Source organism: Nicotiana tomentosiformis, chromosome 12, assembly GCF_000390325.3.
Source record: "Nicotiana tomentosiformis chromosome 12, ASM39032v3, whole genome shotgun sequence".
NCBI classification, from domain to species: Eukaryota; Viridiplantae; Streptophyta; class Magnoliopsida; order Solanales; family Solanaceae; genus Nicotiana; species Nicotiana tomentosiformis.
In genome coordinates this window covers 56,442,802-56,514,890 of record NC_090823.1, presented here as the reverse complement: position 1 = coordinate 56,514,890, position 72,089 = coordinate 56,442,802, and the positions used below count along the sequence as shown (strand labels likewise).

The following is a 72,089-nucleotide window of genomic DNA, read 5'->3' as shown; positions in this document are numbered from 1 at the left end:
TGAGTATTTCACCCCGGATCGAAGCTTGGATGATTCTGATAGGTCCGGATGGTGATTTGGACTAGGGCGTATGCCCAGAATTTGCATTGGGATATTTCTAGAAGGTTTCGGCACTAATTGGCGAAAGTTAAAAATTTGAAGGTTTGTAATGTTCATAAGTTTGACCGGGAGTTAACGTGATGATATCGGGTTCGAATTTTGGTTGCAGGAATTGGAATAGCTTCGTAATGTTATTTGGGACTTGTGTGCAAAATTTTAGTCCATTCTGAGTTGATTTGATAAGGTTCGACACGAATTTTGGAAGTTAAAAAATTCAAAGTTCATTAAGTTTGATTTGAGGCACGATTCGTGGTTGTGATGTTGTTACGAGTGATTTGAGGCCTTGAGTAGGTTCATGTTATGTTATGGGACTTGTTGGCATGTTCGGACGTGGTTTCGAGGGGCTCGGACGTGTTTCAGATTGATTTCGGACCATATTTCTTCATGTTTTCATTGCTAGTTTCTGCTGGTTTCTGATGCCTTGATTGTCCTTCGCGATCGCAAAGATGGGGATGCGATCGCGTAGAGGAAATCTGGAGCTGGGCACTTTCTTCATCGCAGTCGCGACTTGAAGAATGTGTTCGTGTAGTTAGGAGAACAGGAGAATTGTGTTCGCAGATGAGGAATTACGATCGCGTAGTGTTGAGACTGGGCAGCTGAGAGCTAGAGAATTCTTCAATGCAATCGCATTATATGGGTCATGTTCGCAGAGCTTTCATGTATGTGGTCATCGCACTAGCATAGCTTGTATCACGAACGCGTATTACATTTTGGTGGCAGTGGCTTTTGTTCTTCGTGATTGCGAAGGTTGTTCCGCGATCGCATAAGAGTATTTCTGGGGCAGTGCCTTTTTCTTCTTCGCGATCGCGATGGTATTTCTGCGATCGCGGTTCATTAATTCATCCAGTGAATATAAAGTACTCTATTTTGGAGGTTTCGGCTATTTTTGCATATTTGGAGCTATGGAACTCGGATTGAGACGATTTTTAGGCGATTTTCACCGTATAGATTAGGGTAAGTGTTATCTACTCGATTTTTATATATATATATATATATCCTCATTTTTGGCATTTGGTTGATAATTTCAAAAGAGAAATTGGGGGTTTTTGTCTAAAATTTCATAAAGTGAATTTTCGACTATCAGTTCGGAGTCGGATTTGAGTGAAACTAGTATGGTTGGACTTGTAATTGAATGAGTTGTCAGATTTTATGAGTTTTGTTGGGTTCTGATGTGCGGGCCCGAGTTTGACTTTTTTGTTGACTTTGGGCTTTAGATTAAAGATTCAACCTTTATTGATTGAGATTGTTTCCTTTGGCATTATTTGATGTTCTTGAGTTGAATTTGGCTAGTTTTGAGTCGTTCGGAGGTCGGTACGCGTGAGATGGCATGTATAGAGTATTATTTGGCTTTCTCGGTATTGGATTCGGCTTGTTCGAGGTAAGTAACACTTCTAAACTTGGTAATGAGGGTATGAACCCCTGAATTTACGTGTTATGTGTTTGGTGTTGAGGTGACACACCTGCTAGTTGACGGGCGTGTGGGCGTGCACAGTGTGAACTATGACTCAGTTGATTTTGTTGTTCTGTGTAGTTACCTAATCTTATTTTTATCCATGAAATTTCTATGCGCTAGAGTAATTGAGCTATGATCCATGTTAGAAACCATGTTTAGGCTATATGCTTATTCTGTTGGGACCTACTGAGGTTATTTCTGTTGTTGAGTTATTTGCTTAAATTGCATTTACATGATGTTGTCATTGTTTGGGCTAATTGGCATGAGTTTTGTGAGCCCGAGATACTGGAGAGATTGATGACTTAGTTGGGGCCTGAGGGTCGGATTGTGAGTGATATTGATGGAATCGGGCTGCACGCTGCAATAGGTTTATTTGATTCATAATGGGATCGCGCTGCATGCCGCAGCAGGCCATATTGGCTTTATATATATTATTATTATTATTATTATATGGATCGGGCAGCACGCCGCAGCAGGCCCTATGAACTTTATATATATTATTGATGGTATCGGGTTGCATGCCGCAGAGGGCCATAATTGCTTATATTAGCGCTTGGGCAGGATTCGCCCCTCCGGGGTCTGACATACTAGCAGTGAGCGCAGATTTTATTGATTCATGATGGGATCAGGCTGCACACTGCAGCAAGTACCGTACAGTGCTGAGTGACTGAGTGTGCTGAGTGATTGAGCGTGATGAGTGGGAGTGTGAGACAATGATATTGCGTACTCTGAGAGTGTGAGTACATGAGTTCATCACTGTGACACATTATATTTGACATGTATACTTGACATACAAGCATAGAGATGCATTTCCTCACGTTACACGATTTTGTGACATTTATGACTTCACATGCCCATTGACATGTAGGCATAGAGACGTACTTTCCTCATGCTATATGAGTTTGAGACATCTCTTTGAATTTCCTTCCACTCAATCGTATGCGTATATGAGCGCTCGGTATTAGTTTGTGCATCGACGACTTGTGATTCTATGGATGAAGTACGAGATATGTTTTCTGTGTTTTGGTGATGGTCCAGTCTGGAGGACATGAGGCCCGGTTTGGACCGCAGCTTAGGCTCGGTAGTTTCAGTTGTGTGAGCATGTGCTTTTGGACTTCTATGTCAAGTAGTGTCCTTATGAGTGAGACTGGTGGCTCGGTAAGTGGTTGGATGGCTATATGATGAGTAGGATGTGACTGCGGGATGTGTTCAGATGGTTTGAATGTGACGACAAGAGTTTATTTGAGATGTGAAAAGGTTTATTGGATGCTCAATTTTTGTAGATGTGTCATAAAGTCTTGAGTTATGAAGGTTTTTGAGAGATTCTTTCGTGTTATTTCACTTGTGGAACGAAGTGGATTTTCATGTCTTGTTGATGAGTCAAGACTCAGGAAGATTAAGTGATTGCATAGTAGTTGCGGCTGTGAAATGGTATAGAGAGATGTTAGTTTGAGGCTAAGCAGGTGGGTTATCACCTGCGGGGTAATCTACGGATGTATGATCCTTATGATGTTGCATTGAGGGTTTCTTTTCTACCAGTGGGTTATATGTGTTGTGATTTGAGTTTGGATTGGTTGAGAAAGTTGACCTGACCGTCATGAGGATGAATGCGAGCTTAGTAGTTGATTTGAGGTATTATGTGGTTTGTGCTACATGAGCTTATGAAGGATTTAGTTGAATTTCAGTGCGGGACTATAGCAGTAATATAGTATGGGTATTGTGAGTTATCAAATATTTTATTGTATGGCTTTGAGCCAAGTGGGGGAGTCTGCTATCAACGATTTGACTACATGGTTACGTGTTGTATTGGTTTCGGTCTGAGGCATACTTGTGGATCGGTTATGACTTACAGAGGCTGGTTTTGAGGATGACTCAAGGAAGGAAATATCGGGATGCATGGTGTATTACACTTTATAGGTATATGGGAATCATAGAATGATTGAGTTGTGATTCGTGAAGGATGTGGTCTGCATGGAATAGGAATTTACTCGGTTGATTAGAGGTGTGGATTACTTCCTTGGGTGTTGTCATGCTAATGGGGCACAAGTCGTTCGGCCCGGTTGGGCGGTGCAATTGAGATTTGAGCAGAGTGGATGAGTCTCGAAAAGGTTCTAATGGATTCAAGATTTATATGTTGCAATTGAAATTTTTTTTTCGGATTTGTATATGTCTAGAATTTGAGATTTACATTGGACGGTGTCGAGACGCGCGGTATTTCTATATCATTATGTATTCTACAATTCAGTATCAAGAAAGTGAAGGAAATAGCTTTAGATTCACAGAAGGTCTCTTCAGAGTGTGTGTCTCGGGTGTGGTACTTTTGGGGTGCTTAAGAGGGAATAAAGTAGCTTATGGGGCTTAGGGTGGAGTGGTGTTATGCTAGGATCTCTTGTGGTAAGCTTTGGGTAAGGATCATGGTATTTTGGAAAGGAGAAGTGTCAACTTGAGGGTAATTTGAAAGGAACTCGGAGAAATAGGATAACTTGGTAGTAAGTTGGATTAGCACGGTAATGAATAGGACCGCTTCTATTGGTTCTTATGATGATGTGAGGCATTACGAGTGTTTTGTGGCAATACTCTTGGATTTGGCGACCTGTGTGGCTTGGTTGAGTTAGAGGGATTCAGCTCTGATAGCTAGTTTATGTGAAAATGGACTTCAAAGTGTTCTCGTTGATTTCAACCACGGTTTGAGATGGATATTTCCTACCGGCATGAGGAGCATATTGCATATTGTGATTTTCTACTAGATGGGATCATGTGAAAGGTTCCTGGCTAATTGAGTATGTAGTTGCTTGTGACTCAAAGTTGATAGTAAGGTTCTCGTGTTTTTATATGATGGCCTATTAGAGGCGGCACGTGGTGCGAGATTGGGATTTTCATGTGCAAGTATACGATTCAGTTTCATAAGGAAGGTCATGAGTTTATGTAGCACATACGATTTCAGATGTTGGAACTATTTGGTATTACATGAGAAGAGTATACATTCAGAAGGCACACTGAGTTTTGACTTACGGATGCTTCATTGGTATTATGGTACTCGCCTGGTTGATCAACTGCTGATATTCAGATTTTTGTTATGTGGCATGGAAGAATTATAGAAGTATTTTGCGTGGGGATAATTATGTATGATAGATGTGTTAGTCATTCGAGTGGCGGAGTTGGGATCAACTATGGTGATGCATGTGTTCTATGGATTTGGAGACTGGGAGATCTCAGAAGCAGATTGTTTCGGGGTTGCAGACTGTGAAGATGTGGCTAACGTTAGCTAGATGGTAGTACGTGCTATAGTTAGATCATTGTGGACTTTTGGAGGGCCATTTATCCATTAGGGGATGATCAGAGTTGATTTTGGGGCCCATTGATAGGCCCGAGGAGGATGTGTATTCCACACCAGGTCGGATTTGTTGACGTAGAACTATTAGTGTTGAGGGGTGTGTCATTCAGTTAGAGTTGAGCTTGTTCGTGTTCTGATATGATCCATATGTTACTCTTCGATGCCACGTGGGTTGTGATTTGTTGGTTACATGCACACATGGTGCGGTTCTGTTTGGACCTTGTAGCGGAATTTGAGCGAGATGGTGATTGGTGTGTGGGATGGCTGAATGTGCCTTGGTTATTGTCTTTTCGGGTTGTGGTATATTTTGTTATTTTCTTCTCTATGGATATGGTCATGCGCTTCGTGTACTTGATGTCGAGTGCGTGTGGTTGTTGATTTTGAGCATTGTGGCTTGAGGTATTTCATATGGACTGGTGTTTAGATGGGTCACACATTCCAACAGAGTTATGTTGGGATATGATCCTTTGTGACAGATTTGTATGTTTTGGTTCTACTGTGTGTGATGGGTTCTTAGCATTGTGTTGTGATGGTACTTGTTGAACTTGCGGAATGGTTCTCTCATTTGAATCATTTTCCATTTTTGAGTGCATTTGAATTGTTGTGTATTGGTGCACGGATTGCACGGTTTGTGGCTCTAGCGACTAATCTGACCGCAGATGTGAGAGTTCTGGACAAAAGATAAAATAGGGAGTGTTTGATGATTCTCTCATTTTTGGACTTTGCAAACTCGGCTAGTGGCGATTTTTGAGAGGGGTTTAACTAGATTTCAGGAGGTAAGTGACTTTTGATCATTATTATTCATTAAAATTGAATACCCATTCAATTTTCCACCTAGATTATGTGTTTTTGAGGTGAGATTTGGGGAATTTTGGACAATGGATTGGAGAGTGAGATTTGGGGGTTTGACGGTCGATTTGCGGTCTGAATTGGATGATTTTGGTATGGTTGGACTTGTTATTGAATGGGTGTTTGGATTTTGTGAATTTTGTCGGATTCTGAGGCGTGGGCCCGAGGTTGACTTCTTGGGTTGACTTTTGGACTTTGGTTAAAGATCTTAGCTTTGTCATCTGGAATCAATTCCTATAGCTTTTATTGATAGTATTACGTTATTTTTGGCTAGATTCGAGCCTTTCGGAGATTGATATGCGTGGGAAAGTCTTACTAGCGGAGTGATTTGATTTGCTTGAGGTAAGTATCTTATCTAAACTCGGCTGAGGCACTAGTTGTCTAAATTATTGTGATAGCTACGTGCTATTGAGTGCGCACATGCATAGGGTTGAACCCATATGCTGACATCGGGGTTATTTATTCATGTTCGAATTGTGCTCAGAGTATAATAAACCTAGAATTGACTGTTAAACCTTAAGCTATGATGCTTCGCACATTTGTGACATTGAGGTGAAATATTTGAGCCATGTTTGAGGCCACATAGGGGTTTAATACCCGAATGAACTGATAAATGTTATTCTCTGTGGAAATTTGCCGATTTGAGCTATGATAGTACACCTTGCACATGCCTACACTTTCGCATGTCGTTTATCCCAATCCAGGAGCATGAGAGTTGTTATTCATTCAATACATACATGTATACTTGTTTATTTGCTCCTATATGGCATGATTGGACTGGGTGCCTGTGACCACGCCGGGCAGATTGTGTTGTTGTGCATGTGACCACGTTGGGTGGATTGTGTTTGTTGGCACGTGAGTTGTCCTTGCGGATCCAGATATTGATGTTATTAGCACATGAGTTGTCCGTGCAGCACATGAGTTGTCTGTGGAGTACGTGAGTTGTCCGTGCAGCACGTGAGTTGTCCGTGAAGCATGTGGATACCGATCCATCCCCCTAGGGTCAACCTCTCATGTTTCTCTCTTGATGGTGTACACACGGTTGTTGAGTAGATCTAGCTAGTGTTTTGTTTGTATTTTGAATTTCATCTTTACTTGCAATTTCCTTGATCGTTTATCTGATTTAACTACATATCATCTTTATATGCCAAGATATTGACTGACTAGGGTATTTGAGAAACTGTACACATGCACACACGGATGTTTCCTTACTGAACTTTATGATTGATTCAAATATTGTTCTATACCGGTTTAAAGGATAAAACTACGCATGTGATAGCTAGCATCATTTAATAATTTATGTTTCTCTTACCTCGGCGTGTTTAATTACGATACTTATTGAGTACATTGGATCGGTTGTACTCATATTACACTCTGCACTTAATTATGCATATTCAGGTGTGGGGACCAGTTATCAGCAATAGGCTTACGTGTTGGACTATCTGCCGGAGGCGTGGTAGAGCCACATCTTTGGTCGCAGTATGACTTGTCTATTCCTTTCATATTGTTGTTACAGTTCTAACAGTGCATTTTATTGTTCAATTTCAGACTTGTAATCCGTTGTAGAAGCTCATGACTCTATATTTACCAGTTTCTGGGGGGATTTACTTTGTATTAGCAGTTATATTGTATTGAGACCTCAGACTTATGCTATCTCTATAAATTTTGTTATTGAGTTTGCCTTCCTTATCATGTTTCGGCTTGCCTAGCCAGTGTGTTAGGCGCCATCATGACGGGTAGGGATTTTGGGTCGTGACAAGTTGGTATCAAGCCCTATGTCACAACTCGCAATTTGGAGTTGTGATTTCGGCCAAGAACTGGTGCGAAAAGGTCCTTCTAATGGTCTGATGTAGAACTGTCTACTCGGGCAACTTGGGCTTTTTAATTTTAAGCATATATAAGGGGGGGTATAGGTGATGAAAGCTCCGACCTACCTCCCCCATACGTGCTGCCACCAAGCCGTATAGAACGAGCTACCTAGGGGGCAACCTCAAGGGCCTGCCTAGATGACTCAAAGGAGTGTCAAAGAGTACCCATACGAGTTAGGGAAACTCTATGGGCGGCACAATGCCTTCGAGCTAGCGTTGGGCATCAAAGTGGGGCTGGAGGCTCGATGTGTGGGATGGCAAGCCCCGCGGGCTGCCGAATGTTAGAACGAGACCTTCGTGCCGATTGGATACTTGACGCACCTGTCATAAAGGCATCATGTGTCGACTTGTGAGCATGCCTTGGGTTCAACCATGCAAGCAAGGGTCCGTTGGCCTAAAGGTGCAGTTGTGGGGCGACACTGCACTATTTAGGATGGAAGCATGTCGCGAGGGAAATGTATGGGCATGGCACGAAAGACGTGCATGACAATGGCCAAGGGCTAAAGGTTACCTTACTCGGGCGAGGCATGAGCTAGTCACAGATGCACTAGGCGAGTGTCAAGCCTGAGGATTGGGCTGTGCACGCGGGAGCGATGCTCAGTCTTGGGCGAGGGACAAGACATGTCCTAAGCCAATCCCCCAGGGCGCGCATGGATAGTGATCCTAAGATGAAGCGCCACGACATGTCTAGGTCCAAGGGCCTAGACATCTTACGGGCGGCACAAGTTGGGGCGAGCCTACGGGCGAGTCCCACCAACAGGCACAAGATCGTGCTTGGGAATCCAGGGATAGGAAACAGGCTGGCCTGCAGCGAGGGGAACTGCAGGCGCTGAACGGGTGAGCAAGTGCCGCTACCCAATGTAAGAATTTGGGCCCGTGACACTTGGTATCAGAGCTGATTAAGGCCATACTATGCCATGGCATAACATCAAGGCAAAGGGTGGATATGGCGAGTGCATTTTGGATGTCAGCGCAGAGATCACGTCAAAGCAGAGATTGATGTTCATATGCCACCAAAGATCGAGAACCCGATACTGATGGTTGACAAAAGAAATGGGTGATTCCATTGTCTTTCAAAAGTCTAAGGTGCTACTGAATGAGGTGGTATGCCGATGAGTCGGATGGCCAAGAGAAAGCCATGTTTGCCAGGTTGTGCAACCATATTGCGAAGAGTGGGAGCCATGGACTATAAACTTGGGCATGATCATAGCAGAGATCTTGCCAAGGATGCATACAACGCATCATGTTGAGTGTATTTCCTTCGGGACAGACTTGTGAGCTGCCTGAGGGCATTGCCAAGGTGAGGAAACGGATTCGAGGGTATAGCGAAGCTTCGGAACTGGACGGATTTCCAAGTTAGAAGGTGTCATCATTCTGGAAAGGAGTATGTCGAATGATCGGGGACCGTGAGTGTCCAGGTGCGAGGCACACCAAACCGGGAAGCCGTGCTAAAAGGACCAAGAGAGCACCTATCTATAGGGCGAGTATTGAAGTATTACCGGGAGCATTGGCTACTTGCTGAGGAAGTGATAGTTGGAAAACAAAGAGCTTTGCTCGGGAATGCGGCGACGCTATGACTTTGGGAATGTAGTACTCACCAAAGGTCGTCCCAAGAGCTGGCCGAATGCAAAGTGGGACGACCGTGCTAAGATGTATCCTCCACATTAAATGTGGGAGGATCCCGCCTATGCAAGAGGCATATGGGCGAAGTCGTGGGTTTGTAAGCGAACACATCTTCAAGGTAGTGAGGGCAACTAAAAGCTACGGGAGCGAAATGCTACGTGAGCTATGCCAAGAGGGCGTCTTAATGCTACGGGATTGAAAGGCTACGGAAGCCATGCCAAGGGCATCTTAAGGCTACGGGAGCGAAAGGCTACAAGAGCAGCGTCAAAAGAGCACATTGATGTGCTAACCTGTGAAAGAAAGCTTCAGACGGACATGAAGGCCATGAGGGTCATGGTGTGATTGACTAGTGTGGGTCAATCACAAAGTTAGACACCAGAGGGTGCAAGTACGGAGGCACTTTCCAAGTAAACACCGAATGGAGGTGAAGTGCAGAGGCACGCTTGGAAAATACTTGGGGGAGAAGTGCATGGGGCATGACTCCTTTTGAGAAAGGACTTCGAGGAAGTCCAACCCATAGGACAAAGGGAGCTGAAATGGGCATACCTAAGGGGGCATACTCCGGGATGTCTTAAGCCATGATGTGTCATCGGGGACGATGACATTATGAGTGTGGGAGGATGTCACAACTCGTAATTTGGAGTTCTGATTTCAGCCAAGAACTGGTGCGAAAAGGTCCTTCTGATGGTCTGACGTAGAACTGTCTACTTGGGCAACTTGGGCTTTTTAATTTAAAGCATATATAAGGGGGGTATAGGTGATGAAAGCTCCGACCTGCCTCCCCCATACGTGCTGCCACCGAGCCGTATAGAACGAGCTACCTTGGGGGCAACCTCAAGGGCCTACCTAGATGACTCAAAGAAGTGTCAAAGGTACCCATACGAGTTAGGGAAACTCTATGGGTGGCGCAACGCCTTCGGGCTAGCGTTGGGAATCAAAGTGGTGCTGGAGGCTCGATGTGTGGGACGGCCAGCCCCACGGGCTGCCGAATGTTAGAACGAGACCTCCGTGTTGATTGGATACTTGACGCACTTGTCATAGGGGCATCATGTGTTGACTTGTGAGCATGGCTTGGGTTCAACCATGCAAGCAAGGGTCTGTTGGCCTAAAGGTGCAGTTGTGGGGAAACACTGCACTATTCGGGATGGAAGCGTGTCGCGAGGGCAATGTATAGGCATGGCACAAAATACGCGCATGACAATGGCCAAGGGCTAAAGGTTTCCTTACTCGGGCGAGGCATGAGCTAGTCGCGGATGCACTAGGCGAGTGTCAAGCCAGAGGATTGGGCTGTGCACGCGGGAGTGATGCTCAGTCTTGGGCGAGGGACAAGACATGTCCTAAGCCAATCCCCAGGGCACACATGGATAGTGATCCTAAGATAAAGTGCCATGACATGTCTAGGGCCAAGGGCCTAGACATCTTACGGGCGGCACAAGTTGGGGCGAGACTACGGGCGAGTCCCACCAACAGGAACAGGATCGTGCTTAGGAATCCTATGATAGGAAACAGGCTAGCCTGCAGCGAGGGGAACTGCAGGCGCCGCACGGGCGAGCAGGTGCCGCTACCCAATATAAGGATTTGGGCCCGTGACACCTAGGTTAATAGGTATTATGAGTCATGAGCAGGTTTAGTAATGTCTTGTGTATCAGTACATAGACGTCTGTACTTATGTTTGAGAGGCTACCGAACCATTAGGAAACTTCACTTTCTTGTATTCTTGTCATGCGGATTTGTTGATTCCTGAAACTAAACTTCTATATTTCTATTCTCTCACAATTGGTGAGGACACGTGTGACTGGATCGGGCGGAGGACCACCAGTACAACCAGCTAGGGCCACCAGAGGTTGTGGCTGTGGTAGAGGCCGAGGTGCAGCTCGTACAGCAACTAGAGCAGCATCCGTGGAGCCACCAACTACTCCGGCTCAGGAGCAGCTACCAGATGTGGTTGAGCTTAGGCACCAGTTGTGCCCATTCTGATTCCAGGCCTTCAGGAGGCTCTGGCCCTAATATTGACTGTATGCACTAGCCTTGCTCAGGCGGTTTTCGGCCACACCAACCACTTCTCAGGCCGGGGGAGGTGCTCAGACCCCCGTGGCCTGTAGTCCAGAGTAGGTGGTTCAGGGACTTCAGGGATTCGGGGGTACTACCAGCCCAGCTAGTTGCAGTGGCTCAGGCCCCGTTGGTCCACCTATGAGTGATAAGGAGCAGAAGAGACTAGAGTGGTTTGGGAGGCTCAGGCCTCTAGAGTTCGGTGGGGTTGAGTCAGAGGATGCTCAGGATTTCTTAGATAGACGTCAGCAGATCATTCGCATGGCGGGCATTCTAGAGACTAGTGGAGTCTCATTTACTACTTTTCAGCTGTCGGGGGAAGCATTCAGATGGTGGGAGGCCTATGATTTGAGCAGGTCTGTCGGCGCTGCATCACTTACGTGACATAAGTTCTCAGTTCTCTTCTTAGAGAAGTTTGTTCCACATACCCGAAGGGAGGAGTTGCATAGGCTATTTGAGCAGCTACGCAAGGAGGGTATGTCCATTACCCAGTATGAGATGAGATTTTCAGAGTTGGCACATCACACGATATGGTTAGTTCCCTCTGAGAGGGAGAGGATCAGGAGTTGTTGGCCTCAACTATGGGCTACGTTTCATCATGACTCTGGAGATTGTGTCAGGTTCTAGATTCGACAAGATGGTTGATATCGCTAGGCGTCTAGAGCAGGTTTACAGTCAGGAGTGCGGGGAGAGGGAGGCCAAGAGACTTTGTGGTTCAGGTGGTTTCAGCGGTGTTTCTTCTAGAGGATAGACCCATCATAGCAGGAGTCCTCCTTATAGGCCCTCTCAGATGGCTCGTCCAGTTCATCGCGGTGCATCAGTTAGCCATGGTTCCTATAGTGCTTGTTTGGGTCAGTCATCATTCAGTGCGTTACCAGCATAGAGTTCTTGCCATGCTTCGTCTTCCCAGGTTTCTACGAGCAGTTCATCGGGTTATCAGGGGCAGAAACTCCGTCAGAGGAGAGGTTGTTTCGAGTGTGGGGATTAAGTCACCTTAAGAGGGATTTCCCTAGATTGTTGAGTAGGGTTCCACAATAGAGTTCTCGGCCGATGATACCAACACCAGCAGCTACACCACCTGCTCAGCCAGCTCGGGGTGGGGCTTAGGCATCTAGAGGATGCCCTAGAGGGGGAGGCCGATCAGGTGGCGGTCAGGCTCGATGCTATACTTTTCCCGCCATGCTAGAGGCCATTGCTTCACACGCAGTGATCATAGGTATTAATTCAGTGTGCCACTGGGATGCCTCCATATTATTTGACCCTGGTTCAACTTATTCATATGTATCATCATATTTTGCTCATTATTTGGATATGCCCTGCGATTCCTTAGTTACACATGTTCATGTGTCTACGCCGGTGGGTGACTCTATTGTTGTGGACCGCGCATATCGATCTTGTGTGGTAACTATTGGGGGATTGGAGATGAGAGTTGATCTCTTATTGCTTAGTATGGTTAATTTTGACATGATTCTGGGTATGGATTGGTTGTCCCCATGTCATGCTATTCTGGATTGTCATGCTAAGACCGTGACGTTGGCGATGCCAGGGTTGCCTAGGATTAAGTGGAGAGGTTTTCTGGACTATGTTCCTAGTAGGGTGATTTCATATCTGAAGGCCTAATGGATGGTTGGGAAGGGGTGTTTGTCATATTTGGCCTTTGTGAGGGATGTTGGTGCTGATACTCCTACCATTGATTCTGTTCTGGTAGTGCGAGACTTTCTGGATATGTTTCCTGCAGACCTGCTGGGCATGCTACCCGATAGGGACATTGATTTTGTTATAGACTTGGTGCTAGGAACTTAGCCCATTTCTATTCCACTGTATCGCATGGCACTAGCAAAGTTGAAGGAATTGAAATGGCTGTTTTAGGAGCTTCTTGATAAGGGGTTCATTAGGCCTAGTGTTTCCTTGGGGTGCACCGGTTCTGTTTGTGAAGAAGAAGGATGGTACTATGCGGATGTGCATTGACTATATGCAGTTGAACAAAGTTACAATTAAGAACAAGTATCCTTTGCCATGCATTGATGACTTATTTGACCAGCTTCAGGGAGCTAGAGTGTTCTCTAAGACTGATTTGCGGTCTGGGTATCACCAGTTGAAGATTCGAAACTTTGATATTTTGAAGTAGTCATTCAAGACCCACTATGGTCACTACGAGTTCCTTGTGATGTCTTTTGGGTTGACCAATGCCCCAACTGGATTCACATCTGATGAACAGTATATTCCAGCCATATCTTTATTCATTTGTCATAGTATTTATTGATGATATCTTGGTGTACTCACGTAGCCAGGAGGAGCATGCACAACATTTGAGGATTTTACTACAGATGTTGAGGGAGGAGAAGGTTTATGCTATGTTTTCCAAGTGTCATTTTTGGCTCAGTTCGGTGGCGTTCTTGGGGCACGTTGTGTCTAGTGAGTGGATCAAGGTGTATCCGAAAAAGATTAAGGCGGTTCAGAGTTAGTCCGACCATCTTCACCTACTGAGATTTGGAGTTTTCTCGGCTTGGCCAGATATTATCGCCGCTTCATGGAGGGTTTCTTGTCCTCTACAGCGCCTTTGACCAGCTTGACCCAAAAGGGTGCCCCATTCAAGTGGTGTGATGAGTGTGAGGAGAACTTTCAGAAGCTCAAGACTGCCTTGACCACGGCTCCAGTTCTAGTTTTTCCTTCGGCATCGGGTTCATATATAGTGTATTGTGATGCTTCTCGAATTAGTATTGGGTGTGTCTTGTGAGGTAGTTACAAATCATCAGAGTCTTTAGCACTTATTCAAGCAAAAGGATTTAAATTTGAGGAAGCGGAGATGGTTGGAGCTGTTAAACACTATGATATTACTATTTTGTACCATCATGAAAAGGCCAATGTAGTGGCCGATGCCTTAACTAGAAAGGTGGTGAGCATGGGTAGCCTTTCATATATTTCGGTTGGTGAGAGGCCGCTTGCATAAGATGTTGAGGCCTTAGCCAATTAGTTCATGAGATTAGATGTTTCAGAGCCTAGTTGGGTTCTAACTTGTGTGGTTTCTCGGTCTTCTTTATATGAGCGCATCAAAGAGCGTCAGTATGATGACCCTCATTTTCTTGTACTTAAGGACACGGTTCGGTACGGTGATGCCAGTGTGGATGCAGGGTTGGATTTGTGTGCCCAATGTTGATGGGTTACGTGAGTTAATTCTTGATGAGGCCCACAACTCACGTTATTCCATTCATCTAGGTGTCGCAAAGATGTATCAGGACTTGAGGCAACATTATTGGTGGAGGAGAATGAAAAAAGATATAGTGGAGTTTGTAGCTCGGTGCTTAAATTGTCAACAGGTGAAGTACGAGCATCAGAGGCCGGGCGATTTGCTTCAGAGGCTTGAGGTTCCTGAGTGGAAATGGGAGCGTATCACCAAGGACTTTGTAGGGCTCCCACAGACTTTGAAGAAATTTGATGTTATTTGGGTGATTGTGCACCGGCTGACTAAGTCCACACATTTTATTCTAGTTTGGACTACCAATTCTTCGGAGCGGTTGGTTGAGATCTATATCCGCGAGATTGTTCGCCTTCACGGCGTGCCAGTGTCAATTATTTCAGATCGGGGCACGCAGTTCACATCGCAGGTTTGGAGAGCAGTGCAGCATGAGTTACGCATGCGGGTTAAGTTGAGTACAACATTCCACCCTCAGATGGATGGACAGTCAGAGCATACCATTCAGATATTGGAGGATATGCTACGCACTTGTGTGATGGATTTTGGGGTACTTGGGATCCGTTTCTACCGCTTGTTGAGTTTTCCTACAATAATAACTACCAATCAATTATTCAGATAGCTCCGTATGGGATGAGGTATCGGTCCCCGGTTGGTTGGTTTGAGCCGGTTGAGGCTAGGCTATTGGGTACTAACTTGGTTCAGGATGCTTTGGACAAGGTTAAGTTGATTCAGGATCGGCTTCACACGGCATAGTCTAGACAAAAGAGTTACGCCGATCGGAAGGTTCGTGATGTGGCCTACATGGTGGGATAGAAGGTAATGCTCAGAGTTTCATCTATGAAGGGTGTTATGAGGTTCGTTAAGAAGGGCAACCTGAGCCTTCGGTGTTGATGGTAGGCTATAATTGCGTGTTTTAGTTGCTTATCGCACTCTAATTTACTACACTTTAATTGAGTTTGAGCCTTAATCGCTAGTGTTTTGCACTAATTATGTGTTTTATGCCTTGAAGGAGCAATCCCGAGCTATGTAGATATTTTGGCATGAATTCATGCTATTTTGTAGCTTTGAAGTCTGAGTAAAAGCCAAAGGATTAAGTTGGGATCGAATTCGGGGATCAACAAACAATTGTGCACTTAATGAGAGAAACGAAAAATTGAGCAGGACGTCACCCAGGTGTGCGATCACGCACTGGTTGCGCACTGGGCGTGCAAGTGAGGCAAAAGAACATCCAAAGTGCACGACCAAGTGCGCGAGCACCTTCCCAGTGCGCGAACGTCCCCTGCCGAAAAGAGTCCTATTTCGCGTAGGAGAAGGTGTGTTCATTTGGGCCCGACCCTACTTGGTATATATACATGGAAAAATGGTATTTTTTGCAATTTGACACATCTAAGACCTAAGGAGTCTAAGGAGAAGTGGGAGAAGCAAGAGCACAAGGATTTCATCATTCAATCCTCACTCCAGACAAGAGTTTGGATCGTTTATGCTTTCGTTTAACTTAAACTTATTTGTGATGAAGTACTCCATATCTATGGAGTAGTTCTCTTTAGGGATTGATGGATTGGTGTATTGATATTTGTTTATAGATATTTACTCTAGTTTTTATGCATTGAATCGTTTTTGGGTGTTTTAGTTGTCGCATCTATATTCACATGATCATGTAATCGAGAGAGGCATACTCGTGATATCTTTGCATTTTCTTGTTGGTTGAATTCATTAATTCTTCTTAGCAATCAAAAGAGGCTAGTTGAATTATTGTTTAGAGCTAGTTAGGGGGATAATCGAGAGAGGTTCTCCTAAAGACCATTCCACTACGAACTCATGCATATCTTCACCCAGCTTAAATTGGTTCACACTGTGAGGTTGAGACTTAATCGAGAGAGGAGTTTCTACTAAACGTTTGAACTAATAATTGAGTGAATTCGAGAGACTCACTTGAACATTAGAAGTAAATTAGCTAGAGTTAAAACCCAGACAATTATTTTGCACCTATCTAATCAACCCCTATTTTCTCCTATCGATATCTTCCTTGCTTACTTTTGTTGCGATTGTCATAGTCAATTAGCTCTAGATTCTTAGTAAATTTTAGTTTTTAATCAAATAATTCTCAACTGTTGATCATATTGGATAGCAACCAAGCTATAAAATACGAAAATACTGTTTAACTCTAATCCCTGTGGATACGATATTATATTATACTATATTCGACTAGCGAGCATATTTAAGTGTGTGTTTTGCGCTCGTCAAATTTTGGCGTCGTTGCCGGGGATTGGAAATCAATAGTGTTGGAATAGTTTGTAGTGCTAATTCAGGAATTTTTATTTTTATTTTATTTTTCTCTTTTTAAATTTGGTGTTACTTGATTGTGCGTAGGCTACAAGTTAGATTGGTGCATGACTCGATCCTCTAGGAAGGAAGTGCTCCCACACGAACCAGAAATTGAGAAGCAACTATGCCAGTTAAGGAAGAAAGAAATCTTCCCGATAATAAAGAGAAGGTTGGTCAATCCTCAACTAAGGAAGCTATGGTGGGAGATAAGGATAATGTTGATTTGGCTGAAAGAGAGGCAGCCCAGCAAAGAGAAAACGATGCACGAGATGCTGAGGAGACAACTCTTCGAAATGCACAACTTGTCTTTGAGGAGGAAAGGGCTCGGAGAATTGTTCAGAATCAAACTTTGGGTGCAGACCAATTCAGAAATATAGCTTCCGGTGCTGGGAGACCACTTGGCGATTATGCTAGACCGATCTACAACCAAGGATTATCAAGTATGAGACCACCTCTAGTTGCAGCTAATAATTTTGAGCTGAAGCAAGGGTTGCTCCAAATGCTTCAAAACAGTTGTGTCTTCAGAGGAAAGATGAACAAAGATCCAAACAATCATCTGATGGACTTCAAGGAGATTATGAACACCTTTCAATACAATGGTATGTCACAAGATGCAGTTTACTTAAGGGCATTCCCTTTCACTCTCAGAGATGATGCAAAGCACTGGCTTCGAAGCTTGCCTAATGAATCGATTAGAACATTGGATGAGATGACTAGAACATTTCTTGACAAATATTTCTCATCAACTAAGACAGGCAAGTTTAGAAGAGAAATCCATAACTTCTGCCAAAATGAGACTGAAACTATGTTTGAAGCTTGGGAGAGATTTAAGGAGATAGTGCGAAAGTGTCAACATAGCGGAACTGAACTCTGGATGCAACTCTAGGATTTTTGGGATGGATTGACACTAGCCTCAGGTAGAACATTGAGCAATTCAGCTGGAGGCCCGTTGATGAAAAAGACTCCAGAGGAGATTGTCACCATTCTGAATGAGTTATATGAAGACGCAAATCAGTGGCCCTCTGAAATTGCTGAAAGAAAAAGATCAACTGGTGTTCACCAAGTTGACGCTAACACATATGTGCAGGTACAACTTGATTCCATAGCTAAAGAAATAAGGAAGCTGACCTTAGCTTCAATACATAGTCAGCCCCAGCTTGTGATATATGTGTAAGAGTGCACCCTACTCATGAGTGCTAAGCCTCAATCGAGGAAGTTAATGTTGTTGGGAATTATAACTTCAATGCAATGGGTCAGAAGCAGTTCGGTTTTTTATGGAGTTCACCTGGGGGTACTGCAAATGCATGGCAATAAAACAATCCCAGATTTCAAGGAGCTCCTGGTTTTGTAAATCAGCTGAGGCCACAGTTCCAGCCTCAATATTCCACTCAGACTGGGCTAGAAGATCTAATAAAGTCCTTTATTGTCAAGACAGATGATATATTAGATGCTCATGGTTCAACTATCAAAGAACTTGGCACTGGTTTGCGGAACTTAGAGAAGCAAGTGGGACAAATTGCAACTGTATTATCTGAGATAATCCCAGGTACTCTACCAGTTGACACTGAGAAAAATCCAAAAGAAACGTTGAACACTGTAACCTTGAGATGCGAGCAAGTGTTGAAAGATCCCGCCCCGGTCCAACAAGAGAGTGTACCTGAAAAAGAAGTTGAGGAGCAGCTGTAAAATAAAGTTGATAAGAAAAAGAAAGGCAAGAAGGGAGCTGAGAAAAAGAAGAGGGAGGACACTTCGATAAAGGAGGATCGGAATGAGAGCGAGTACATGCCTGCTCTACCTTTTCCCCAAAAGCTGTATAGAGAAAAGCTGGACAAGCTGTTTGAGAGATTTCTAGATATACTGAGACAGGTTAATGTAAACTTGCCATTCACAGAAGTCTCTCACAAATGCCAGCGTATGCCAAATTCTCGAAGGAGATCCTTGCAAAGAAAAGGAAGATGGAGGAGACATCAGTAGTCAAGCTCACCGAGCATTGCAGCTCAATCTTGCAAAACAAACTCTCATAAAAGTGTGGAGATCCATGGAGTTTTACTATAACTTGCTCGTTAGGCACTCTTAATTTTGATAAGTCTTTATGTGATTCTGGTGCCTTAATTAATTTAATGCCTTTGTCTATTTGTAGGAAATTGGAGAATGAGCTTGGAGAGATAAGGTTTGCTCCAATATCTTTGAAGTTGGCAGACCAAACAACTTTGATACTTGAGAGGATATTGGAAAATGTCTTAGTGCGGGTAGATAAGTTTGTATTTCCTGTATATTTCATAGTGGTGAAGTTAGAGGAGAACAAAGAGGTCCCCTTATCTTAGGAAGACCATTCTTAGTGACGGGCAAAGCAATATTAGACATACATGATAGAAAGGTCATGCTTAGAGTGGGTGAGGAGACGGTGACTTTCGAGATGAATATGGAGATGGGGGTGAGAAAGGAGAAGCCAGCTGCGAGTGTAGAGTGGAGAGTGAAAAGGTCGAAAGAGACAGTCCCAGTGATTGAGAAAGACAAGTGTGGGGTATACCCCAAGAAGGCTAACAAGAAGCTGTCCGCGTGGATGTGTGCACTAGTTCGGGCACGAAGAATGGAGCTCGACTTTGACACAGACCCCGACTAGAGATTCAGAGAAGTTTCCTCTACGTATGCTTTTTAATTGTGTGTCATGGGGACATGCCACAACTTAAAGTGTGGGGTGGGGGATATATTTGTATGTATGTTGTATGTATATTAATTTGGTTAGTTTCTTTTGGTTAGTTGTAGTAGTTTGATAGAAAATTATTTTTTGGAAAAATCATAAAACTTTAAAATTTAGGTTTTTCCCGACGATGGATATCATTCGACGAGTTTCTTAAGGGATTAAAGTCAAAAGAAAAAAGAAAAAAGACAAAAAGAGTTTTTTTTGTTAGGTTAATGTATTAATTTCCCCTTGGGTTTTCTTTGTGCCGCGGTTCTTTTCCAAGGGTTTTATTTGAACAGGGTGTAGTTAATTTTTATTTTTGTTAGAAGTAGGAAATCTTGTGCTATAATTTAAATTAGAAGCAATATCTCTTGATATTATTATGCCTTGAGAATAGTAAGTGATTTAGTTGTGATGCTTAGTCTAAGTTTTTGACTCTTGCATAAGTACCTTAATTTGTATAAGTTTAACTTTGTTTAACTGCTTTGACTAGAGTGTCTTGATGAGCCGATCCTTAGTGAGTTATGTGCCATGTGTGTGTGAGGTTTTGTGTTATTCTGTGAATTGTATTTGATGTCTAGAACTTGTCCTGTGTGTTTGCAAAGCGAAATAGTAGTTTTATGCAGTCTTGGAAGTGATATAGGCATATCGTTGTTGAGCCAGTTATATGCTTTTACCCACCAAATTGTTATGTATCTTATTTTACCTATTTGAGCATGTAATCATGTTTCTTTGGCACCCACATTACAAGCCTTACCCGTTTATTTGAATTGACCATCTATTTGAACCTTGTACCTCTCATGAGCACTTGAATTTGATATGAACTTTGCAAAAGATAAGTGTGGGGTGGTTGGTTTGGCTTTTGAGTGGAACTAATGAATTAAGGAGACAGGTGCAATGTTTTGATAAAGTAAGAGCCACTTAAATTGAAAAAGAAAAAAATATAGTGGTATAATTTTATTATTATTCATTGATAAGTGGTAAATCTTGATGTAATTGTGCTTAAAGAAGTGGGGAGTTAATATATATGAATGTGAAGGTGGAGTCTTGGTTTGACATAAGTGTGGGGTTTTGAAGAAAATGTATGTATTAAAGTGCCTAGGGAGGTGTAGTCATTCTTATATCTAAATGTATCCTACCCGTCCCGCATCTTACATTACAACCAATTAAAGTCCTACTTGATCCTTGACTGAATGAACTCAATTAGTGGAGTAGTACACTACGGGCAAGCCTATGGTTCATCTTTTGTGGCATATGAATGTTGTTTCTGAGAGTGAGAGAATTCTTTCTATCTTGAGTTCCTAATTGTTCTTAATTTCTATGGTGTGTGGAACTACTCTTTATTGTTGTGTGAGGGCACTTGATTCATGAAGGAAAGGTAATTTCGTTTACCTCTAGGTTAGAGTAAGTGAGTGAGTTATAAATAATGCATGGTGCTTTGGAGTCAAATCTTGAGGCGAAGTTGTTACACTATTGTGCTTAATCTATTTTAAATATTATTGGTATGATGAGTTATGAGAATTGTGTAATAAGGTCGTGTCTATATAAAGTGTAGTTTGATTGATCGAGGACGAGCAATGGTTTAAGTGTGGGGTGTTGATGGTAGGCTATAATTGCGTGTTTTAGTTGCTTATCGCACTCTAATTTACTATACTTTAATTGAGTTTGAGCCTTAATCGCTAGTGTTTTGCACTAATTATGTGTTTTATGCCTCGTAGGAGTGATCCCGAGCTATGTAGATGTTGTGGCACGAATTCATGCTATTTTGGATCTTTGAAGTGTGAATAAAAGCCCAAGGATTAAGTTGGGATCAAGTTCGGGGATCAACGGACAATTGTGCACTTAATGAGAGAAATGAAAAATCGAGCAGGACATCACCCAGGTGCATGATCGTGCACTGGGCGCGCATTGGGCACGCATGTGAGGCAGAAGACCATCCAAAGTGTGCGACCAAGTGCGCGAGCACCTTCCCAGGTGTTCGGCCGCGCACGTCCCCTTCCGGAAAGAGTCCTATTTTGCGTAGGAGAAGGTGTGTTTGTTTCGGCTCGACCCTACTTGGTATATATACATTGAAAAATGGTATTTTTGGGACTTTTGACACATCTAATACCTAAGGCGTCTAAGGAGAAGTGGGAGAAGCAAGAGCACAAGGATTTTATCATTCAATCCTCACTCAAGACAAGAGTTTGGATCGCTTATGCTTTCCTTTAACTTAAACTTATTTGTGATAAATTACTATATATCTGTGGAGTAGTTCTCTTTAGGGATTGATGGATTTGGTGTATTGATATTTGTTTATGGATATTAACTCTAGTGTTTATGCATTGAATCATTTTGGGTGTTTTAGTTATTGCATCTATATTCACATGTTCATGTAATCGAGAGAGACATACTTGTGATATCTTTGCATTATCTTGTTGGTTGAATTCATTAATTCTTCTTAGTAATCGAAAGAGGCTAGTTAAATTATTGTTTAGACCTAGTTAGAAGGAAAATCGAGAGAGGTTCTCCTAAAGACCAATCCACTACGAACTCTTACATATCTTCACCGAGCTTAAATTGGTTCATATTGTGAGGTTGAAACTTATTCGAGAGAGGAGTTTCTACTAAACGTTTGAACTAATAATTGAGTGAATTCGAGAGACTCAATTGAACATTAGAAGTGAATTAACTAGAGTTAAATCCCAAACAATTATCTTGCACCTATCCAATCAACCCCTATTTTCTCCCATTGATATCTTCCTTGCTTACTTTTGTTGCGATTGTCATAGTCAATTAGCTCTAGATTCTTAGTAAATTTTAGTTTTTAATCACATAATTCTCAATTGTTGATCATCTTGGATATCAACCAAGCTATAAACTATGAAAACACTATTTAACTCCAATCCCTGTAGATACGATATTATATTATACTATATTCGACTAGCGAGCATATTTAAGTGTGTGTTTTATGCTCGTCATGTATATTGCCCCTTTTGAGGTGCTTGAGAGGATGGGAGAGGTGGCTTACAAGCTTGTATTGCCACCTAGTCTATCAAGTGTTCACCGAGTGGTTCATGTTTGGATGCTGCGAAAGTATTTCGGTGATCCATCTCATATTTTGGACTTTAGCACGATTCAGTTAGACGGAGATTTGACTTATGACAAGGAGCCAGTAGCCATTTTGTCTTGGTAGGTTCGAAAGTTGAGATTAAAGAATATAGCTTCAGTAAAAGTACAGTGGAGAGGTCAGCCAGTCGAGGAGGCTACTTGGGAGTCCGAGCGGGAGATGCAGAGCAACTATCCACTCCTATTTGAGGCTCCAGGTATGATTCTAGACCTGTTCGAGGACGAATGTTTGTTTAAGAGGGGAAGAATGTAATGATTTGGCCGGTCGTTTTGAGTATGTAGCCCCGTCCCACCATTTATTGCTTATTCTACGTTTGTTTATTGTTATGTGACATGCCGGGATAGTTGGATTAGTTCCACGGATGTTTCAAAATGAATTGGGACACTTAGTCCCAAGGTTGGAAGCCTTAGTTCAAAAAGTTGACCGGATGTTGACTTATGTGTAATCGACTTCGGAATAGAGTTTTGATAGCTCTGACAGCTCCGTATGGTAATTTTGGACTTAGGAGTATGTCCGGTTAGTGATTTGGAGGTCCGTAGATGGTTTTGGTTTGAATAGGCGAAAGTTGGAAGATGTGTCGTATTGATTTTGGTTTGGGGTATACTGGTGAATCAGTTATGACTTACAGAGGTCGAGATCGAGGATGACTCGGGTAAATGAATTTCTGGATACAGGTTATATTACGCTCTATGGGTATATGGGAATCATAAAATAATTGAGTGGTTATTCGCGAAGGATGTAGGGTACATAGAGTAGGAATTTGCTCGATTGCTTGGGAGTGTGGACTACTCCCTTGGGTGTTGGTGTACTAATGGGGCACATGTCGTTCGGTCAGTTCAATTGAGATTTGAGTAGAGTGGATGACTCTCGAGAATGGTTCTAATGGATTCAAGAATTATATGTAGAAATTGAGAATTTTGGATTGGTATATGGCTACGATCTGATATTTGCATGGGATGGTGTCGAGACTGGTGGCATTTTGATATCATTGTGGATTATGCATTTCAGTATCAAGAAGGTAAAGGAAACAGTTTTAGGTTCACATAAGGTCTCTTTAGATTTTATGTGATGTGGTTTTAAGCCTCGACTAAGTTTGTACAATGTTTTAAGATGTGTTGGGTCACGTGGGCCATGGGTGTGATTCAAATTTAAATCGAATCAAGAGTTTGACATTTGCAATTTATGTTGGCAGCAGTTCTAGTGTTATCGCACCTGCAAGGTTTAGGCCGCAGGTGTAGAGCCACAAAAGCGGCCATGTAGGTGCAGATGCAAGAATTGGGGAGGAAGCCCGGGAGCGCATGTGTGGATGAAATCCCGCAAAAGCGGATGCGCTTCTGCGCAAGAAGATCCGCAGAAGCGTAAATAGTGCCGAAGGAGTATAGTCGCAGAAGAGGAAGGACTCCGCAGGTGTGGAAGAGCAAGGGCGATGGTGAGACTGCAGAAGCGGTCATGCAGGTGCGAGGAAGGGACCGCAGGTGCGATAGGTTGGGGGAATTAGTGAGTTCCGCAAATGCGGAACTTTGATCACATAAGCGACTAATTTGACCGCAGATACGAGATTTCTAGACAAAAGATAAAATCGAGGTTTTTTGATGATTCTCTCATTTTTGGACTTTGTAAACTCGGCTAGTGGCGATTTTTGAGAGGGGTTTCACTAAATTTCAAGAGGTAAGTGACTTTTGATCATTATTATTCATTAATATTGAATACCCATTGAATTCCCCACCTATATTATGTGTTTTTGAGGTGAGATTTGGAGAATTTTGGACTAGGATTGGAGAGTGAGATTTGGGGATTTGAAGGTCGATTTATGGTCGGAATTGGATTATTTTGGTATGGTGACGAGCTCGAAACACACACATAAATTATGCTTGCTAGTCAAATATAGTATAGTATAATATTGTTTCCACATGGATTGGATTTAAACAATAAAGTTTCTAGCTTGATTGCTATTCAAGATGATCAACAATTGAGATTTCTATGATTTATAACTACAATTAACTAAGAATCTAAAGCTATTGACTAATGACAATCGCAACAAAGATAAGCAAGGAAGTTATTAATGGGAGAAAATAGGGGTTGATAGGATAGGTGTAAGATAATTGTCTGGGATCTAACTCTAGGTAATTCACTTCTAATGTTTAAGTGAGTCTCTCGAATTCACTCAATTATTTGTTCAAACGTTCAGTAAAAAATCCTCTCTCGATTAAGTCTTAATCTCACAAGATGAACCAATTTAAGCACGTGAAGATATGCAAGAATGCGTAGTGGATTGGTCTTTAGGAGAACTTCTCTCGATTATCCTCCTAACTAGGTTTAATCAATGATTCAACTAGCCTATTTCGATTACTAAGAAGAATTAATAAACTCAACCAACAATATAATGCAAAGATATCACAAGTTATGCCTCTCTCGATTACATGAACAAGTAAATATTGATGCAACAATTAAATTATACAAAAATACTTCAATACACAAAACTAGAGTTATAATCCACAAATAATCATCAATAATCCAAATCCATCAAACCCTAAAAGGGAACTACTCCATAGATATGGAGTAATTCATCACAAATAAAATTAAAGTATAGAAAAACATAAATTCAATCCAAACTTGTGTCTTGAATAAGGAAGGAATGATGGAATCCTTGTGCTCGTGTTCTTCCAACTCCATATTATCCTCTGTAAGGCCCCGTAGAATCTTACCGAAAACTTGGAATTGGGTTGAACAGTGCGTTGGGGAGTTGAAATTGTTTTTTGGAAGTATAGGGCATTTCTGCAGTCGATTATGCGGTCGCAGAACAGATCTGCGGGCCGCAGATCTACTGCAGAGTGAGGCTTAAATCTGGGCAAATGTTTGGGTCAATATGCGGCCGCATAATCATTTTGCGGGCCGCATAACCCATCGCAGACCCAGCACAAAAATTTTCGGAGGGAAGTTCTGCGGCGCATTATGTGACTGCAGAACTGGTCCGCGGACCGCATATCAGTCACAGAGTGTGGAAGAACTGCCCAGTTTCCGAGGGCCATTATGCGGCCCATTTTGCGGACCGTAGAAGCATTATGCGGTCGTATATGCGACCACAGATCTGCGTCGGGGCTTCATTTTTCTAATTTTATAACCCGACCCCCATTTCATTTATCTAGCCTAAGGGTTCATTTTTAGGGGATCACTGATCATTTAGAGAGAAGAGAGAAATATTCTAGAGAGAGGAAAGGGATCCTCGTTAAGGATTTCACTACTCTACCTTGATTGAACCTTGGGATTTCATCGAAAGGAACTTGCTAGGGCTTCAAAGAGGTAAAAATTTATTTTCCCAATTATTCAATTTTGGGTTTGGGGTTGATTATGGGCGATAAGGGTATATTTATCACATGCATGAGCTAATAGGGATTGTGGGGAAGTTGTTGAACAATCTTGGGTGGTTTTGTTGTTGAATTAGTTGAGGGAAAGGTTGGGTCATAGTTGTGACAGACCCTGCCATACGAATTTCTCTAATCATGCTTGAAATTCTACCCTCCTCTATAGATTGGCATCGTTAGGAGTGTTGGGACATAATTGTGGCACTATGAAAAGCTCTTTCGAGGTATGAAGGCTAAACTCTTGTTCTAGTATCGAAATTCTCGAATCCTTGTAAAATTCTATCATGTGTAGTCAAACTTGAAACGCTATTAATGTGGGGTATTCAATCTACTAGAAGTGATGCCAAATTGGCATAACGTGTTAGAACCCTCGTGTATTAATGATTCTCTATTTTTGACTTAATCATGTTATACCCCTTTGGGAAGAAAATCTTGTATGAAATCAATGTGATTAAAAACCTATTTCTCATATGATGAAACTTTATCAATTTACACTTGCTAAGGACAAAGGTTCCAAATAGTTGATTAGAAGGGAACTCTTTTGTACATATTATTATCATTTTGGGAACTCAAGTTGTGGCATTGTGGTTACACCTCCACCCGCATACGTTGGGTGAGGCGGCGGAGCCGCTTTGTGTAGAGCTATGGTATTGTGATTACACCTCCACCCACATACGTTGGGGTGAGGCGGCATGGCCACTTTTTGTATAGTTGTAGTATTGTGAATACACCTCCACCCGCATACATTAGGGTGAGGCGGCGGGGCCGCTTTGTGTATAGTTGTGGTATTGTAAATACACCTGCACCCGCATACATTGGGGTGAGGCGGCGGGGCCGCTTTGTGTAGAGTTTCTGGTATTGTGATTGCACCTCCTCCCGTATACATTGGGGTGAGGCGGGAAGGCCGCTTTGTGTAAAGATAGTTGTAGAGGATTCCCGACTTGAAATTTATAAGTGTTATTGGAAGTTCTTAATAAATCGGTTTTGACTTTTATGGCTATCTAAGCCCTATGATCGTTACCATGATTCATCATATTCATGTTGTATTTCCAAGTCCTTGAAAAGATGTTTTGGTTTTCATACTAGTACTGTTCGACATGTACTAACGTCCCTTTTTGCCGGGGGCGCTGCATATTTAATGTATGTAGGTGGTTCCACAGCGGAAGGCATTATCCAGTGATAGTGGTACACTTTATTCCCAGCTGACTTGGTGAGCCCCACTTTATTCCGGGGTTGCGCATCTTTTGTTCCGTGTGTATTATATTTTGAGGTAGAGTCAGAGCCTTGTTGCCAGCACTAACATTATACACTTTTATATCTATTAGAGGCTCCTTAGACATAGTGTGGGTTGTGTATTGTTATTGGTAAAGTCAAGATAGTAATGTTGTATGTGTGTTACATCCTCTACTTCAAACTATGAAAGTGTGTGTATTTTGAGACTTTATAAATGAAGTAATTAATGGTGATGGAATTAGTGTTGTTCATGAACCCTCTTGGTGTTAATTAATGAAATATATTCTTCCTTTTATTCATGGGTATGTTGGGTAGACGACACTGTGCAGGCTTGCTCGACCCGGGTAACTCTGTTGAGCGCTGGTCGCGCTCCCCGAGGTTGGGGCGTGACAGCCTCCAGAAAATAACGTTTTCCATGTATTTATACCAAGTAGAGTCGGCCCCAGACGAAATCCCCTTCTCCTAGCCGAAATAGGAAAATAACTCTGTAACAATTGCATAGGCGCGCTGCATGGGGCGACGCGCGATGCAGGGCTAATTTCTGACAGACAACATCTTTTGTACAGCCGCGGCGCACCATGCGCCACCCCATGTGCCGCAGCAAGCCATTTTTCTTAGAGTACAGATTGAATCTTGCCTTTTGACATCAAGACTTTGTCCTCGACCCCTGAACACGATCCCGACTTAATCCCTTGGGCTTTTACTCAGACTTCAAAGCTCCAAATAGCTCGAATTCATTCCATAACATCTACGTAGCTCAGAATCACTTCTACAAGGCATAAAACACATAATAAGTGCAAAACTATCACGCCCCGACCTCGGGGAGCGTGACCAGCGCTCACCCGAGATACCTCGATTAAGCAAGCCTACTAGATGCCTTCTACCCAACCTTGCCCATTAACAATATAATAATCAGTACAAGAGATAGACATGAGAAGAGTCAAGTGTTCCCCATTCTTTTCCCACTATTCAAAAGACATTCATTTACGACTTCCAAATTATTACAAGTTTATATGTATGATGAAAAACATGTTTGCCACTTACCAACACTTCTAGTTCATTACCCAACATCAAACACCAGCCACAACCTATCTACGGAGCATCTAAGTACAACAAAAGAGAAGAATGGAAGTGTCGGCGACAAGTCCCCGGCTATACCTCAAAGCTCAAAATACAACGTCAAATGACACAAGGTCCAGAACTGAGTAGGGCTCACCAAAACCTGCTGAATAGAGAGTGACTGCTAACGGGGACCAAAGTTGCCCATTGATGAACCACCTGTATCCATTGAGAATGCAGCGCCCCCGGCAAAAGGGACGTTAGTACATATGGAATAGTACTAGTATGTAAAGCTAAATGTGCTCTTTCGAAATAGAACGCCAATATCATAAGGGGAAACACCATGGAAGTAACAAGTAACAGTCAATGATATCCAAATGGCAAGTTAAAATATAACTATTTTCAAAAATACGAAAATAATATATATTTTTGGTTGGGAGATCATTAGCACCGATATACCATCGTGTTTTTAGTAAGGAGTCCGACAATGCCCGATCGGCTATGCCATCTCCCCACGGACAATGTGGTTTGACATGTGATGCGAAAAAAAGGTGTTACCAAGAGTAGTACCACCATGTGCGCAATATGACGTCTGATCTCCACCCGATCGGCTAGGGTGCCTTCCCACACATGCCGTGCGGATTGACTTTCTAATTCACAGCTAATATCAATCTCATCCCAATTAAGGGAAATAATCACAATCACATCAATATTTCAATCTCATCCCAAATAAGGGGAATAATCACAATCCACCCCTACACTGGTACATGTAGTTTCAGGTGTGGGTCTTATGACCCACCCTTCCTCGGTTTGCTAGTGATACTCCCAAAAATATTTTTGTTTTGCACACAAGGGAAACAAAAGTATAAATATATTTTTATATTCACCTCATTACCTTTCACACTATATATAGCCTCGTTAGTAACTTCAATCATTCACAACATCATTATTATTTTATTGGCCCTCTTGCCATACTTATGATTCTTCTTTCATGGAACGGTGGCCGTATTTTACATTTCACATTTTCATTTGTTTACTTTCAAGGATCATCAACATAAACATCAACATATAGAATATTCTGGAAATCACAACTTAGTAATGAAGGCTTTAATCACATTAGATCCCTTTTCAAAGCATGGAGCACAATGACTTGTAATCACAACACAAGTAAAAAAAAAATCATAAGCGAGTAATACACCGTATCTTTTTAAATACTTCTTCACAAACAGGCAATACACAATTTCAACTCTTAAGTACGTAAAAACTCAAATCACATTGAAAATATTTATAAAGGAGGGCATAGTGATTTACGATTTAAACACGACTTCAAATCAAATGCACTAGCTACAACAACCATGAACACGTTTTATATCTCACTTTAGTTCGTTCACTTTCAAACATATTTATAGGTCATCAACAATAAGAGCATTTGGGATCAAGGCCTTAAGCATGTATATGAACAATAGGGATGTTAGGCGCATTGAGTTTTCTTTCACTATTGGGCATAACAACTTACAATTAAAAACATGATTGAAATCATAATATTCCGACACATTGGTCACATTTGAATACATTTCCGAAGGAGAGCACAATACGATAGGAGCATTTGGTACACATTTCTAGTACATATCTTTCAACATAAGTTTATTTGGAATAGTAATATTTGTACGGGATAACTCAGAACATGGGAATTAGGAACTTGGGCTAACCATACTTGAAACTTACGGAAACATGGAATTCGATTTCAAGATAGAAGTTTAGCCAACATACCTTGCCTGAGCTGTCCTTAAGTTACTACAATGCCCCAACACTTCTAGCAATATAACAATCTATAAGAAGATAGCGAAAGTCGGTTAATAATTAGGAGAATTCCCATGGTGTAACACTCTTAAGAATTTTGTCAAACACCTAGTATGCAAAATAGACTACAAAGCTCTACGATGGTAATCCCTTCCTTCCTCAACCAATTTCAATAAGAAATTACACAAAATATTTCATTAACCCCACATACTACAAGCTATTGGCACATGCATGGCATATTTCCGATCCCACAAAAGGGGTTTAATCCCCGAATGAATAGATAAATGTTATTCTCTGTGGAAATTTACCAGTTTGACCTATAATAGTACACATTGCACATGCCTACACTTTTTCATGTCGTTAAATACCAGTCCAGGAGCATGCGATTTGTCATTCATTCAATACATACATGTATTCTTATTTATTTGCTCCTGTATAACATGATTGGACTGGGTGCCTGTGACCACGTCGGGCGGATTGTGTTGTTGTGCATGTGACCACGCCGGGCGGATTGTATTTATTGGCACGTGAGTTGTCCGTGCGGATCCAGATATTGATATTATTAGCACATGAGTTGTCCGTGCAGTGCATGAGTTGTTCGTGTAAGTTCTATTACTAGCACGTGAGTTGTTCGTGCAACGTGTGGATACATATCCATCCCTCCTAGTGTCATCCTCTCATGTTTCTCTCTTGATGGTGTACTCGCAGTTGTTGAAGAAATCTGGCCAGTGTTTTGTTTGGATTTTGCATTTCATCTTTGCTTGCAATTTTCTTGATCATTTATCTGATTTAACTGCATATCATCTCTCTACGCCAAGATATTGACTGAGCAGGGTATTTGAGAAATTTTACGCATGCACACACGGATATTTCCTTACTGAACTTTATGATTTATTCAAATATTGTTTTGTACCGGTTTAAAGGATAAAACTACACAAGTGATAGCTAGAATCATTTAATAATTTATGTTTCTCTTACCTCTCCGTGTTTAATTACGATACTTATTGAGTACATTGGGTTGATTGTACTCATACTACACTCTGCACTTAATTATGCAGATCCAGGTGTCGGGACTAGTTATCAGCAGTAGGCTTGTGTGTTGGACTATCTGCTAGAGGCGAGGTAGAGCTGCATTCTGGTCATAGTTCGACTTGTCTTTTCCTTTCATACTGTTGTTACAGTTCAAACAGTGTATTTTATTGTTTAGTTTCAGACTTATATTTCGTTGTAGAAGCGCATGACTCCGTACTTATCAGTTTCTGGGGGGATTTACTCACTATTAGCAGTTTTATTGTATTGAGACTTCACACTTACGCTATCGCTATAAATTTTGTTATTTTGTTTTCCTTCGTTATCATGTTTCGGTTTGCCTAGCCGGTGTCTTAGGCGCCATCATGATGGGTAGGGATTTTGGGTTATGACAATGCGGTCCCAGAGCATGGTTGGTGATGAAGATGATGGATGAATGAGGAGCTTTAATGGAGGCCCAGAACCCCCATTCTAATTTGATTGATTGATTGAGACTCTCATTACGGTTTTTGCTCGGACCATTTTCTGGTCCTACTTTAAAAGTTGGATTCACTTAGCACGTGACCCTATTCCGATCAAATAGGACACAAACCAGCTTAGTCGTGGTCCATTTATATGATAAATTGGGTCCCAAGCATGGACAGAGATCACAGAGTACGCAGCTGCACTGCAATATTTTGACAGTCAATTGGGGGGCATCACACTGATATAAATAAATTCTCAATAACAAAAGGAGAGCGATGTATCAAGCACAGTAGAGGGTGGCGGAGCTTGTTCGCTGCACAGTTGCGGCCACCACACACCCGAAGCTCAACAACTTATTCATTTATATGAACTCGCTTTTCACTTCACTTGTAAAAATGTGATTGAGCATGGATTTAGAAAAATGATACACACTAGAGTACAATTTCTTTTATTCATATTATATGATAATGCTTGACCGAGTACACATTTTATAAATGAAGATAGACATTGAGACATATAAAAATAGGCCATATATATATGTAACCCCTTAAAATTGTCTTCAAATTTTATTTAGATACTTCAACTAAGACCAATGCCTGTTGAACACTTCAACTATAATAAAAGTGTACCAATTGAACACAAACTGCTGACATGGCATAGTGTGTGCATCTCACACTCTTGATAGAGCGTGAAAGAAAAAATAAAACAACTAATTTCTTTTTATTTAATTTTTCTTCTCTCCTGCTACCACCACCTCTATCTTGACACCACCACCTTCATTACCTCCAACACGGCACCACCACCACCACCACCTTAGTTCTATGTGACGATGAAGAACTCATATAATTTCTCTTTTTTGATCTTCATTTATACTTAAAAGTGAAATTACCTTTATATTTGTTGAGGTATTTAAATACCATCGGCATAAAACAACAATTAATCAGGGGCATATTGCAATCATTAGCACGATTCTTATATCAGAATTAAGACTTTAGATCCATGGTCTACAACATGTCTAGCGTGTCATTCAATCAATTCAATAAATCATATCAGCAATTTTGCTAGCGTGGCCAAGTACGTTACTCTGATTCAACGATCTTAATTGCTCCGTTGGTCGAACAACTGAAGGTCTTGATCAAGTGCGCCGCATAACACAGGAAGTGAATTGTCACGACCCAAATCGATGGGCCACGACAGGCACCCAGTACCGTACTCAATCGAGTATCAATGTAATGTATCTTTTTTATTACATCATCATAGGTAAGTAGGCCACAAGGGATATCATGAGATAATCAGAGTAAACATGAGGGAATACCTGATATAGAACGACCCAACCTGATATAGAAACTCATATTTGTGACATTCGGGCCTATAAGGCCAATGTGATCTATTATATACTTAATATATAGGCCGACAAGGCCATACAAGTATCCATATACATGACATCTGTCTACAAGTCTCTAAGAGTACATACTTATCATAAAGGTCGGGACAGGGCCCAGCCATACCAAACAATATACGTCTATATCATACTGACCAAACAAGCAACTCCAGAGCAAATGGAGCGCACCAACATCTTCTGCTGAGCTGATAGCCTACTTGGAGGACTCTCGACCGGTCTATCGGGACCTGCGGGCATGAAACACAGCGTCCCCAGGTAAAAGGGACGTCAGTACAAATAATGTACCGAGTATGTAAGAAATAAAAATCAGTAAATAACAATAGACATGAGAGTGACATGGAGTAAAAGACTCGAAATGTATATCTGAATATCTCTGTGAATCATTTAATATTATAATGTCATGCATATGCGTATAAATGTCATACCATGTATGGGTATATGCATTCATAACATCATCAAGCCTCTGAGGGCATCCCATCATATCACCCGGCCACTGTGGGCAAATCATCAACGTATACCAGCTAATCAGGTGGTGGTGCGTATATAACGCAGTAACCTTTTCCCATATCACATATACATATGTACACATATAAATACGCGTATATAACACCATCTGGTCATGGGTCAATGTACTTGTATAAATGCATGAAATGCATAAGAAATACGTTAATAAGATTTCTCGAAATGTCATAAAAATCAATGTACCTTTCGTATAAACTTTATCAAATACATATATTTCTGAGACCCATGAACAGATGATAGAATAATATGGCACATGGGGAATCAAGAACATAAGCATCTCTAGTATTTCTATGAATAGAGTCATTTATGGTAATTGTGCATTTGCTCGTTTCATTTGTGTCGTATAGATCATGCCAAAATAAAGAAGGGATAGTCTTAACATACCTGAACCGATTCTCTTGACAATCCCTCAAATACACGTCTTTTGTGAAGAACACGTAACTGCGTATCAAATTAGAAAAAAATATGTATGATATTCTTGAGAAAGATTGTACCGTACTCCCTTAGAATCGCGATTTCATGCTACTTCATTTTCATACGAATTGTTGAGCTTCATCCGTTACTTTTGGTGAAGATTTCATATAAACTCTTTGTTTTGAGCTTTCAGCCGTTAGCAAGCAAGCATAGGCATAAGCTAAGCATATGGGAAAGTCTCTTAAAATTGGGGTTTTGTGGGGCCCACTCTTGTGGATGACTTGGTCAACCATTTTTCTAAATATGCCACATAGTATACAAACCAAAGAGTCACCTATCACCCCATTAGACTTGCTGCCACGTTGGGCCTTTTAGGCTTTGTCCAAAATCTTAATTAACTAATTAATCTCTCATTAATTAATAATTAATAAATCACCCACATAATTAAGAGTTATATCAAATTACTTAAAATACTACTCACTTTTAACATACTTTATACATCTTAATATCATGGTCATGTGGTACCTTGTATGACACTAATCCATAAATATGGGGTATTATAGCTTCGACCGTAATTTATCCCAAAATGTCAAACTTCGACGAAACTCATTTCCTTCGATTTGCTTACCCTCTCACCTTTACGAATTTACTCATCACTTGTTTGAAATAGCATAATGCTTATAATCTCAAAATAATCCCATTTATGAACTTACGTCTATTAACTTACGACGAAACTTTAACATACGAAAATGCGGAATGTAATATCTCATTTCCGAGCTTCCATCAATTTATTTATGGTGTACTTTCACGTACGAACACATGGGGTATAACATGAAGGCAACTGTGAGCACCTAATTTTTGCTTTAATGCAAATCACTCCTAAAAATATTCCAAAATAGTTTAGAGTGGTTCATACATATTTAGAGTTGTTTTAAAACCATTGAAAATCATAAACAAATAATAATAAATATTAAATTTTCCATTTCATAGCATTTTAGGTTTTTATTTGCATTTTTAGGATTTTATTTAGGTTTTAATTAGTTTAATTAGGATTTAAAATCAAAGAAAAGAAAAAGAATGGAAAAAGGAAGATTTTGTTTAAGTTTGATCTCAAATTGGGCCACAATAGCCCCAATTGGCCCAATTCCTCTCTTTCTCGCCCAACCCAATACCCTACCTGCCCGACCCGCCTGCCCAGTCCGGCCCAATCCCCCACTTCATTAAAGCACTCCCCTTCCCCTTAACTCTAGAGAGAGAACAGACGGACTTCCGCCCCTTGGAAAAAACCTAGCCGCCGCAATTAGAAGAATGCTCTCAAATTTCACACGCACGCTCTTACATTAGGACCCGGTTCATCTCTACATTCTTTAGAAATTAACACACTCTCATTTCAGCATTTTTTGAGAGAAGGAGCACTTCATTCTCACGAGTTGGTTTTATTCAACAATGGGCACTGATTTTAATGCTAGACTCGGCAGAATAGACACTCCCCTCATCCTATACTAATTTCTTTCAAAAAGAAAACGCACACATCCGGCATACACTGAATAAGCAAGCTTTTTGGGAACATTTTTCTGGGTTTAGAAGCGGCTGAAGTTTGAGTCCGTTTGCTGGTGATTACTGTTTAAGTTGCTCCTGTCTGACCAAGCTCTGTTTGCTCTCAAATTTGACCATTAATTGGTCATTTTCTTCTGTCTCATTGTTGTTAGGTATGTAACACTTCATTTAAGATCTCTATTAAATATGAAATTGAAGTTGTGATTTGTTCTTGATGTATTTATGTCCAGATTTCGTGTATTGAGGGTGCTGGTCCATAGATCTGTCCATATTTGCCTTCTCCCTTGATATCTAAAATCATTAATTTTGCTCAAGTTAAAAGTTAAGCTGAAATGGTCCATTAAATATGTTTAAACTCACTTGAACAATGATTTGTATAGTGGATGCGTATTGAGATTTTAAATTACCGAAAAATGATTCAAGGTCTAAGGATAATAGTCTTTTAAATCTCATATGTTAGATGTTTGATTTGAGTGAGTAAGTGTAATCTTGATTTGGTCTCAATCAATTGCTTTGTCTGTTAATGGCACTATTAATTTGCAATTTCGGAATTCTGTTGGGAGGCTTTGGAGTCGCAAAGAGTTGGCAATGAACATTTCTTTTTGCTGGAATCGACATAGCTAAAGCCTAATTTTAGAGTTTATTAATAGAAGTCTATAGGTGATGACAGGATTCAAATCTGTATAGCTAATTGTTAATTTTTTGTAAATGTCTGTAATTGCTTGAATCACTTATCAGAATCTCTGTATGCAATATGTTCATAATTCATGCTTATTGGACCTGTGGCCCAAATTCCCCCTTGAGTTTAAAGATGAAATTCCAAATTGTTTGTGGTCTATTGCTGGTTAAAAGTATACAAAGCTCCTACAATTACTTATGAAATGCAGTAAGTGTATCCATCGTTGTAAATTTAGAACAAGTATCCCCAATTCAATAGTTTAAGGCTGTAATTCGTTAATTCAAGCAGCCATATGTACTTGATAGAACGTTAGCTATTCATATCTCAAATGGTTATATACTTTCATAAAGCTTAAGTGTAGTTGACTTTGAGATCGATGCTATATCCAAGATGAAACATACGTCAATTTCCCTATTCTTTATCCATAATAAGTTCACGATTTTGGATTCTCAACATATGATCCCAAACTTAAAAAAAAAAAAGAACTTCATGAACATCATATATTGCTTTAGGCGCGTTCAATAATAAACCCCAAATTCGAGTGCACGTTTCACGTGACTCAATCTTACAACTTCAAAATAATAATAATAATCAATATGTTATAGATCGCGGGTGCGTTTCACGTGACACGATTCGCAATATGTACAAAAACAAACGAGTGCACGACATCGCAGCTTGTTTAAATAAATTTCATAATTATTTAAAATAATTAAAAACGGTATAAAATCATTAACACATAAAGGGTTCTACAACATGTAATAAATCAGACAATTAGGACAAGTATTAATTATTAAGCGACCATGCAAAAATCACGGAACTCGGGAGTGCCTTACACCTTCTCCCGGGTTAACAGAATTTCTTACCCGGTCTTCTATGTTCGCAGACCATAAATAAGAGTCAATTTCCTCGATTTGGGATTTAAAATAAACCGGTGACTTGGGACACCATAATAATTATCCCAAGTGGCGACTCTGATTAAATAAATAATCCCATTTCGAATAATGTCACTTTAATTAGAAAAACTCTCTATCCCCATCCCTCGGGAAAAAGGAGGTGTGACAGCTCTGGCGACTCTGTTGGGGAGACGAACCCAGAACTTCTGGTTCAGGGTTCAAAATTCGAGCTTAGAATCACTGTTATACTTGGCTTTTGTTTATTATTTGATTTTTTAAGTGTTTGACCCTAATGTGCTAAATACCGTTTTTTACCGCTTTGATATTGCTTGAATTGTATATAAAATTGTTAAGACACCCTTATTCTTTCTGAGTCTTCTAAATCTTCTGGGAAGTGCACGCTGGCATGACTTCTTTTTTGTTAGTGTCGTACCCTAATTTAGAACGAGGATCAGACCAGTTACAAAGCCGGATGATCTTTTGGTTACCGGTACGTTGTCCCCTCTCTGCTCGAGTTGTCCGCTCGGGTAAGCCAGGTCTAGAACGATACACCGAGGTTTTAAAACTAGAATAATATAGCCTCATGTCGGATCCCTAGTAGGAACGCTTGCTTGCATCACATGCATTTGACTTTGGGGACTCAACACAAGGGTTGGGTCCATCTAGGACACGTGTACCCAAATTAAAAAGACCATCCTGATGCATCTTACGTGCTACTTGCGTATTTATTTGTTTCGGCTTGCATGTTGACTGGCTTTTAGAATAGGGAAAGAAAATAAAATAAAAAACGAAAAAAGAGTGAGAGGTAGGTATTTGAAATCCGAAACTCAGCCAAAATTTTGAAAAACAAAAAGAGAAAAGAAAATAAGCCAATATTTTTAAAAAGTCATGTTTCCCTGTTCCTTCAAAATTGGACAGAATTACGAGGGTCTAATTCTCACCGGATGTGAGATACGTAGGCAAACCTCATCGGTTCCGGCCCCAATTTTCAAAAATCCAAAAATATTTTTTTTTAATTCCTTCTTTAAAGGTCTTTCCTTAGAAAATTCCAAATACAAAAAAAAAAAATTTAAAACCAAAAATATTTTCTTCTTTTATAGAAGTCTTTCATTCAAAATAAATCAACCAAAATTCAAAAATATATTTTTTTTCTTTTTTGGAAGTCTTTCTCCCAAAAATCCAATAAAAAAAACAAAACCAAAAGCCAAAAAATATTTTTCTTTCTTCTTTATAAGTCTTTCTTTCGGAAATTTAAAAAAAATCAAAATCAAAATCCAAAAAGAGTTAGTTTATTTACTTTATTTCTGATCTACCCGAACTATGCAAGTTCTGATTCATGTTCCCATATGATACATAGGCAACCCACATCAGGTTCGATCGAATGATTTTGAAAAAAAGAAAAAAAAAGAGTGACAAAAGAAAAGAAAAAAGAGAAAAAAAGAGAGTGTTCATTCTAACATGCTTGTTGTTTTGAAATAAAATTTGGTTAAAGGTGGTCGGTTTGTTAGTTTGTAATTGTGAGTTCAGGATTTCTCATAAATAAAAGCATCCTCTCAACAGAAGGAACAAAAACCACTATTGTTGATCCAACTAAGATCACGAAAAGGCAAGTAGACAAGTTGGTAATTAAAAATGGAGGCAAATGTTGGCTGACTTCTACCAGTTTTGAGCAACATGACATGCTCTGTTTGGATGATGTGATGATAGGGAGACATGCGAATTCGTTTAAGTCCTTTGGCAAATTAGTTACTGTGAAATTTCCCATGTCGTCAGCACTAAAATCAGATAGCAAATATGGGGAGCGGTTTGATCAAAAGTCAAAATTTGAGTGTTGAATCCATAGCAATAAAAATGGTTGAATGTCGATGTGCAAGTCCGGGCTAAGATGTCGCTTAGTAACTAAAAAGTCACTCCCCTTTAGCCAGGGAGGAGACTTGGTAACTTATTTTATCGGCTTTTCTGTTATCTGGGTTATCCAGGCTTATAACCTAGATTTCAGTTTGTTTGTCTTATTGTCAAATCCTTTCATCATTTATTTAATGAAATACAGCTTGTCCCTTTGTATCATTCTATCCCTTTGTGTTATTTTATGCTTAATTCTTTCGCCGTTAGTTTTAGTGACATGACATGCATGCAGAATTTTTGGCCAGATCCTAGAAAACTGATTTAGTCTTGAATTGGATAACTGAGAAAAAGACACATTTGAGGATGAATAAAGAGTCGAAACACTTTACAATTAAGCTCCAGTAAAATTCATGTGGAACTAGAATAGTCATACATGTGGAGGTTAATGATCTTTACCTTAGAATCAATGTGAAGGTCGGGTTTGAGGAAGAATCAATTGAAGTTTGGTGGAAAGTTTGACATTAATGGATGGAAAGTGTCTTTCACCACGACACACCAAGAAGACAGACATGTTCATCAATGCTGTAATCACGAAAAGATACAATGTTTGGCATTCTCGAGCCTGTGTTATTTTATTTGACCACCTTCTTTTGGAATCAATTTTAGAGTCAAAAGTCAAAGAAAAGTGAAAAAAAGAAGAAGAAAAGTAACAATCAAAGGTCCATGCCCCCCAGAAAATAAAAGTTGGGGTAACTTATTTTGGAAAGAAAAATAAAATAAAGAAAAAAGAAAAAAAAATGAAGACAAAAGAAAGAAAGAAAGATTAAAAAAAAATAGTTAGGTCAGATGTTTGAACTACGTTTGACCTGATTCCTTAAGAAAAAAAGAATACGTAGGCAGACTTACACGGTTCGGTCTAACCAAATAAGAATTTAGAAAAAACATAATCCAAAAATCCCCAGTATCTAAAACTGAAGCATGAGTTTGTTTTAATTTTTTTAGAGTTGATTCCAAGAGTTATAAGTATACAACCCATCATATTGAGTTTAATTGGGGCCTTCATGCCATCCTTTCTTTCCAACCTCATCCAAAAACCTTCCTAATAAGACCTCACGATAATCCTTCAAGAATGTCAAGAGAAGCATTCGATGAGCAATGATTTTCACGCGACATAGGGCACTGTCAGTTGCTCATACAAGAAAGCAAAAGAAAAGGAAAAATAAAGAAGAAAAAATGAGAGAGTCTTACTAGTGAAAACCCTCACGGGCACTGTAAGACGACGGTAAGTAGAGATAAAGAAATGAGAGAGACTTAGTGGTGAAAATCTCTCGGGACACCACTAGTCAAAAGTGAGTCGTGAAGCTGATGCAAAGAATTGGCACAAACAAGACCGACTTCAAAGGTCATCGGAATGGTAAAAGGCAAGATTAGATTAGTTTGATAGATCAGACCGTTGAGTCCAAAATGCATGTCATGGTCATTAAGGCTAGTTATTGAAAAAAAAAACTCTCTTCCTTCTGTCCTTCTCGACAAGGGCATTTCTTGTTAATATTATTTCTTTGCATCATTATGTCCTTCACTCTGAATCTGTCCTTGTCAAAACAAGTAAGAAAAGATTTCAAAAATCTGCTACCAGCTTTTCAGTTGCACAAATGTCACGACCCCAAATTCACTAGTTGTAATGGCACCTAACCCAACCCGCTAGGTAAGCCAACTAATAACCATCCAATTTGAATAATATTAATAAGACAATTGAACAAAAGGAATTATCTGAATATTTCCCAAGAACTGTTAGTACAAATCATGAGCTTCTAAGAATAGTGTTTACAAAGCGAAAATGAAATAAATACATGGTCTGTTTGAGTAGTACATAGACAGAGTTTTACAGATCTAAAGCTACCACAGACAAAAGGCAGCTACAGCCGGGACGCAGGTACATCTTTAATCCAGCTCCCATCGAACACAGCAACATCAGCAGCCAACATCTGCACGCAAGGTGCAGAAGTGTAGTATGAGTACAACCGACCCCATGTACTCAATAAGTAACAAACCTAACCTTAGGTTGAAAGTAGTGACGAGCTTGTACCAAGGTCGGGTCCCAACTTCAATAACCAACAATAGTTCATAACAACATAAAACAAGTAATACCAGAAGTAATTCAACAATCAAATGCTAAACAAAAACATGATTTTCCAAAATAGTTCTGCCTTTCAAGTACTTCAATGAAAACCCAAATCGTTACCAGAGTTAACAAAAATATGAATACGTTTGAAAACAAATATTTTCCCAAAATCCTTTCCATAATAAATAAGATGTTTCATTTTCTTTCCAGATAACCAGTGTAAAACAAATGCATCACTATGCCCATCTGTCAACATGTGTGAGAGATCATGAATGATGTGATACCGTACAGCATGAGAAAAATACATCTATATGCCTGTATGTCATATGTGCATGTCAATGCGATGTATCTTAGAGATGAACTCATGTACTCACACTCTTAGAGTACTCAATCTCACTATCTCGCATTCTCTCTCACTATGCTCAAGGCTCAGCACACTCAATCACTCAACGATGTACAATACTTGTTGTGGTGTGCAGCCCGATCCATATATTACCATAAGGCACGTTGTGGCGTGCAAACCGATCCACATATATATAGTCGATTGCGCTCACTGGGGGTGTGCAGACTCTGAAGGGGCTCCTTTAGCCCAAGCGCTATATTGCTGCGGTGTGCAGCCCGATGTAATATTGTTGTGGCGTGAAACCCGATCCATATAAAATTTAATCAATATAATATGCTGCGGCGTGCAGCCCGATCCCAAAATGTCACTCTCACTCAGGCCCTCGGCCTCACTCAGTCATCAATCTCTCCAGTCTCACGCACGGGCTCACAATGTCATAAAACTAGCCCGACAAAAATGATATGATGTATAAATATATAATATCTAAGACTGAGATATGGTATGAATGCATGAATATGACTGAGTACGAAATATCAATGAAATTAGTGAGATGACAGTAAGAAACGACCACTATGGGTCCAAACAATATCGGCATAAAGCCTAAACATGATATCTAGCATGATTGACAGCTCAATTACTTTATCATATGATGAAAACACAGATATCAACAAAATAGGGCCACTATTCAGTGCCATGGAAACAACAGAGTCCCAATTCACATGGTGCACGTCTACACGCCTGTCACCTAGCATGTGTGTTACCTCAACACAAATCACATAACACGTATTTCGGGGTTTAATACCCTCAGCACTAAGATTAGAAGAGTTACTTACCTCGAACAAACCAATTCCAACACCGAGCAAGCCAAGCGTTGCTCCAAAATGCCATCCCGCGCATTTCGAACTCCGAATGGCTCACAAACTAACCAAAAATAACTCAAATACATCAAACAATGCTAAAAGAACCAATCCCGATCGAAAAGATCAAATCTTGAATCAAAAGCCAAAAATCTACCAAAAGCCCATCCCGGGCCCGCACCTCGGAACCCAATAAAATTTACAAAATTCAACACTCCATTCAATTACGAGTCTAACCATACTAGTTTCACTCAAATTCGACCCCAATTCGATGTTCAAAACTCAAAAATTCATATTATGAAACTTTAGGCCAAAACCCCCAATTTCTTCTATAGAATTCACAACCCAATTACCAAAAACGAAGGTAGATTCATGAAATATATCCAAAACCGAGTAGAGAATACTTATCCCAATTCATATGGTGAAAATTTCTTCAAGAATCGCCTCAATCCGAGCTCCATAGCTCCCAAAATGAAGAAAGAACCAAAGCCTTCGATAATATAGCTTCTACCCCAGCGATTCCGCATTTGCGGACAATTCGTCGCATCTGCGACCACCGCTTCTGTGGTAAAAACTTCGCTTCTGCGAAAATCGCCTTGCCCAGCAAACCCCGCACCTGCGGAACAATTTTCGCTTCTGCGCACTCGCAGGTGCGACTCCTCCTCCGCATCTGCGATGACCTCCAGCCAAGCCTGCTACGCTTCTGCGGCCAACTGTCCGTATCTGCGGACTCGCATCTGCGCCCACTCTTCCGCAGATGCGGAAACACCAGAACCAGAAATCTTAGCAAAAATCCAAAATGCAATGAAATGATCCGAGCCTCGTCCGAAACTCACCCGAGCCTCTCAGGACCCCGTCTGAATATACCAACAAGTTCCATAACACAATACGGACCTACTCGAGGCCTCAAAACATACATAACAACATCAAATCGATGAATCACACCTCAAATTGAAATCTATAAACTTTGAACTTTCAAATTCAATAACTCGTGCCGAAACATAGAAAATCAATCCGGAATGACTTCAAATTTTGTGCACAAGACCCAAATAACATAATGAAGCTATTCCAATTTCCAGAATCACAATCCGAATCCGATATCAAAAAGTCCACTCCCGGTCAAACTTTTCAAAATTTTAACTTTCGCCATTTCGAGCCAAATTAAACTACGGACCTCTGAATCACAATTCGGACGCTCCTAAGTCTGAAATCACCCAACGGAGCTAATGGAACAATTAGAACTCCGTTCCGGGTTAAAATTCACCAAAAGTCAAACTTGGTCGACTCTTTAAAATTTAAAGCTTCTAGCTGAGAATCATTCTTTCAAATCAAATCTGAATAACCTGAAAACCAAAACCGACGATTCACATAAGTCATATTATATCATACGGAGCTACTCATGCCCTCAAACAACCGAGCGAAGTATAAATGCTCAAAACGACCGATCATGTAGTTACATCCTCCCCCACTTAAACATACGTTCGTCCTCGAACGTGTCCAGAGTTGTTCTCAAAGCCATAAAACCGCCGTATAACCTTTACATGCACATACCCGGGGTGATCCCACGCCACTCTATCCCATACAGGTCCGATAACACAACATAACTGAAATTTCTCAATTCAACCTATCCCACAAGCCTTCGAATCCAATTTCCAACATCCGGAATTTCTTATAAGATCTGAATCCTGCAACCTACACACTGTATAAGTCTAAACAAGTTGTACCAAAAGCCATAACCATAACTCAAATACTCAAAACTCAAATACCACATAGCTCAAACGCTCGAAGCAAAGATTTCTAATCACAGTAGCTTCTCAAATCAACCCAATACCGGTAACAACCTCATATCAAACAAAGCCTCGTTCTAAACCTCCGTACACTGCCAATGATGAAAGAAACATGCAGAACTCATAACCCTTCATCAGATCAACAAGTCATGGTACTCCATCTCCTTTGACAAGAACTATAGCAAATTTCTAAGCCGACTTTCGATATTATCCTTCCAACCATGCTGACATCAATTTCGATAGTATCCATTCTAGGTACAATGACCTCATCTCATCAAATACCAGCTACTCTACTGACATGCCACACCAATACTATCTAAAGCCACAACCCGTGCAATCCGTGCACCAATAAGCAACATTCCAGATGTACTCAATCACGAAAATGACTCAAACAAGAGAACCGTCCCGCAAGCTCGACGGGTACCACCCCGAGGCAATGCTAAGAACCCATCACACACCGTAGAACCATAACACACGAATCTAACACCAAGGATCATATCTCAACATAACTCTGCCGCTATGCGTGAGCCCATCCAAACACTGATCCATATGAAATACCTCAGCCACCATGCTCAAAATCAATAACCACGCGCAATCTGACATCAAGTACTCAAAGTACATTACCATAACCACGGAGAAGCAGATGACACAATGCCACGCAAAACCCGAAAGAACATAACCCATATACCATCAACCATGCAATACCCAATTACTCATCTCACTAACAATTCCGCTATAAAGCCCAAATAGAACCACACCAGGTGTGCTTATAACTAACGGATCACAACTACGCGTAGCATAGAAGAGCAACTCACAAATCACCTCAGAACACGAATAAGGTCAACAACAACCGAATGGCACATCTCTCAATAATAGCAGTATGGAGCCAACCAATCCGGCTCGGTGTAGAATACACATCCTAATTGGGCCTACCAATGGACCCCCAAATCGACTCTGGTCACCCACAAATAGATAAATAACTCTCCGAAAATCCACAATGACTGAATCATAACAAAACTATCATCTGGCTAGCTTCGGCCACAACCTCACAGTCCACAACTATGAATCAATCTGCTCCTGAGAACTCCCAGCCTCCAAATCCATAAAACACACGAATCACCATATCTGATTCCATCTCCACCGCCAGAATGTCTAACACATCTCTCATACACGATCACCCTACGAGAAATACTTCTAAAATTCTTCCGTGCCACGTAGAAAATTTTGAATATCAGCAGTCGATCAACCAGGAGAGTGCCTCAATACTAATGAAGTATCCATAAATCAAAACACATTGCCCCTTCTGAAATGCGCACCCTTCTCAGGCAATACCAAGTAGTAATATCATTCACCTAGTCATCTGAATCTGTCCATGCAGCCTACGAATTTATGTCCTTCCCTTCAAAAGTGAACTGTGACATTGCACAAGCAAATCTCAATCCCACGCAATACACCGCGTCTACCATGCCATCCTACGAAGAGTACAAGAATCTCATAATCAACTCTGAGTCACAAGCAGAATACATACCTGATTAGTCAGATTCCTTCTATATGATTTCATCCTTTAGAAAATTTCAATACGTAATATATTCCTCACGCCGGTAGGAAATATACTCCTCGAACCATGGTAAAAGCCACTGAGAACTCTTCGAAACCCATTTGCACATAACCAAGCTATCTGAACCGAATCTCTCTAACTCAAGCCAGCCACGCAGGTTGCCAAAACCCAAGAGCATTGCCACGAAACACCTGTAGAGTCTAGCCGTGTCATAAGTACCCAAAGAACTGATCATACCCATTACTGTGCTAACCCAACCTACTACCACGTTGTCCTATTTCTCCACGTCCCCTCCAAATTGCCTTCAAGTTGATACTTTTCCTTGCTGGAGCACCACGATCCTTAACCAAAATTTACCTCACAAGAGGCCCTAGTATAAAACCACCACGCCCTAAGGCCCATAAGCCGCTGACTTCCCTCGTAAGCACCCAAAGCACCACAACTGAGATATATCGTGCAAATAACTCATCGATAGAAGACTCCCCCACTTGGCTCAAAGCCATAGAACAAAATAGTCGATAACATCACGATACCTATACTCTATTACTGCCACAATCCTGCACTGAAATTCAACTAAATCCTTCGCAAGCCCATGTAACACAAACCATATAATACCTCAAATCATCTGCAAATCTCGCATTCACCCTTGTAATAGACAAGCCAACTTCCACAAGCGATCCAAACTCAATTTGCAACACATATCATTCACTGGTAAAAAGAGAACTCTCTACAAAACATCATAAGGACCACACAACCTCAGGACACCTCGCAGTAGATAACCCGCCTACTCTGCCTCAAACCGACATCTCTCTATACCCTTCCATAGTCACGACTACTACGCAATTACTTAATCTTCTTGATTCTGAACTCATCAACAAGACATGAGAATCTACTTCACTCCACAACTAAACAACATGAGAGATCCCTTAACATACCCATAACTCGAGACCATACTTAAAATCAAGATAGAAATCAACACCCTATAGTCCTTGCTACATCTCAAGTAAACTCTTCTCATAACATTCGAACAATCTGAACACATTTCGCAGTTTCATCATACTCACCCCATAGTCATCCAATCACAAACTCCTCTAACAGGGACACCACCGGACATATAAGTCCCACAAACACTTGTTCACACAACTAAAATCTCCGTGCTCAAGCCACCGTCAAAACCCGGCCTCAAGTCCTACAGACTGGCCCATCATCAACACGCAAAAATCACATCTTGTACCTCAACCATGGAATCACAAACCATCGGCGCGCAGCCGATACCGAGCGCTCACATGTGCATACGAATGCTTGGAAGGAATTCAAAGAGTTACGCTTCAAGCTGAATCAATGCCGCACAATAAAAAAAGAAAGATGGGAAGTATATCCTAAATGTCCTGTAGCCTCTCGAAGATTGGTATGGACGTCATCATACCGATCCACAAGACTCTACTAGACACTTGCTCATGACTTGTAGAACCTATTAACCTAGAGCTCTGATACCACCTGTCACGACCCCAAATCCACTAGTCGTGATGGCACCTAACCCAACCTGCTAGGTAAGCCAACTAATAACCATCATGAGCTTCTATGAATCTTATACATTTTTCAAGAACTGGTAGTACAAATCATGAGCTTCTAAGAATAGTGTTTACAAAGCGGAAATGAAATAAATACATGGTCTATTTGAGTAGTACATAAACAGAGTTTTACAGATCTAAAGCTACCACGAACAAGAGGTAGCTACAGCCAGGACGCAGGTACATCTTCAATCCAGCTCCCATCGAACACAGAAACCTTAACATCCAACAACATCTGCACGCAAGGTGCAAAAGTGTAGTATGAGTACAATCGACCCCATGTACTCAATAAGTAACAAACCTAACCTTAGGTTAAAAGTAGTGACGAGCTTGTACCAAGGTCGGGTCCCAACTTCAATAACCAACAATAGTTCATAACAACATAAAACAAGTAATACCAGAAGTAACTCAACTATCAAATGCTCAACAAAAACATGATTTCCGGAAATAGTTCTGCCTTTCAAGTACCTCAATGAAAACCCAAATCGTTACTAGAGTTACCAAAAATATGAATAAGTTTGAAAACAATAATTTTTCCAAAATCCTTTCAATAATAAATAAGACATTTCATTTTCTTTCCAGATAACCAGTGTAAAACAAATGCATCACTATGCCCATCTGTCAACATGTGTGAGAAATCATAAATGATGTGATACCGTACAACATGAGGAAAATACATCTCTATGCCTGTATGTCATGTCTGCATGTCAATGCAATGTATCTCAGAGATGAACTCATGTACTCACACTCTGAGAGTACTCAATCTCACTGTCTCGCATTCTCTCTCACTATGCTCAAGGCTCAGCACACTCAATCACTCAACGCTGTATAATACTTGTTGCGGCGTGCAGCCCCATCCTTATATGACCATATGGCCCGTTGCGTCGTGCAAACCGATCCACATATATATAGTCGATTGCGCTCACTAGGGGTGTGCAGACTCCGTAGGGGCTCCTTTAGCCCAAGCGCTATATTGCTGCGGCGTGCAGCCCGATGCAATATCGTTGCGGCATGCAACCCGATCCAATATTGTTGCGGAGTGCAACCCTATCCAATATTATTGCGGCGTGCAACCAGATCCAATAATATATATATATATATATATATATATATATATATATATATATATATATAGATATATATATAGCCTGAAGGCTTGTTGTGGCGTACAACCTGATCCATATAAAATATAATCAATATAATATGCTGCGGCGTGCAGCCCGATCCCAAAATGTCACTCTCACTCAGGCCCTCGGCCTCACTCAGTCATCAATCTCTCCAGTCTCACGCACGGGCTAAAAATGTCATGAAACTAGCCCGACAATAATGATATGATGTATCAATAAATAATATCTAAGACTGAGATATGGTATGAATGCATGAATATGACTGAGTACGAAATATCAATGAAATCAGTGAGATGACAGTAAGAAACGACCACTATGGGTCCAAACAATATCGGCATAAAGCCTAAACATGATATCTAGCAAGATTGACTGCTCAATTACTTTATCATATGATAAAAACACGGATATCAATAAAATAGGGCCACTATTCAGTGCCATTGAAACAATAGAGTCCCAATTCATACGGTGCACGCCCACATACCCGTCACCTAGCATGTGCGTCACCTCAACACAAATCACATAACACGTATTTCGGGGTTTTATACCCTCAGCACTAAGATTAGAAGAGTTACTTACCTCGAACAAGCCAATTCCAACACCGAGCAAGCTAGGCGATGCTCCAAAATGCCACCACACATATTTCGACCTCCGAACGGCTCAAAAACTAACCAAAAACAACTCAAATACATCAAACAATGCTAAAGGAACCAATCCTGATCGAAAAGATCAGATCTTGAATTAAAAGCCCAAAATAGGCCAAAAGCCCATCCTGGGCCCGTACCTCGGAACCCGATAAAATTTATAAAATTCAACAACCCATTCAATTACGAGTCCAACCATACTAGTTTCACTCAAATCCGACCCCAATTCAATGTTCAAAACTCAAAAATTCATATTATGAAACTTTAGGCCAAACCCCACAATTTCCTCTATAGAATTTACAATCCAATTACCAAAAACGAAGGTAGATTCATGAAATATATCCAAAACCGAGTAGAGAACACTTACCCCAATTCATATGGTGAATATTGCCTTAAGAATCGCCTCAATCCGAGATACATAACACAATACGGACCTACTCGAGGTCTCAAAACACACGTAACAACATCAAATCGATGAATCACACCTCAAATCGATATCTAATTGTTAATTTTTTGTAAATGTCCGTAATTGCTTGAATCACTTATCAGAATCTCTGTATGCAATATGTTCATAATTCATGCTTATTGGACCTTTTTTTCGGTGGCCCAAATTCCCCCTTGAGTTTAAAGATGAAATTCCAAATTGTTTGTGGTCTATTGCTGAGTGATCGTATACAAAGCTCCTACAGTTACTTATGAAATGCAGTGAGCATATCCATCGTTGTAAATTTAGAACAAGTATCCCCAATTCAATAGTTTAAGGCTGTAATTCGTTAATTGAAGCAGCCATATGTACTTGATAAAACTTTAGCTATTCATATCTCAAATGGTTATATACTTTTATAAAGCTTAAGTGTAGTTGACTTTGAGATCGATGCTATATCCAAGATGAAACATACGTCAATTTCCCCATTCTTTATCCATAATAAGTTCACGATTTTGGATTCTCAGAATATGATCCCAAACTTTAAAAAAAAAACAAATTCATGAACATCGTAGTTTGCTTTAGGCGCGTTCAATAATAAATCATTGTGATTATGGGTACGGTTTTCACGACATAGTCATGATACATAAACCCCAAATTCGAGTGCACGTTTTACGTGACTCGACCTTACAACTTCAAAATAATAATAAAAATCAATATGTTGTAGATCGCGGGTGCGTTTCACGTGACGCGATTCGCAATATGTACAAAAACAAGCGAGTGCGCGACATCGCGGCTTGTTTAAAACTGTATAGAAGCATTAACACATAAATGGTTCTAAAACATATAATAAATCAGATAATTAGGCCAAGTATTAATTGTTAAGCGATCGTGCGAAAACCACAGAACTCGGGAGTACCTCACACCTTCTCTCGGGTTAACAGAATTCCTTACCCGGTCTTCTATGTTCGCAGACCTTAAATAAGAGTCAATTTCCTCGATTTGGGATTTAAAATAAACCGGTGACTTAAGACACCATAATAATTATCCCAAGTGGCGACTCTGATTAAATAAATAATTTCATTTTGAATAATATCACTTTAATTAAAAAAATCCCTATTCCCATTCCTCAAGAACACCACTGCAACGACAACGACAGTGTAATTTCAGTGTGCACTCTGTCATGCCTGAAGGAACACCACTGCCAGTTGAATTCTCCCTTGGAATCACTCACGGAGCTCCGCAAATTTTTAAATCGTCTTAGCTGTTAAGTGAGAAAAAAGAAGAAGAGAAAAGCAAGGAAGGGAATCATGGATTGAGGGAAAAAGAGATTATGGTTCACTATACCTTCATAATCACCATCGCTACTGCCTCCACTGGCCTCCTCCACCGGGCCTCCAACATAGACTCCATCAATTTATAACGATCCGGCCGGTTGTTTTGAGAGTTATAGCCCCGATCCCCTATTAATTGCTTCTTCCATATCTATTTCTACTACTGTGACTTGCCGGGATGTTTCGTTTTGGGTTTTGGAGTGTTTTAGGACACTTAATTCCTAAATGGAGGTTTAAGCCTTAAGATTTGAACCGTAGTCGGAATTGTATGAAGACGACTCTAGAATGGAGTTCCGTCAGTTCCGTTAGCTCCGTTAGGTGATTTTGGGCTTAGGAATGTGCCCGGATAGTGTTTTGGAGGTCCGTAGCTTATTTAGGCTTGAAATGGCAAAAATTGAATTTTTGGAGATTTGGACCGGTAGTAGAATTTTTGATATCAAGGTCGGATTCTAATTCCGAAAGTTGGAATAAGTCCGTATGGTTGAATTTGACTTGTGTGCAAAGTTTGGGGTCAATCAGACGTGGTTTGATAGGTTTCGGCATCAGTTGTCGAATTTGGAAGTTTCAAGTTCTTTAAGTTTGAATCGGAGGATGAATTGTGATTTTAGCGTTATTTGATGTGGTTTGAGTGCTCGACTAAGTTCGTATGGTGTTTTAGGATCGGTTGGTATATTTGGTTGAGGTCTCGGGGGCCTCGGGTGAGTTTCGAGTGTTTAACGGATAACAATTTGGACTTGAGCATAATCTAAAGTTTTGCTGGTTCTGGTGTTTTCGCACATGCGGTGAGAAGTCCGCAGGTGCGGCCCCGTAGAAGCGAGGCTGTATCGCAGGTGCACCTTTTGGCCTGGGAGTCAGTGGTCGTAGATGCGACGAGTGAGCCGCAGGAGCGGAGCCGCATCTGCGGAAGGGTAGTCGCAGATGCGGAAATGAGAAGGGCCCAAGGTTCCGCAGAAGCGAACGAGTAGACGCAGAAGCGCATCCGCATATGCGGACTTAGGCGCGCAGGTGCGGACTCTGGAGCTTTAATGAAAACTCACAGGTACGGAGTCCTAGCTGTAGAAGCGGCACCGCATGTGCAATGATGAGGTGGCAGGAGCGAGTTCGCTGGGCAGAAAAGAGAGAATTTCGAGGGTTTGATTCATTTCTACATTTTTGGACTTGGGAGCTCAGAAATTGGTGATTTTTTTGGGGGATTTGGAGAGAGAGATTTAAAGTAACGATTCCTTATTCAATTTTGGTTATATTTCATTAATCTACTGTTGATTTCATCATTTAATTTCGGATTTTGGAGTTGAAATTGGAAAAAATTTGGAAGAAACTTCTTCAACAAAGATTTCGAATTTTGAAAGGGGATTTGTGGTCGGACTTGAGTAATTTTTATATGGTTAGACTCGCGAGTGAATGGGTGTTCGTATTTTGTGACTTTTGCTCGATTCCGAGACGTGTGCCCGGGTCGACTTTATAGGACGAATTTCGTAATTTTTATTAAATTCTTGATTTCAGTAATTAAATTAGTCTATTATAGTTGTATTTATGATATGTAATTCTTTTTGGCTAGATTTGGGCCATTCGGAGTAGAATATTCATGGAAAAGGCATTATTACCGATTGATTGAGCTTGGTTCGAGGTAAGTGGATTGCCTAACCTTGTGTGGGGGAAATCCCCTTAGGATTTGGTACTATTTGATATGTGAGCGCCGTGTGCATGAGTTAACGAGTGCATACACGGACTAATTGTTGTAAAAACCCCAACTTATTTTATTGAGTAGTAATCTATTCTTTTTTAAAATTGAGTCATACCGTTTAAATGAGTATTAGCATGTCTTCATTCTTATTTGAATTATACCAATGTGTGTAGCTATCCTGTTTAGTCTAATATCGCATGTCTACGTGCATTAGCTGCTTAATTGAACTCTATGAAATATGCCTAGTTGATTTTCCTATTTTTTCTTGACTTGTACTTAGTCTAATTTGTAAGATTTCGTGTTGTAATTGTCGAGTTCTATTATTTGTTCTACGTATTTACTTTGAGATTATGGAACGGTATTCTGGTAGATCCTCCCTGTACCGCATATTTACTTTGGGACTACGGAACGGTATTCCGGTAGATCCCCCCTGTACTGCATATTTACTATGGGACTACGGAACGGTATTCCGGTAGATCCCCCAGTACTGCATATTTACTTAGGGACTACAGAACGGTATTCCAGTAGATCTCCCCTGTACTGCATATTTACTTTGGGACTACGGAACAGTATTCCGGTAGATCCCCCCTGCTCTACATATTTATTTTGGGACTACGAGACGGTATCTCGGGAGATCCTCTATTGTTTTTCTGTGTACTGAGCTGTTACCTTCTATGAATTCTTTCTTGTTAAATTTCAGTCCTTATTTTACCGCGATATTTCATTCTTGCCTTGCTTTATTATTATTATTATTATTATTATATATATATATATATATATATATATATATATATATATATATATATATATAGACCCTGACCTAACCTAGTCACTACTCGACTGAGGTTAGGCTTGGCACTTACTGGGTACCGATTGTGGTGTACTCATGCTACTCTGTGCACATGTTTTTCGTATGCAGATCCAAGTGCTCCTTATGAGCCGTGCTATCAGTGAGCCAGGATAGCTTTAGAGACTCAAGGTATATCTGCCGTGTCCGCAGACCTCTGAGTTCCCTTCCACTCTTCCCTATGTCCATTATTTTCTTTATTTTTCTTTTATTAGACTCTAATGTATAGAGACACTAGATTTTTCCTTCTGTTGTTTGTGATTCACGATGTTCCAGGTTTTGGAATTATTGTGTATTTTTTAATAGTTGGTTGAATTTATATTTTTATTTCATTATTCCGTAAAATGTTAGGCTTACCTAGTTGTGGAGACTAGGTGTTGTAACGACATCACACAGATGGAAAATTGGGTCGTGACAAGTTGGTATCAGAGCTCTAGGTGAAATAGGTATCGTGAGCCACAAACCGGTTTAGTAGAGTCTTGCGGATTGGTACGGAGGCGTCTGTACTTATCTTCGGAAGGCTATGGAACTGTTAGGAAAATTTCACTACTTTGACTCCTTGTCGTGCGAAAATTGTTGACTTCAAAAATTCTGAACTTTTGTATTCTATTCTCTCACAGATGGTGAGGACACGAACTGTAGTTATCGATGACGCTGCTCCCGGAGCAGGTGTCGCTAGAGGCAGAGACAAAGGTAGAGGCCGAGGACGTCTACGTGGTGCAGCCAGGGCACACGCACGAGCTGCTACAGAGGAACCACCAGTAGCTCCAGCTGGAGGGCAGACACCTGAGGAACCTGTTTCTGCACCAGCCCTCTAGGGGACTCTAGCCCAGTTTCTGAGCATGATCAGCACCTTAGCTCAGGCTGGATTGATTCCACTTGCTCCTGCCACATCTCAGGATGGGGGAGGAGTACAGACTCCCGTCGCCGATACTCCAGAGCAGTGAGTTCACGTTGGTCAGGTTCCAGGTGTCATGGCAACACAGCCTGTCGTCCCATTTCAGCAGGTGGTAGGGATCGCTCGCTGGGTAGAGGACAGGTCGGTCCAAGAGAGAGAGGACAGGTGAGGTCAGGAGAGAGACTACAGGGATGCAAGGAGGCCTCGTAGACCGGGGAGATCCACTAGTCCTTATTGTTACACCCCATGTTTTCGTACATGGAAGTACGCTATAAGTAAATTGATATAAGCTCGGAAATGAGATGTTACATTTTGAACTTTCGTACATTAAGGTTTCGTCGTAAGTTAATCGACGTAAGTTCGGGAATGGGATTATTTTGAAATTAAAAGAATTATGCTATTTCAAACAAATGATGAGTAAATTCGTGAAGGTGAGAGGGTAAGCAAAATCGAATAAGATGAGTTTCGTCGAAGTTTGACATTTTGGGATAAAATACGGTCCAAGCTATAATACCCGATATTTATGGACAAGTTCCATACAAGGTACCACATGACCATGATAGTAAGATATATAAGGTATGTTAAAAGTAAGTAGTATTCTAAGTAATTTGAGATAATTTAAAATTATGTGGATAATTGGATAATTATTTATTAATGGGGAACTAACCAATTAATTAAGGAAATAAGTGGGCAATTATTGGATAAGGATTTAGTCTTTAATGTGGCAGCCCACAAAGTCACAACAATGTGACTCTTAAAGCTCACCTATATGTGGTATATTAAGAATAATAGTGGCTTAGTCATACAAAGAGTGGGACCACTCTCTTTAGTAAAGATTTCTAACATAAACCAGTAAAGATTATGGCGTTATATACGCACCACCACCTGATCAGCTGGTATACGTTGATGATTTTGCCCACAGTGGCCGAGATGATATGATGGGATGCCCTCAAAGGCTTGATGATGTTATGAACACATGTACCTACGCACGACATGACATTCATACGCATACCCATGACACTATGAGCATTTCATGATTTACAGAGTTATTCAGACTTATATGTCGAATCTTTTACTCTATGTTTCTCTCATGTCTATTATTTACTGATTTTCATTCCTTTCATACTCGGTACATTATTTGTACTGACGTCCCTTTTGCCTGGGGATACTGCGTTTCATGTCCGCAGGTCCCGATAGACAGGTCGAGAGCCCTCTAAGTAGGCTATCAGCTCAGCGGAATATGTTGGTGCGCTCCATTTGCTTCGGAGTTGCTTGTTTGGTTAGTATGATTTAGACGTGTTTGTTTGGTATGGCGGGACTCTGTCCCGACCTTTATTAAAATTATGTATCCTTAGAGGCTTGTAGATAGATGTCATGTACGTAAAAGATTGTATGGCCTTGTCGGCCTATGTTTAGTGTACGAGTGATTATTTTGTCTTATAGGCCCGTATGTCTTATGTTTAAGTTTGTATTACATGTTGTATTCTACTTATCTCATGGAAGCCTTCCGGCTCTGTTATCTATGATAGTATGACATGAAAAGATACGTTATGTTGGTATTCGATTGAGTAAGGTATCGGGTGCCTGTCGCGGCCCATTGGTTTGGGTCGTGACAAAAGTGGTATCAGAGCAGTTCTGTCCTAGGGAGTCTACAAGCCGTGTCTAGTAGAGTCTTGTTTATGGGTGTGTCATGCACCACACTTATAAGCAAGAGGCTACGGGGCATTTAGGACTGTCACTCTTTCTTCTTACTCTAGATCGTGTGGTAAAGCTCAGTTGTAAGAATTCAAATTCCTAATTTCTATTTTATTCGTAATAAGATGATACCTACATCCAGAAAGACAGTTGGTAAGAGATTGAATGTGACTATGGAAGAGTTGAGTTAAAGGTACTCGATTTTTCATGATGCTTATGATAAGTTAATATAAGGTCTTTAGTAGATCATGTGTGTACTAAGATGTGTAAGCCTCTTGATAAGGAGCCTTGAGGCAAGAATACCTATTCACTTTTATGGTGAAAAACAATGGGAGATTCAGAAGATAAATACAAGTTTCAACAAGCAAAAGAAGCAAGATGAAGATGGGTACGAGGCGCCCAGTTAATGAAGGTTAACAGTATTTACAATTCAGGCAGAGGAATATAAGCTTTTTGAGTTACATTCAACAGTAACAGAGGTATGTACAATTGGCTACGTCCATCTTACTTATGCCCTATGGGAGCTAACAGATATGGTCCAAGAGAAGGACGGGATATCAGGATCCGGCTAGGGTTAGAGTGACCTAAAAGGGCGGATGAATTGTTTGCGTTAGTTTACCTTTCCGAAGGATACTACAAATGTGCTAATAGATCTCCTTGTGAGACACCCAGATGGTGCACTCTAAAATAGTACAGCTAGATATGAGTACCACAAAGATGGGCACTGGAAGCCTGGAAGGGATAAATATTATCTTAGTATGGCTCCCGTCATTAGTAGAGAGATAATGTTAGACAACCCGAAGAGCCAGTGGATGGAGCAAAAGCGAGCTAAAAGCAAAAGAATATCTTGTTGAAGTTTTCAGATAAAGTGATAGACATAAATGTTAGCAGGAAATAAGAATAGAGCTAATGAAGCATTAAGAGTAAGATGTGATACATGGATGACAACGGTAGGTCAAAAGAAGGAAAAGACGAGAAGTGACAGGCCTTGAGACAACAAAAGAGTATAGGCCATAAAGTCATATCCTCACTTCAAGAAATAAGTTCGTGACTCCAACGCAACTAACAGAAGGAAAAGTTAGACCCCAGAATAATAGAATTCAGTACGGGCTGGTGAACAAGACAAACTAAACATGAATTAAGGACCGAGTGATTTGATAATAGTCGGCATCATGAGAATTTCATAGATTGCGTTCCGCAAAAATAGAATGGACAATAGAAGAATAATCTTTAAAGGTCATTTAGGAAGACGCTTCCCTAAAGCAAGCAATGTGAGCAAAGTTAAGCTTAAGGGACTATGTGTGCCAGTTACACTAAGTGTCACCCTCGTGAGTAAGAAAATTTGTTATCCTTGATACAGAAGGATTACCACAAGGCGAGTAAGGGTCATCGATAGTGTGAGAAGACGCTAATGATGAAGAGGTAAAGCATCTATAGGTAGATCGTCATAGCGCTAAATATTAGTACTTCCCTAAAGTCGGAATTAAGTGGTACTAGTAATTATGGAATGGTAAAGGAAGAATGCGATAAAATGAAAAAAGGATGAGATTGCACTTATTCAAAGCCTACAGATACGCTACGATACCACAGCATTATGCGAACACAACGTCAAGGAGAGGAAGTGAGGGTTCTTGCCCGAGATGTTATTGATTAATAAAGAGCCAGTGCGAGAGGTAAGTTAAGACAAAGGAAATAACCCAAGAAAGATTACGTGTTATATTGATATGAGAATGGGCCAACGAGTAGTTAGTAGTTGATTCAGGAAGTGCCTAGTTATGGCTAGATAAGAGGATACAGACAAATCAATAAATCGTGCAAGATAAACAGTGTGAACCCCAATATGGGGAATTCAGTCTCGCAAATATGACATTGTGACCCTTGAGAAATATTCAGATAAGAGTTGGGGTAGTTAAAGGTATCATATGAATGTTATGGAAATAAAAGAGAATGCCACTGGGGAGACAGTCAAAATATCAGTTCAGAAGCAACACTACTAGTACAAGGGCATGGAGCTAAGAACTATGGATAATTATAGGTGAGTACGAACATCAAGAATTCCATCGGGTGTGCGATATAATAAGCTCGCAGCTTTACAAGAGTCAGAAGGTCTTCCCTAAGTACTACAATGAAAGACTAGCTGAGGAAATAAGGAAGAAGGCTTCAACCAAAGCACATTGACCTAAAGAGGAAATAGTTTTGTAACAACAGTCCCACTACAAAATTGCATGCACTACAAAAGAAAGTGGCACCTACCATGGCTAATGAGCAGGGAGTGAAACCAATAGTAATATTCGAGACCATATGAGTTGCACAAATATTTCGGCATACGTGAGAACTCAGATAAGCTAAGTATGTACGCAACAAGGGGTAAAAAGACCAGGAAAAGCAATTGCTTACGTTTGAAGAAAGCTGAAATGGAACAAAAGGAATTATTCGATTAATGATCAGCCGTAGAAGACTCCGGTATAAGTTAAAAGAAGGAATTGTGTCTAGGTCATAGACAAAGGATGGAATCATTAGAAGATTGTATCATGGTTTTCCATAGCGTCCATGAAAGGCTAAAGAAATAACTAAATGCCATGAGCCACAGATCGGAAGATAGCTTAAGCCTACATAAAGGCTAGTCAGAAGAAAGAGGAAACTAAAGAGTTACATCAACTAAGTAAATTAGGAGTCTGCTTATTGGACCCAGAAAATTATAGACATCATGATTGAGAACATTGTAGAATCACTCTAAATATCAGAGGTACAAGAAAGATAGTGCAGTAGCCATATTCTGTAATGGCTTTACGATAAAGCCAGTTAGAAGTGTCCCAACCTCATGAGAAGTTAGTATGAAGCTCTCACTAGATTGTGTAAAGAGGTGCATGTATTATAATAGAAGTTCAAGACGTGGATGTGAATTATACCTATGTGGAGGGGAGGTCATAAAAGAGATAGAAGATGTTATATGAGGCTTTTAGGTAAGTAAGGTAAAGGTGAACAACATACAAGATACTCAAAAGCAGAAGGTTGAGAATAGTCCATACTTCAGATAGAAGGCTAGAAGCATGGGGATTCAATATCCAGGAATGATAGCGGCGTCGTCAGTGGCATATCTTCCAGCCTATGGTTTCTAGGTACCGAAAGATCTAGCCAAGAGAGTAAAGAAGAGTTAGAGACGATGTGATATCTCGCTTGATGTTCTAGAATGACATAAGGGAATCTATGGTGCAAACAAGTTGAAGGAAGGTTGTGAATAGTATAAATAGATCTATAGAGGTCACAAGCTAAAGTATCGTAAAGCGATGAGGTTTTGTGACAGGAGTAAGGATGAGAAAGGGCGAGTAAGTAGTTAACAAGAATGGATAAGTCCTCGAGATTAAGCCCATGAAAACAAGAGAGCTAATGGTTTCTCTAAATTATAGAAAGTTTAGCATAGTATGAATGAACTCAAAGGAATCTAAAGACTAATAGCATCTAGAGTGGAATGAGGGTGTGACTGTGATAGATAAAGGATGACGTTTGGCCTTCGATTGAGTAATGACTTAAAGAGGATTTCATGAATTATAGAGGATTAAAATACCCATGTAAGGTGAGTCATATTGGGATGCCATAAAATACGATTATGGAAGTATATTATCACCCCTAGGTGGATCAATCTAATTACTCCAGATGTCCCTGATGAGACGTGAGCCCTAGCGGCAGTGTTACATAAGAGATCAAGTCATCAGTGGTAGATGATAGATCAACATTAAGGTGAATCAACAGTGGATGGACAAAAGTCACAAGGTATGAGGTGAGATTAGGCCGTCATTCTTAAGATGAACAAGTAATGAGGAGGCATTAAAGGACTTAGATTTATACATATGGGATAAGTAACGAAAGTAACCTGGAGTTCGGTAGCAGACCTCAGTAACTATAAATCGAAGTAAGATTTATGGTATAATAAGATCTACCTAGATGCAGTAAAGTCATATGAATGGATAAGCGGATCTATGAAATAAGGTATAACAATATTCGTAAGTTCGACAAAGTACCGAGCGAAGAACTTCAGTATACATGCAGATGCCTAGAGGGACATTATATCAAGTTCTGTATATATATTTGCAAAGTAAGGCCTAAAAATTGGCTAAAAGCTAGAGGAAAGAGGAGAGAAGAGTCACATAGGCACACATACAAGGAAAAAGTCGTACAAGCTGCATGACAGAAGACAGCAAGAGTTACTAGATTGGAAGAATTCTGACCACAGACCGTGGTGCGAGAAAGAGGCCTAAAGGGGGGAATGCCCTGGACTTTGAATTTATTCAAAGAACAGTTGCCTAAATGGAAAGAAGAGTATTAAAGTATTCGCAAGAGCTATGGGTTATGAGAATGATAAGTGCACCAGTCAACATTCGAGGACGAATGTTCCAAAGGTGGGAATGATGTTACACCCCATATTTTTGTACATGGAAGTACGCCATAAGTAAATTGATATAAGCTCGAAAATGAGATGTTACATTCTGTACTTTTGTACGTTAAGGTTTCGTCGTAAGTTAATCGACGTAAGTTCGGGAATGGAATTATTTTGAGATTATAAGCATTATGCTATTTCAAACAAGTGATGAGTAAATTCGTGATGGTGAGAGGGTAAGCAAATTGAAGAAGATGAGTTTCGTCGAAGTTTGACATTTTGGGATAAAATACGGTCCAAGCTATAATACCCGATATTTATGGACAAGTTCCATACAAGGTACCACATGACCATGATAGTAAGATATATAAGGTATGTTAAAAGTAAGTAGTATTCTAAGTAATTTGAGATAATTTAAAATTATGTGAATAATTGGATAATTATTTATTAATGGGGAACTAACCAATTAATTAAGGAAATAAGTGGGCAATTATTGGATAAGGATTTAGTCTTTAATGTGGCAGCCCACAAAGTCACAACAATGTGACTCTTAAAGCTCACCTATATGTGGTATATTAAGAATAATAGTGGCTTAGTCATACAAAGAGTGGGACCACTCTCTTTAGTAAAGATTTCTAACATAAACCATTAAAATACATGTTATATTTGCAATTTGAGGAGATTGGCAATTCAAGCTACCAGTATGCTAAAGTTAGTCCTCCTAGGGGCGACAATATGGATTATTTACATCCTAAAGGTAGGCCAAGAGATACTAGTGATTATGGCCATTCATATGAAAGGACTAGTTTGCTTGAACATGCAGTACTTGACAAAAAGGCATGCTCGAGCACTTATTCTTTTGGAACCCCTTAGAGAGAATATTGTTGATGCCGAGTTTCCTCGAAGAGATGTCATTAACAGCAGTTCATGGGATCACCATTCATTCAATAAACAGTCAGTTTGAAAGAACTTTCTTGGTTGAAAGCAAACGGATAAAGCTTCAAATATGTATTTGCAATTCTAATAGATTTGCAATGAAGATATACTGTGTAACCGTAACGGGATTTTGCGATTCTAAGAGAGAACGGAACAACCTTTCCCAAGAATATCGTACGTATTTTTCCCTACTCCAGGTATGTGAAGGCTATCCCTTCTTTCTTTTAGGAATGATCCAAATAATACAAATGAAACGAGCAAAATACGCAACTTTCATAAATTACTCTATTCATAGAAATACTATGGATGTCTATATTCTTGATTCCCCATGTGATTTATTATTCTATCATCTCTTCATGGGTCTCAGAAAAAATACGTATTTGATAAAGTTATCCGAAAGGTATATTGATTTTATGACATCCTGAGAAATCTTATTAACGTATTTCTTATGCATTTCATGCATTTATACATGTACATTGACCCATGACCAGATGGAGTTATATACGCGTATATTATATGTATATGGGATATGGAAAACGATTACGGTGTTATATACGCACCACCACCTGATCAGCTGGTATATGTTGATGATTTTTCCCACAGTGGTTGAGATAATATGATGGGATGCCCTCAGAGGCTTGATGATGTTATGAACATATGTACCTATGCACAACATGACATTCATATGCATACACATGACATTATGAGTATTTCATGATTTATAGAGTTATTCAGACTTACATGTCGAGTCTTTTACTCCATGTTTCTCTCATGTCTATTATTTACTGGTTTTTATTCCCTACATACTCGGTATATTATTTATATTGACGTCCCTTTTGCCCGGGGACGCTACGTTTCATCCCCGCAGGTCCCAATAGACAGGTCGAGAGCCCTCCAAGTAGGCTATTAGGTTAGCGAAATATGTTGGTGCGCTCCATTTGCTTCGGAGTTGCTTGTTTGGTTAGTATGATTTAGACGTGTATTGTTTGGTATGGCGGGACTCTATCCCGACCTTTATGAAAATTATGTATCCTTAGAGGCTTGTAGACAAATGTCATGTACGTAAAAGATTATATGGCCTTGTCGGCCTATGTTCAGTGTACGAGTGGTTATTTTGGTCTTTTAGGCCCGTATGTCTTATTTATAAGTTGGTATTACATGTTGTATTCTACTTATCTCACGGCAGCCTTTCGGCTCGGTTATCTATGATAGTATGACATGAAAAGATATGTTATGTTGGTACTCGGTTAAGTAAGGTACCGGGTGCCCGTCGCGGCCCATCGGTTTGGGTCGTGACACTTACTTTGGAGGTAGGGTACGGCATGGTAGAGGTTTTGTGGGTCAGCCAGTTCAGTTTGCGTTTCAGGCTTCGCAAAGTGTTTCAGGTGTTCATGGGTCTCAGGGTACGCGTACCGCACAATTCCCACAGCCATGTCAGTAGCGAGGTTGTTTTGAGTATGGCGACACTCGCTATGTGGTGAGGATTTGCCCCAGACTTAGGAGGGGTGCACCTCCACAGACTTCACAGCCACAGCATGCTACACCGGGTCCTCAAACCATGATTCCAACACCAGCTGCTACCCTACCTGCTCAGCCAGCTCAAGGTAGAGGTCGTAGAGGTAGAGGTCGCCCTAGAGGGGGAGGCCAGGTTAGATATTATGCCCTTCCTGCTCGTACAGAGGCAATCGCTTCTGATTCTGTCATTACAGGTATTGTTCCAGTCTGTCATAGAGATGCGTCGGTATTATTTGACCCAGGCTCTACATATTCTTATGTGTCCTCTTATTTTGCCTCCTATTTGGGTGTATCTCAGGATTCTTTGAGTTCCCCTGTTTATGTGTCTACTCCTATAGGAGATTCCCTTGTTGTGGACCGCGTGTATCGGTCGTGTTTGATTGCTCTTAGTGGTTTTGAGACCAGAACTGATTTATTATTGCTCAGCATGGTGGACTTTGATATTATTTTGGGCATGAACTGGTTGTCGCCCCATTATGCTATTCTTGATTGTCACGCTAAGACCTTGACGCTGGCTATGCCAGGTTTACCGTGATTAGAGTGGAGAGGTACCTTAGAGTATACTCCTAGTAGAGTTATTTCTTTTCTTAAAGCTCAACGAATGGTTAAGAAGGGGTGCGACGCGTATCAAGCTTATGTGAGAGATGTCATTATTGATACCCGTACAGTTGAGTCAGTTCCAGTAGTGAGGGACTTTCCAGATATGTTTCCAGCTGATCTTCCGGGCATTCCTCCCGACTGAGATATTTATTTTTGGCATTGATTTGTTGCCGGGCAATCAACCCATATCTATTCCTCCATATCGTATGGCTCCTCCTGAATTGAAGGAGTTGAAGGAGCACTTATAGGAGTTGCTTGATAAGGGCTTCATTCGGCCCAGTGTGTCACCTTGGGGTGCTCCTGACTTATTTGTGAAGATAAATGATGGTTCTATGTGGATATGTATTGATTACCGCCAGTTGAACAAAGGCACAGTGAAGAACAGGTATCCATTGCCTCGTATTGATGACTTATTTGATCAGTTACAGGGTGCCATAGTGTTTTCCAAGATTGACTTATGTTCAGGATATCATCAGTTGAAGATTCGGGAGCCAGATATCCCAAAGATTGCTTTCAGGGCCAGATATGGTCACTATGAGTTACTTGTTATGTCCTTTGGGCTGACCAATGCCGCATCAACTTTTATCCACTTGATGCACAGTGTGTTCCGACCTTATCATGACTCATTCGTCATTGTGTTTATTGACGACATTCTGGTATACTACCGGACTCGGGAAGATCATGAGTAGTACCTGAGGAATGTGCTTCAGACCTTGAGAGAAAAGAAATTATATGCAAAATTTTCCAAATATGAGTTTTGGCTAGACTCAGTGGCATTCTTGGGTCATATTGTATCGAGTGATGGGATCCAGGTAGATCTAAAGAAGATTAAAGCAGTGCAGAGTTGTCCCAGACCGTCCTCAGCTACAGAGGTCCGGAGTTTTCTTGATTTGGCAGGGTATTACCGTCAATTTGTAAAGGGTTTCTCATCTATTGCAACACCTATGACCAGGCTGACCCAAAAGGGTGCTCCGTTCAAGTGGACAGAGGAATGTGAGGAGAGCTTTCAGAAGCTCAAGACAGCCTTGACTATAGCCCTAGTAATGGTATTGTCTTCGGGGTCTTATACTGTATATTATGATGCATCACAGATTGGTCTCGGCGCGGTGTTGATGCAGGACGGTAGGGTGATTGCCTACACGTCCAGACAGCTGAAGGTGCATGAAAAGAACTATCTTGTCCACGACCTTGAGTTAGCAGTTATTGTTCATGCCTTGAAGATTTGGCGGCATTATTTGTACGGTGTTCTTTGTGAGATTTACACTGATCATCGGAGTTTGCAGCATCTGTTTAAGCAAAAGGATCTTAACTTGCATCAACGGAGATGGTTGGAGCTACTTAAGGATTATGTTATCACCATTTTGTACCACCCTGGGAAGGCCAATGTGGTAGCCGATGCTTTGAGTCGCCGGGCAGAGAGTTTGAGGAACTTAGCATATCTTCCCGCAACAAAGAGACCCATGGCATTGGATGTTCAGGCCTTAGTCAGACAGTTTGTGAGATTGGATATTTCTGAGTCGAATCGAGTATTGGCTTGTGTGGTCTCTCGGTCTTCTCTTTATGATCGTATAAGGGAGCGTTGGTATGATGACCCCCATCTTCTTGTCCTTAAAGACACGGTCCAGCACGGTGATGCTAAGGGGGTCACTATGGGAGATGATGGTGCATTAAGGATGTAGGGCAGGCTATGTGTGCCAGTGTTGATGGTTTGCGTGAGTTGATTCTTCGGGAGGCTCATAGCTCGCGGTACTCTGTTCATCTGAGCGCTGCGATGTATCAGGACTTGAGGCAGCATTACTGGTGGAGGAGTATGAAGAAGGACATAGTAGATTATGTGGCCCGATGTCGAAATTGCCAGCAGGTGAAGTATGAGCATCAGCGGCCAGGTGGGTTGCTTCAGAAGTTGGAGATTCCTGAGTGGAAATGGCAGCAGATCACTATGGATTTCGTTGTCGGACACCCACGGACGTAGCAGAAGCTTGATGCAGTTTGGGTGATTGTGGATAGGCTGACCAAGTAGGCTCATTTCATTCCTGTTATGACTACCTATTCTTCCGAGCAGCTAGCTCGAATATACATCTATGAGATCGTCAGGCTTTATGGCATACCGGTATCTATTATCTCTGATCGGGGTATGCAGTTTACATCACGGTTCTGGAGAGTTGTGTAGCATGAGTTGGGTACTCGGGTTGAGTTGAGCATAACATTTCACCCTCAGCGGACGGACAGTCTGAGAGCTCTATTCAGATACTGGAGGATATGCTCCGCGCTTGTGTGATAGATTTTGGGGGTGCTTGGTACCAGTTCTTGCCACTTGCAGTGTTTGCTTACAACAATAGTTATCAGTCCATTATTCAAATGGCACCGTATGAGGCTCTGTATGGTAGGCAGTGTCGGTCCCCAGTGGGTTGGTTCGAGCCGGGCGAGGCCAGATTATTGGGTACAGACTTAGTTCAGGATGCCGTGGAAAAGGTTAAGGTGATTCAGGATAGACTTCGCACAGCCCAGTCAAGATAGAAGAGTTATGTGGACAGAAAGGTTCGCGGTGTTGCATTCATGGTTGGAGAGCGGGTCTTGCTCCGGGTTTCGCCCATGAAGGGCATTATGAGATTCGGAAAGAAGGGCAAGCTGAGCCAAAGGTTCATTGGTCCTTTTGAGGTGTTGTGGCGTGTTGGGAGGTTGCTTATGAGTTTGCCTTACCTCCTAGCCTAGCAGGAGTTCATCCGATATTTCATGTTTCGATGCTCCGGAAGTATCACGGTGATCCGGCTCACGTATTGGATTTCAGCTCAGTCCAATTGGACAAGGATCTATCTTATGTTGAAGAGCCAGTGGCTATTTTAGACAAGCAGGTTAGAAAGCTAAGGTCAAAGAACATTGATTCCGTGAAGGCTCAGTGGAGGGGACAGCCGGTCGAGGAGGCAACTTGGGAGACCGAGCATGTTATGCGTAGCCGTTACCCTCATCTTTTCACCATTTCAGGTATGTCTTTATGCTCATTTGAGAACAAATGATTGTTTTTAGAGGGGAAGGATGTAACGACCCGGCCGGTCATTTTGAGAGTTATAGCCCCGATCCCCTATTAATTACTTCTTCCATATCATTTCTGCTATTGTGACCTGCCGGGAGGTTTCGTTTTGGTTTTTGGAGTGTTTTGGGACACTTAGTCCCTAAATGGAGGTTTAAGCCTTAAGATTTGGACCGTAGTCGGAACTATGTGAAGACGTCTCCGGAATGGAGTTCCGTCGGTTCCGTTAGCTTCTTTAGGTGATTTTGGGCTTAGGGGCATGTCCGGATAGTGTTTTGGAGGTCCGTAGCTTATTTAGGCTTGAAATGGCGAAAGTCGAATTTTTGGAGATTTGGACCGGTATTGGAATTTTTGATATCGCGGTTGGATTCCGATTTAGGAAGTTGGAATAGGTCTGTAGGGTTGGATAGTTTGATATCGGACGTGGTTTGATAGGTTTCGGCATCGGTTGTCGAATTTGGAAGTTTCAAGTTCTTTAAGTTTGAATCGGAGGATGAATTGTGATTTTAGCGTTATTTGATGTGGTTTGAGGGCTCGACTAAGTTCGTATGGTATTTTAGGATTGGTTGGTATATTTGGTTGAGGTCCCGGGGGCCTCGGGTGAGTTTCAGGTTTTTAACGGATGAAACTTTGGATTTGAGCATAATCTGAAGTTTTGCTGGTTCTGGTGTTTTCGCACCTGCGGTAGGAAGTCCGCAAGTACGGCCCGGCAGAAGCGAGGCTGGGATCGCAGGTGCGCCTTTAGGCCGGGAGTCAGTGGTCGCAGATGTGACGAGTGAGCCGCAGGAGCGGAGCCGCATCTGCGGAAGGGTAGTCGCAGATGCGGAGATGAGAAGGACCCAAGGTTCCGCAGAAGCGGACGAGTAGACGCAGAAATGCATCCGCAGATGCGGACTTAGGCGCGCTGGTGTGGACTCTGGAGGTTTAAGGAAAACTCGTAGGTGCGGAGCCTTAGCCGCAGAAGAGGCACCACGGGTGCGATGATGAGGTCGCAGGAGCGAGTTCGCTGGGCAGCAAAGAGAGAATTTCGAGGGTTTGATTCATTTCTTTATTTTTGGACTTGGGAGCTTGAAAATTAGCGATTTCTTTGGGGGATTTGTAGATAGTGCTTTGGGGTAACGATTCCTTATTCGATTTTGGTTATATTTCATTAATCTACTGTTGATTTCATCATTTAATTTCGAATTTTGGGGTTGAAATTAGGAAAAATTTGGAAGAAACATCTTCAACAAAGATTTCAAGTTTTGAAAGGGGATTCGTGGTCGGATTTGAGTAATTGTTTTTGGCTAGATTTGGGCCATTCGGAGTCTGTTATTCGTGCAAAAAGCATTATTACCAATTGATTGAGCTTGGTTTGAGGTAAGTGGCTTGCCTAACCTTATGTGGGGGAAATCCCCATAGGATTTGGTACTGTTTGATATGTGAGCGCCGTGTGCATGAGGTGACGAGTACGTACACGAGCTAATTATTGTAAAAAGCCTGACTTATTTTACTGAGTAGTAATCTATTCTTCTTTTAAATTGAGTCATACCGTTTAAATGAGTATTATCATGTCTTCATTCTTATTTGAACTATCCCAATGTATGTAGTTATCCTGTTTAGTCTAATATCGCATGTCTACGTGCTTTAGCTGCTTAATTGAACTCTATGAAGCATGCCTAGTTGATTTTCTTTTTTTTCCTTGACTTGCACTTAGTCTAATTTGTAAGATTTCGTGTTGTAATTGTCGAGTTCTATTGTTTGTTCTGCATATTTACTTTGGGACTAACGGTATTTCGGTAGATATCCCTATACTGCATATTTACTTTGGGATTACGGAACGGTATTCCGGTATATCCCCCCTGTATTACATATTTACTTTGGGACTACGGAACGGTACTCCGGTAGACCCCCCTGTACTTCATATTTACTTTGGGACTACGGAACGGTATTCCGGTAGATCCCCCCTGTAGTGCATATTTACTTTGGGACTACGAAATGATATTCCGGTAGATCCCCCTTGTATTGCATATTTACTTTGGGACTACGGTACGGTATTCCGGTAGATCCCCCCTGCTCTGTATATTTATTTTGGGACTACGAGACGGTATCTCGGGAGATCCTCTGTTGTATTTCTGTGTACTGAGCTGTTACCTTCTATGAATTTTTTCTTGTTAAATTTCAGTCCTTTTTGTACCGCGATATTTCATTCTTGCCTTGCTTTATATATATGTATATATATATATATAGGGCCCTGACCTGACCTCGTCACTACTCGAGGGCCCTGACCTGACCTCATCACTACTCGACCGAGGTTAAGCTTGGCACTTATTGGGTACCGATTGTGGTGTACTCATGCTACTCTATGCACATATTTTTCGTGTGCAGATCTAGGTGCTCCTTATCAGCCGCGCGATCAGTGAGCCGGGACAGCTTTGGAGACTTCAAGGTATATCTGTTGCGTCCACAGACCTCGGAGTCCCCTTCCACTCTTCCCTATGTCCATTATCTTCTGTATTTTTCTTTTGTTAAACTCTGATGTATAGAGACACTAGATTTTTCCTTCTGTAGTTTGTGATTCACGATGTTTCGGGTTTTGGGATTGTTGTATATTTTTGAATAGTTGGTTAAATTTATATTTTTATTTCATTATTCTGCAAAATGTTAGGCTTACCTAGTTGTAGAGACTAGGTGCCGTCACGATATCACACAGAGGGGAAATTAGATCGTAACACAATTATTGCCGAAAAAATAGCCATAAACAAACCGAGTAGGGGAATTGGAATTATTTTAGCTTTTTCTTTTTTCTTTCCATGCTCAAATGCCTTTTTTTTTGAATTAAGAACCATGTGTCATTTTTTCACTGGCTTATTTTTCATGTCACAAGTGTGTGAATCACACGCATATTTTGTTTTCCTCAAGTTGTAAATGAAGGGTTCAATAGGTACACTTTTGTTGTGGTTAGAGTGTTCAATAGGTATTAGGCCTAGTTAAAGTGTCTAAATAAAAAATGAAGCCAACTTTAAGGGGCTATGTATGTATTTGGCCTAAAAAATATCATTATCTTTAAACGTGACACTTTTTGTATGATTATAAAAGCATGTTGCTATTTGTCGTTGAGATATATACTTTCAATCATGGGTTTGGTTTGAATATAGAATTTATTATGGAATAATTATTTATTCAATTTTAATAAAGTTTCAAATAGATCATTAGTCAGTGTCCTTTACTTATATAGTAAATGATTTAGCGTATAGAGTTTAGCCTATACATGAAAGATTAAATCATTGGTTCTTACAAGTATAAAGTTTGAGTTCACAATCTAATAATGGAATTGGATAAACTATCAGGAATGATTGTAACACAAGATTAAATATGATTTATCTTGATTATGGGAATGGTTTATTTCCAACTTCTTGTGCTAGTACATTTTGTATGCATTGAACGGACCAAGTAGAGATAAATATTTTATACCGACTTAATAAAATAAATTCTCTAGCCATAAAATGTACTTATACTTTTAATCTTGATATAATTATTATTAGCTGTGTATATTATTATTGTTTTAATTTATTAAAAGAGGAGATTCTTTCGTGTGTCAATATTCCTAGTAAATTGGATAATAATAATATACATTAGTGAAGTAATAGTTAGTTGATGGAATCCATATCTCGGTTTAGAGATTGATGATACACCTTTATAAAAGCTTATAAGTTTTCATGTGTAAACTCGGTGTAACGACCCGACTTGTCGTTTCAATAATTTATGCCCTGTTCAGTGACTTGAAGTCTCGAAGAGCTTCGTAATATGTATTATGACCCTCGGGTGTGGTCGAGTTTGATTTACTGAAGATTCGGAATTTAATTAAAAAATAATTCTTATTTAGAAGCTTAAATGAAAAAGTTGACCGGAGAGTTGACTTTTGATCAAACAACCCCGGAATGGAATTTAGATGATGTCAATTTTCGTATGATGATTTCGGACTCAGGCGTATGTTTGGATTTGGATTTGGAAGTCCGTAGGACAATTCGACGCATTTTGGCGAAAGTTAAAATAAATAGAAGATTTTTGGAAAAATCTTACTGAAGGGTGATTTTTTGATAACGAGGTCGGATTTCGACTCTGGAGATGGAAATAGCTCCATTATGTTAATTATGACTTGTGTGAAAAATTTAAAGTCATTCCGGATTGATTTGATGTATTTCGGCACAAGATATAGAATTTGAAAGTTTAAAGTTCATAGATTTTGATTTGGGGTGCGATTCGTCGTTTCGATATTGTTTGAGGTGATTTGAGAATTCTACTAAGTTCGTATAATGTTTTAGGACTTGTTGATTTATTTGGTTGAGGTCCCGAGAGGCTCGAGTGAGTTTCAGACGGCTAACAGATAGCGGCTGGCAATTTCTTCTGATTTCGCTTATACGCGATCGCGTAGGGTAATCTGGGCAGATGAGACTTTGTTCTACGCGATCACATGAATGGGTTATGATCGCGTAGGCTTAATTGGACAACAGAAAAATTTGTTCTATGCGATCGCGTGGGCAAGTCCGCGATCGCGTGGGTTGGGCGAGCTGTGTCATGCGAACGCGTGGCTAAGGCCGCGTTCGCGAAGAGTTATTGTGGAGGAGGAATTATTTGTTCTACACATTCGCGAGCCTCCATCCGCGATCGCGAAGGTCTGCCTTTCCCTTCTTCGCGTTCGCAGCTCCGCATTCGCGTTCGTGTAGTAGAAAACTGTGAGCTTGGGACTAGTGATCATTTCCTCTACGCGTTCGCATTCTTCTGTCCGCGATCGCGTAAGTATGCCTTTCTCTCTTTCGCGTTCGCCTGCTTCTTCATGCGTTCACGTAGCTCAGTTCGTGGGCACCAGATTTTCCTTCTTCGCGATCGCACAAATCTGTCCGCGATCGCGTAACACCTTTTGGGCAGTAGCCATTTTCCTTCTACGCGATCGCATTCGTTCTTCTGCGATCACGATGCTTTGCTGCCTGGGCAGAAACATTAAGTTCTGAAAATGGAACTTCGTCCCATTTTCCATTTTTGACGGATTGGAGCTCGGGAAGAGGTGATTTTCGGGAGGTTTTCAGAGGATACAACGGGGTAAGTGTTCTTAACTCAATATTGGTTAAATTACCCGAATCCGTGGTTGTTTTTAATATTTAATCGATGAATTTAGTTGGAAAAATTTGTGAAAACCCTCTTGGTTTAAATTTAAGATTTGGAGGTCGATTTGTTATTGGAATTCCATAAAATTGGTATGGTTGAATTTGTATCAGAATGGGTGTTTGGATTTCATGAAAATTATATCGGGTTCCGAGGAGCGGGCCCTACGTTGACTTTATTTGACTTTTTGGAATAAATTTTTAAGTCGACATTTTATTATCCAGAATTGTTTGCGATGAATTTTAATGAAGTTAAACAATTGAATTGGATAGATTTGAGCTGTCCGTAGGTCAATTCAAGCAAGAAGGCTATTTTGGAGTATCGGCCTAACTTCAAAAAGGTAAGCATCTTGCCTAACCTTGAGTGGGGGAAATACCCTTTAGGCATTGAGTCGTATGTGCAATTTGTGTAATTGAAAATCAAGTACGCGAGGTGACGAGTACGTACTTGGGTTATATGTGCAAATTACAATGGTTAAAATCCTTAGACGCCTTATGTATTAAATCCTCTATTTGTCATGCCTAGATCCTTATTTGTTGAAATTATTTTTATATGATGATTTGGTGGGATTGCCACTTTGATTCTTATGTGAAATATTATTTGTTGAGTTTTTCACTCTCGGATATAATTGTTAAAAAATTTGTGCACACTTTGATCGAGCCATGGACTCCTTATTATGGAAAATTATGTATTATTGAATTTTGTGGCAAATTGTAATAATTGAGCACTTGATGTGCAAATTTTTGATATGTTATAA

General features: G+C 40.7%; 2 long non-coding RNA genes across 4 annotated transcripts; both read left to right on the top strand.

Annotated features, from left to right (window-relative positions):
• Positions 1-35,128: 35,128 nt before the first annotated feature.
• Positions 35,129-68,789, top strand: LOC138903575 (uncharacterized). Of its 3 annotated transcripts, XR_011412859.1 has the most exons (4): positions 35,129-35,583; positions 52,171-52,239; positions 53,216-53,275; positions 68,558-68,789. It is a non-coding gene; the product is annotated as an uncharacterized lncRNA (long non-coding RNA). The 3 variants fall into 3 exon arrangements; XR_011412857.1 differs by lacking the exon at positions 68,558-68,789 and having other exon boundaries at positions 53,216-53,478; XR_011412858.1 differs by lacking the exons at positions 52,171-52,239; positions 68,558-68,789 and having other exon boundaries at positions 53,216-53,478.
• Positions 61,174-62,169, top strand: LOC138903687 (uncharacterized). Its single transcript, XR_011413029.1, has 2 exons — positions 61,174-61,244; positions 61,916-62,169. It is a non-coding gene; the product is annotated as an uncharacterized lncRNA (long non-coding RNA).
• Positions 68,790-72,089: the final 3,300 nt, after the last annotated feature.